Source organism: Apium graveolens, chromosome 11 (genome assembly GCF_009905375.1).
Source record: "Apium graveolens cultivar Ventura chromosome 11, ASM990537v1, whole genome shotgun sequence".
NCBI lineage: Eukaryota > Viridiplantae > Streptophyta > Magnoliopsida > Apiales > Apiaceae > Apium > Apium graveolens.
In genome coordinates this window covers 174,672,415-174,744,503 of record NC_133657.1, presented here as the reverse complement: position 1 = coordinate 174,744,503, position 72,089 = coordinate 174,672,415, and the positions used below count along the sequence as shown (strand labels likewise).

General features: G+C 34.3%; 4 protein-coding genes across 5 annotated transcripts; 2 read left to right on the top strand and 2 right to left on the bottom strand.

The window, feature by feature from the left end:
• Window positions 1–22,616: 22,616 nt before the first annotated feature.
• Window positions 22,617–32,761, top strand: LOC141697284 (ubiquitin-like domain-containing protein CIP73). The gene is made up of 16 exons (XM_074501578.1): window positions 22,617–22,775; window positions 23,526–23,676; window positions 23,882–23,999; window positions 24,436–24,516; window positions 25,464–25,570; window positions 25,658–25,729; window positions 26,752–26,895; window positions 27,262–27,331; window positions 27,423–27,598; window positions 28,269–28,433; window positions 28,522–28,593; window positions 28,679–28,811; window positions 29,498–29,881; window positions 30,193–30,473; window positions 30,660–30,746; window positions 32,327–32,761. The coding sequence occupies exons 2-16, from the start codon at window positions 23,548–23,550 to the stop codon at window positions 32,333–32,335; spliced, it is 2,028 nt and encodes a 675-aa protein (XP_074357679.1). The 5' UTR covers window positions 22,617–22,775; window positions 23,526–23,547; the 3' UTR covers window positions 32,336–32,761.
• Window positions 32,762–35,415: 2,654 nt separating this feature from the next.
• Window positions 35,416–37,403, top strand: LOC141698587 (small ribosomal subunit protein uS17). Its single transcript, XM_074503309.1, has 6 exons — window positions 35,416–35,552; window positions 35,672–35,712; window positions 35,920–36,020; window positions 36,730–36,874; window positions 36,956–37,045; window positions 37,134–37,403. Exons 1-6 carry the CDS (start codon window positions 35,541–35,543, stop codon window positions 37,222–37,224), a joined length of 480 nt encoding a protein of 159 aa, XP_074359410.1. The 5' UTR covers window positions 35,416–35,540; the 3' UTR covers window positions 37,225–37,403.
• A 2,178-nt stretch (window positions 37,404–39,581) lies between these two features.
• Window positions 39,582–47,976, bottom strand: LOC141697774 (uncharacterized). 2 transcript variants are annotated; one of them, XM_074502319.1, is made up of 4 exons: window positions 47,855–47,976; window positions 45,159–45,594; window positions 42,222–44,109; window positions 39,582–39,975 (listed from the first exon to the last, which is right to left on the bottom strand). In XM_074502319.1, the coding sequence occupies exons 2-4, from the start codon at window positions 45,503–45,505 to the stop codon at window positions 39,964–39,966; spliced, it is 2,247 nt and encodes a 748-aa protein (XP_074358420.1). In that variant the 5' UTR covers window positions 45,506–45,594; window positions 47,855–47,976; the 3' UTR covers window positions 39,582–39,963. The 2 variants fall into 2 exon arrangements, with proteins under 2 accessions (XP_074358420.1, XP_074358419.1); XM_074502318.1 differs by having other exon boundaries at window positions 42,226–44,109.
• Window positions 47,977–49,103: 1,127 nt separating this feature from the next.
• Window positions 49,104–54,715, bottom strand: LOC141697481 (hydroxyproline O-arabinosyltransferase 1). Its single transcript, XM_074501886.1, has 8 exons — window positions 54,132–54,715; window positions 52,998–53,065; window positions 52,689–52,890; window positions 52,495–52,592; window positions 52,350–52,419; window positions 50,906–50,977; window positions 50,607–50,720; window positions 49,104–49,386 (listed from the first exon to the last, which is right to left on the bottom strand). Exons 1-8 carry the CDS (start codon window positions 54,549–54,551, stop codon window positions 49,324–49,326), a joined length of 1,107 nt encoding a protein of 368 aa, XP_074357987.1. The 5' UTR covers window positions 54,552–54,715; the 3' UTR covers window positions 49,104–49,323.
• Window positions 54,716–72,089: the final 17,374 nt, after the last annotated feature.

The window sequence follows — 72,089 nt, the reverse complement described above, 5'->3', positions numbered from 1 at the left end:
TTGCATGCTCCTAATCTTTGCTCACTATCAGCCTTTTTATAAATGTGAGTTAGGTGATTTGTAGAGCCACATTTCTGACACTATTTTCTAGGAGCATCTGTAACAAATGCAAAGTTATTGCCTTTATTTATCCCAAATTTTCCAATTCTGTTTTTTTCTTCTTTCCTTCATTCTCAGTTTTAGCCTCCTTGGTTGGTTTCTTGGGGGTTTGATCAGCCATGGGCTTCACCTCAGCTTTAGAAGTTGGAGTTGTTTATGTGCATTTCTTTTCATTATCCTCATCAGCAATTTCTTGCTTTATGATCAACTCTTCTTCACTGAAATTAACTTCACATATTTTAAACATAGGTGAACCAACCTTTCTCAGCATAGCTGTGACATCTTCACTTACAGTTGTCTTTCCCTTGTCACCTTCAACTTTCTTGTTGTTGTTCAATGCATCATAATTCAAGCCAATAGCTATGTTAGCACATGGCTTGTTCTTCTCATGGTACTGACCAACTAACTGAGATGTATTTTTGAATGATTTCAGTTTTACTTCATTCTTCTCTAGCTTCCCCCTCAACACAACTTCTATCTCAGTAGCACACTTTAGCTTGTTTTTTAGATATTCATTTCATGCTTGGCAGTTTCAAACTCAACAAGCTGCTGTTCTATATCTTATTTCTTAATCTCAAGCTTCTTATTAGCTTTTGATAATCTACTGACCTCTTTAGTAGTTAATACCAAGCTAGCATAGATGTGTAATATTTCCATGCTCATCTTTTCAACAGTCTCCTTATTTGACTAGCATTCAAATCAATAGTAGTAAGAGTTGGTACCATTATTTTTGATGAGGATGACTCTCCTTACTTCAAGGCCATGAGTGCATAGTTTCCAAACTCCCCATCTTCATCATTTTCAGAATCATCCCAACTATTTCCTTCTGCAATATAAGCTTTATCATGTTGCTTTTTTAGAAGAGCTTCATCCATTGCTTCCAATTCAAGATAAGCATTGTCCTTTTTCACTTTATTTGGCTTCCTGCATTCTGTAGTAAAATGGCCAAATTCATCACAATTGAAGCACTTGATCTTTGACCCATCAACAAATCCTGTTTTGTAGCCACTTTTGCCACCAGAGTTGTACTATACTTTTTCTTTCCAGTTGATGTCCTTGTTGGATGTTTGTCCCTTATTCTTGAAGAACTTTGGCTTCTTTACTCTAATGTTAGAGATTTTTCTTGCTAAGTAAGTCCTGGACTGATCTAACTCATCCAGTTCATCCAGGGTATAGAATTCATCCTCTTCAAGTTCAAGAATAACTTGCTTCTGTGGTTCCTTGTTCTTTTGCTCATTGCTTGAAACAACTGGAGTCTGGATTTCTTGTTCATCATCAGATGACTGGCTGTCATTAACTACTAGAGCACTTGATCCATCAACAATGTGCCCTTGACCAGCTCTTAAAGACTTTCTTTGAATCATTTCCAGTTCATAGGTTTTTAAGATACCATATAAAACCTCTAATATCATCCTACTCAAGTCTCTCCCTTCTCTTATAGCTGAGATCTTCTATTCTAAATGGTCAGGAAGGGTGAGAAAAAACTTCAAGTTAACCTCCTCAGCTTCATAGTATTTGTCATGAAGCTGCAAGTCATTAATCAGCTTATTGAACCTTTCAAAAAACATCAGTCATACTCTCCTTTGGTTTAGCCATAGAACCCTCATACTGAGATACCAAAATTCTCATTTGGTTTGACCTAACTTCCTCTGTTCTCTCACATAGAATATCTATCTTCTCCCAGATTTGTTTGGATGTGTCACAGTTGATAATGTTATTGTACATTACATTGTCAAATGACTCTATTAAAATCAATTACAAGCCATTGCCTAGAGAGACTTTCTCCTTTTCGGGTTCAGTATACTTGGAGGGATCTTTAGGTGCATAATGAGCTGGAATGACCATGTCTCCATCTGTAGATTCCTCAATTCTTTCCATCGGGGTGAAAGGACCATTCTTGAGAATATGAACATATAATGGGTTGTCCATTTTTATAAACAACATCTTTTTTCCATAATGTGTACTTAGATCTGTCAAAGGCAGAAATCTTGATACTGCTAATCTTCTGTGTATTCATTCTTCCAAGATCTTTAATCTGTTTGCTTTCAGATTTTGCTTTGATACCACTTGTTAGGTAATGAATACAACATAGAGGGGGGGGGTGAATGTGTTTTGGTTATTTTTAAGGCTTTTTGAATGTTTGTTACTTGGTGAACAAAGCAGATTAGAAATGCGGTAATATTATGTTAATTTAAATTAAAACAGTGCACACAATATTTCAAAACTCACTTAATTTTGTATTAAAATCAAGCTAGTGTTTTGCTATAAATCACAGGTTCTTTGTAAGTAAAGAACTCAGATTTTTCTTTGAGAGAGTTACAAGAAATTTTAGATATGTTTGATACCCCTAAATAAAAGTAAAGGACCAGTGTTTACTTTATAGATTAACACAAGTTTACACAGCATGCAATAGAATGTACTAAACCCTACTTTAAATCTCTAAAGCTTTCCATTTCTGGCTTAGTGTATCTTTGCAAATCCTGTGAATCTGTGATTTTCCTTTGTCAGTTAATCTTGGTCTTTGATCTTGCATTCTTCAAGCAGCTTTTGTAGACTTTTCAATCTAAGTGATTAGATCGTTTGTTAAATTGATAATCTTGAATATTTAACTTGCCTGCATTCTATACTTGAGCTTCATATCGAGATCTCCAATTGTTGTTATAGAGAACTGACATCTCGATAAGTATAATGACTTATCGAGATATCTTAGTTCTCTACAAGTGTTTTGACTTGTCGAGGTCTCTGAGTTCTTGAGGTAACTTTGACTTGTCAATATCTCTAAGTTCTCGAGGTAACTTTGACTTGTCGAGGTCTCCAAAACTCTGTATGAAGAAATGACTTGTCGATATCTCTGAGATCTCTATAGGCATATTGACTTATCGATATCTCTAAGATCTCTAATGAAAGATTTGACTTGTCGATATCTCCAATCTTCGTGTCTTCTTTTTAACTTGTCGATATCTCTGAGTTCTCTATTGTTAGGTCACACACACTGTAGAGGGGGTGAATATAGTGTAAAGTACAATCAAATCGAACTTTAATATCTCAAGTAACAGAAAACAAACTTTATTGAAACAATAAACTCTGTTACAGTATGGAACTGTTACCTCTCAGTGATGAATAATTATCACGAGAGCTGCTAGGGTTACAATGAATAATCTTCTCGAATATGATAACACTTATAGTGTAAACCCTATGTCTGTGTTTATATACTACACAGTTACAAGATAATCGCTAATTGATATGGAATATACTTCTGCTTCCTAAAATATATCAATCAGATATCTTTTCTTCCAAGTATTCTATTCTTCATAGAACTCCTTCTTCATGCATATCTATTCTTATGTTTATCTCGATCTTCTTTCCTTTAATCAGCTACTATCTTTATCTGAACGTCCTTCAGCACTTAAGTTCTGATATCCATCTTCTGATGATTATCTCCTGATAATATAAGTACTGATATCCTTAAGTCCTGACTTCCAATAAGTACTGATTTATCCTGTTTAAGTAAGATCTGAAAACTAAACATAAATCATATTAGCCATGACATTATCAAATATATCTAACAATCTCCCCCAACTTGTAAATTAGCATAATATACAAGTTTAATAGATATTTGATGATGTCAAAAACATTAAGTACAAATGCATGAGAATTAGACTAGATAACTACAACTTACAGTCCTTAATGCTTTACCAATATTTAACTTCTGATAACAGCTTCAGTCTGTACAAATATCAGAATTTAAGCAGTTGTAGATCTTGACTTGGCTTCATCTTCTGATCTCTCTAATGTCGGGAGTTGTTCTGAGATAGTTCTTCAACAAACATCTCTCAGCATATCTAAGTTCATCAATCATCCTCCTATTAGCATCTTTAATCTCTGCATTATCTTCACCAATTTAAAAGATTGCAGCCCTGAGATCATTAATCTTTGCTTTTCTTATATCCTGATCTAGTCTGATCAAATAAGCTTTATCAGACTCAAGATTGAATTCCACAGTCCTGTAAACCAGAAAGGTAGTTATAATTTGAGCAGTGTTGGGCTTCATTTCAACTATATCACCCTTGTGATCTTTGTACTTTGGAACATATGTACTATCAGACTTAACAGAATAAAGCCTTTTCTGTCTCTGAATCTGATCCTTCAAATAGTTTGCAGCACTTCCTGTCAATCTGTCATCCACTTGAAGTAAGAATAGTACATGCTCCAATTCTTCAAAATACTTCAATGTAATGGCATTTTGCCTTATATGATAAACCCTACCATCTGTCATGAAGTACAACAAGATGTGTTCTTTCAAGTAGGTATGGTAAACCATTTGTACAGATTCCAGTTGATTCAATCTCTCAGGAGTTGCTCCAATACCTGGTTCACTTAAGGAAGTTGGATCATTGGTAGTGTTCTGTATTCTTCTTTCATCAGCACTTCCCAATCCAGTTTTATCTCTTGCTTCCTTTCCAGTAACTACTCTTGCTTCAAAACCACTTGCAGCAGTCTTCAAAGGTTGAGTCTGTTTTGCTTTAGTGAATCCTGGTAGAAGTGTCTTTGATCTATCTTCTGATATCAAGTTAACTTGAGCTGTGTCAGAGGTTACTTGCTTCTTTAGAATATCAGAACTTACTGTCTCTTGAGTCTGAACAACTTGAGCCATGTCAGAGGTTGTTTTAAGAACTTTTCTTGAAGTCAGAGCAAGATCATCCTTTTCATCAGTGATTTCTTCAGTCTCAGGAGGCACATAAACCTTGATAGGTTCACCAACCTTTTCTTTACCCTTGGATCTTGGATCTATCTGCGGTTGTGATTTAGCCAATGTTGCTTCAGTATTGGTCCTTTCTTTTATCACAATGTCTTTGAGTTTTTGAAGTGTCTTTTTACCAGAAGCTTCAGATTTAGATGTGACTTTCTCTGATTTAAGTCTGGCTTCTTCTTCTGTAACACCCCCAGATCCGGGGTCGGGGATCCGGGTCGTCACGGTCTTTCTTTCCACAATATCACTTCACTTAATTAATAATAAATAACCTTATGCTGTGACCCCACACTAACACACACCACAACCCGTTATAGTCTCAGAGATGAAATTTAAATAAGTACAAGTCTTTGAATCCACAATTTAAAAGTTATTACAACCCAAAATGATTACTTGATAAATTTACAGTTAATTGCCATTATCTGCCACAAGTTATAATTATACATAATTGATTCTCAAAAGTAGATGGTCTGATCTACAATAGATCTACCTCTGCAGCTATAGCAGCTACAACATCAACGGGAAGACGCGGGACGCTTCCCACGCGCTTGCGCTGGGTCTGCTGGGGTCTGGCCATCTTTCCTAACTGTTGTTGTGTGATGAAAGAAGAAAGCAAGGGTGAGCAGCAAGCCCACCAAAATAATATGCATAATTATTTACCGTATATGAGTCTACTCATAATACTCATGAAAGTCTTGGTCAAAAGAAATGAACCAAGTTGATAACTTAATGCGATGAAGTCGCAAAATATTCAGTATATATATATATACATATATACTTTTCAAAATATTGGAAGTCCTCTTCCATGCATAATATACACAAAATCCCAGTGTATAACTGTATATAAAAAAATATCGTTGCAAGGTGATCTCATATATCTAACCTTGTCTCAACATTTTTCTGAAAATCTTTGTCATACATAAGACAATTATTAATTAGATATAAGTTTAAAAGATGAGGTTACCAAATACCCCAATATACTTATATCTTTCCCAATACTACTTGAACTACCACCGTTCAAGTTATAATCAGTTTCAAAAGTTCATCACATAGATGAGACTACAAGACAAGATTTGAATAGATTCAATCTTTGAAATATTATTGAATGAAATAAAGTTACGAGATACTTTATTTAGTCCCGATATATATATATATATCCACATATATATATCTCTTAAACATTTCCTGGAACCTCTGTTATGTAAAGTATGAACAGAGTTTGAAACATCCAATGAATTTTGGAAAGGAAAAGAATTTTTGGCATAAACCCGATATCTTGCTGATCAGGCAAAGATACCAATAAGTAACCTTTTCTACTAGTAGATGGACGAATTCCCCACTGGTCATCACCCTGGTCATAATTAAGACCTATGCTGGACTGCCACTCAGCCACTTATGCATTTGATGGACTCCCACTGAGCCACTTACACAATAATAGACCGTACCCCGGCCTGTCGCTTATGCCGACTCAATGAGAGGGGCTTACTTCCCGAACGTTGGGCAAGTAATCAATTCATTTACCAAATCTGCAACCTTGTTGCGAATATAAAATACACCACAGAGCCGGATTCCCCAGGTTTTGAGCGAGTATTTAAATCCCCTTAAAAGGAAGATCTTAAATATAAAAATGAGTTTTGGGATCCGCTTTGACTTTTAAAAATCATTTTGAAGACTCGAAAACACTTTAAAGAGTGTTTGGAGTAAGGCTGATTTAATGAAGTAAATCAGTCCCCAGAATATTTTAGAAAATGACTGAATATTATTATTTAAATAATATTCCCATAAAGAATAGTCTTTATAAAAATAATTGAAGTAGAAGTATTAAAATTTATACTTGAAACGAGTATTAAATAACCAAAGATATACTTATATGAAAGTATTATCTTTATTTGAATAATCGAAAATAAGTTTGATTATTAACACCTTATTCTTTAATAAAATAAAGAATAAATCTCAGCAAATAATCGGAGTCATAGATCCTCAAATGAATATTCAAATAATATTCAATAAATAAAATAAGCTGAGTCATAATACCTCGAATGAATATTATAAATAATATTCATTAAATAAAATAAAGGAGTCATAAGTCCTCCGATGAATATTCAAATCATATTGAAATAATAAAATAAACTGAGTCATAACCCTCGAATGAATATTCAAATAATATTCAGATAAATAAATAAAAGGAGTCATAAGTCCTCGAATGAATATTTAAAATAATATTCAATAATAAAATAAAGTTAAAGTTATCGAATAAACCTTATTCGATTAATAGTTTGGAAAACTATAACCATATATATATATATATATATAAATATATATATATATATATATCCATATCCATATATACAAGATTACTCGGGATCCTCGACTCCCGGTTTTAGAAAATATTTTCACCTTTGGGTCCCTATACTAAGGGTATATGCAAGATACCGCTATCCTCTAGCATAGGTATTATCAAATGAACCAACAGATATATATTTCCAGAATATAAAACAGGCATGCATATATACCATATCACATGCTACAATATATCGCAAAATTTGCTAATAACAATCATGCAATATCACAAGATAATGCATATGCATACATTTACATCACAACAACAGTGTATCGGATAGAATACTTGCCTGAGCGACTGGGGGTTACGAATGGCTCGGGACGAGTCTGGTAACCTATAAACAACAAGTAAGTTGGAATTAAACCAAAATCACTTGTAATTCTATACTTTAACTAACTTAGACTCTAACGCTTGTTTTGCGCTCACTGATTCGCTTAAGTCACTCGGGTACCCTCGGCTCCACCATTTTTAATAATTTAACCTTTACGAGTTTTAAAGCGATTCCTTCGCGAGTGACTTACCAACTGCCTAAAACACTTACCATAAATGTTTCATGCATTAATTAACCCTTTTTGGTCTTTAACCTACATTCCAAAGTAAGGCGAGGGAAAAAGTTTCGTTCGCGAAACGCCGTTACTTGAAACGGTCGTTTCTCCTAAACCGTGCATCGGAATCGAACGAACTACATATCAAAACGAAGCTCGTAACATGAGCTATCTAAACATGGCAGTGGTCATAATCTAGCAGGGGGTTCTCGGGTCCTAATGCTATGCACAAAAACAGTCCAAAGAAAATCGGACGTTACGACGGCTATGTTTACGTGATTTCCAAATTTTAACCCATTCACAAACAACCCAAGTCAACCTCAAATCCAACATACAACCATCCTCCATCCTTATCACATCATAACAACCCCAACCAATTCAATTTAACCATTCATACTTATGCTTAAACTTTACTTTAATCATTCTTAAGTTTCTTTAAATCAAAACCACAAATTACCATTTCATTTCACTACCATTCCAAATCTCAAACTCTAATCATAACATCAACTACAATAACATCCTACTCATCAAAATCACCTTATAATATATATGGACCTAGGGTTTGAAAATGGTATACCTTCCTTGAAGTGGTGGGTTGAGCTAGGAAGCCTTAAGAAGCTTGGAGAAGCCTTAGGAAAGCTTGGATCTTCAAGAAAACAAGAAAAAGTTCAAGTTAAAAACTTGAAAACACTATTCATTGTCTTCTTCATTGATTAAATGGAGAAGCTAGAGAAAGAATTAATGGCTTAAACTCATGATATAGCCATAACTAAGCATAAAGATGGTTAGGGAATTTTCTTACCAATTAAGGATGCTTGGATCTTGATTTTGAGAATTTTATCTTTGAAAAAAAGTGAAAAGCCGAGAGCTAGGTGATGAACAAATGCCTTGGCTGATTTTTTGATTCTTGATGAAATGATTTGCTAGCTTGGTTGGCTTGGTTTTGTTTTTGATTTAGCAAATTACTACCTTGCCCTTGAATTTGTGTGGTCCTTAATCAACCACACCTCCCTTCTTCCCATGTCATGCTTACCTCATCCTCATGATGTCATCCTTCCTTCCTTGTCTTCTTTCTATTGGTTGGATGACATCACTCTCATTAATCCCTTTGATTAGCTTCCTAATCGTTTGCCTAATGACCGCTGATCTGTTATACGGTTCGCTTAACTTTCGTTTTCGTTTATCGTTTGAAGGATCATACCCGGGATCTTATTACTTAGGTTCCCTTAACCTTTCTCAATACATTATATTCCTTTTTATGATCCTCTATTATAATCCTTTAATTTAAATCCTTTTTATCCTGTTACCTTATACTCAATTCTCTCCGTATCTTGTGGATTTCCGGGAAAAACTAAAGTGTTCGGAATTGGGTTCTGACGATATTTACATACACTTATATACTTCATATAGTACTAATAAAATCCCATAAGATCAATAACAGAACCCCTACATAGCATGGCATGAAAAGTTTTCTCATTCAGCAAAAACACTATTCATAAGGGTTTCAAAAATTCCCAAAAATTGGGGTTATTACATCTTCCATTGAACTCTCCAAGTCCATTCCTGGATTTTCCTGAAGAAATAACTGTCTTGACATTTCTTCATCAAGATCTAAAAGTTCATCAGAACTTATCCTTTTACCAGTAGCAGAACTAATTCTTTTCCCAGTATCAGAACTTGTCATGTGACTTGTGATTTCAGCTTTTCTTGATGAGAAACCTCTACCTTGACTATAACCTCTACCCATTCCAGAGTTTCCATGATCATCCTTTTCATCATCCTTCCCTTTCAGTGTCTTGTCAGTCTTGCATTTGGACTTAATTACTTTCTCCCCCTTTTTGACATCAGCAGGTAGTAGAAGAGAGACAAGCAATTCCACTGAGGCTTGAATTTCAGTAAGTTGAGATTGCTGAGAAGCTAGATTTTTCAGAATATCATCAATCTGAGCTTGTTGTGTCTCTTGAGTCTTCTCAATATAAGCAATCCTGTCAAAGGTAGGTTGGAAGAATTTTTTCTTGTCAATCTTCTGAACTTGTTCTTGCTTCATTAATTATTCCCTTAAGAGATGTAACTCTGCATGAGTATTTGAATGAAGACCTTGTAAATGTTTAGTACTCAATGCAGTGACTCTAAGCTGTGTTTTGAAATCATCAGTATTTAACATTTCATCAGCTTTTGTCAAGTGCTCAGCCAGATTCTGTGCAGAAGGAGCACAGGTAACTGAGTTCCATTCCTTAGTCCACTCCTGTCCTGCAGGAGTTTCACTCCAAGGCACTGGTGCTTCTCTTGTAACAAACTTCCTAACAATTTCAGTTTTAAAAACAGTTTGTTGAGGGGCATGTCTTGAAGGACCTGCTTCATCAGCATCTGGAGCAGCATCACCAGTATCTCCAGCATTTGCAGCATCAGAACTTACAGAATCAGAGTCTTCTGATAGAACAACAGTGTGAGTAGCAATGGAGGCTTCAGTATCCTCTAATTGCTGATCTGGTTCTAAGTTCTGATCAACAGTCATATCCTGATGCTCACCTATATTCTGATCATCAGCATCTAGATGCAGAGAAGGTGTAGTAGATAATTCTGGAGTTTGAGCAGCATCAGTAACAGGTGTTGTTGATGGATTAGTTCCTGTTGGAGCTTCTAAGAGAATTACTTCAGGCACAACCAAGGTCTGAATATCAATATCAGCACTTGTGTCTGTATTAACAGGAGATACAGATTTTTGAACAGGAGACACAGATGGTGTGTTGGCCTTTTCAGTAACAGCTTCCTGAATTGGAGTTGATGGAGAAGTAGTTACTGGAGCAGATTCCTTTTCTTGTGAGATCAGAGATTCCTGATCCCCTTCCTTAGCTGCTGCTTCTTCATCATCTGAAACTGGCCTTTTTGCCCTCTGTTTCTTGTATCTCTTTGTAGGTATGGATTCCTTGGGAGTTTCAGAAATAGTCATTCTTGTAAGCCTCTTAAGAAGCCTAGATCCCCCAATTCCAGAATCCTTCTGAGAAGTCACTTTCTCAGCTACTTTGACAACAGGTTCTGATGTAGAAACCTGTTCCTCACTGTCTGACTCATCTCTCAAAGCAATCCTCCTTCTCTTTTGAGGTGTTTGAGGAACAGTCTTTGTCCTCTTAGGCTTGGAAGATGAAGGCTTCACAGTAGGTGCTGAGGATGAGGGTTGAACTATCTGTGAAGTGGAGAGATAGGATTTGATATATTGCCTGAGGGTTGGTTGAGTAGAATGAGTGGTATGTTCTGATGGTTGTTGTGGTGTGTGGGAGGTGGTTGTTGGTTGGACATCAGGATAAACAGATCTATAGGAATCAGGATCAGCATTTACTAAGATCTGTTTTACAGACTGAGGAATCTGTAAAGGTCTAACCACTGATTTCTTAGTGTCAGCATTTACCAGGTCATTAAAGTATCGTTTTGCAACCTTAAAAGGTGGAGTTGAGGTACTGACTAAGTGAGGTTCATCAGTACAAAAAGTATATATAAGTTGACAGAATCTAGCAAAGTAGACAACATTCCTATCCTCTATCATCCTATCCCCAATAAAACCTATTATAGCCGTTACAAAATCAAAATGAGTTTGGTTTATAATGGCATACCCGATGTGCTGACTCATTATGGGGATGACATCAAAATTCGAACACTTATTCCCAAAAGCTTTAGTGATGCAGTTGAAGAAGAAACTCCATTCCCTTCTCATATGAGCCCGTTTCAACTGCCCAAGCTTTGCCAAACTCTGTTCATACCCCAAACTGGCCATTAACTCCTGAAGAGCCGATTCCTCTGGAATTGAAAAAGTACATCCTTCTGGGAGATGTAGAGCCTTGCGTATTGTACCAGGAGTGACTGTATAAGGAGAATCACCCACTTCGAAAACAATACTAGGAGTACCATTTTGACCACCATTATCAAAGTTTCCAGTCCTCCAAAGTGTCAGAACTTGTTGGCTTGAGAATACTGAAGGTTGGGTCAATGCATACCCGATTTTACTGTGTGCAAGAAGATCTTGCACAAAATGCAATTCAGACGGAGCTTCAGCATTATCAAGAATTGCAGCATAGTTATTTGGAACAAATTTAGCTCCATCAATGATTAAATCCTTAGGTGCCATGAAATTAATCGAGATGTATAAGTGCCTGTTAGGTGTTTGATAGAATGTCTATATGAAAAACCAACGTTAGAAGAAGAAAGAGAGTAAAAGCAAAAAGAGAGAAAAAGTGTGAAAGGAAATAAAAGATTAAAAAAAATCCTCTCTCCATCTTACTTATACTTTTCAAAAAAAAAATGTAACCGTTGGACACCTGTCAGACATGCAGTAAAAACGAATAGTTAATGGGCACGAGAAAACAGTAATCATTACTTACCCACTTGCAGTTTTTCAAGGAAAAAAAAACCGTTCCACTTACCAAGTTATTCCATTAATCAAGGTGAAACAGTTTTAATTCAAAATTGAAACCGTTCCCACTTACCAAGTTATTTTTCACTGCAACATCAATATTCTGAAAAAAAAATCGAGTGAAAATGACCATAATAAATCAGATGCGCAAGTACTGATAAAATAAAATCAGAACTTAAGTTAAAACAAAATTTATATGGTCATCAGAATATGAATATGTATCAGGATTTATCAATGCATTACAAAATATCTCTGGGACAAGATCTTGAAACAAAAACAAATTTCATTAATATATCAAGAGAATACATTCATGAAATTTAAATTACATCAGAACTTGTACAAGATTTCCCTAAGCTGCTAAACCTAACGTCAATAGCCTTTGTCCTAGCTCAAGAAGCAGGGCAAGGCTGATGATGAAGAAAAATAGGAAGAAGAAAATAAATCATTTCTTCTTCCTACTCTCGACAAACAGAATAGCGAGTCGAATGATTCGCTCTTGCTGGCGAAGAGCTTCCAGCCTTTCCTCCTCCAATCGCTCCAGATGGCGATGGTAGTCCATGTAGAAGAACAGGAGGTGGGTGAGTACCTCTTGGGGAACGGAGTCCCATATCTCATCAGGAATGGCAGTAACGTGCCATTCCTGCTGCCAATCGGCGCAGCTCAGCTCCATGTTGAATGTTTCGTAGTTCAAAAACATATTGTAATTGACCATGGTGTTTTTGATATAAGGATTATGAAGGTGAGTTTGTGATAAAAGATTTGATGGGAAGGCTGATGTGAAGTGGTTACTTATATAGGCAAGAGAATGCCAGGAGACGCAAAGAAATTTAATGCTTACAGGTAGAATTAATTCTACCTCGTCTCCCCAGACTTGGAAAAAGAAAAACATTCATTGGAAAAGGAAAACATGATTTAATTCGCACAAGAAGCAAGTAAAAGTTGATTGTTCATGTACGAGTACCACTATCCCTAATTATAGTGACTGTTAATCTTCCAATTCAACGTATTCTGGTTTAAACTAAGACTGTTTCCAAATTTTATCCACAAATAAGTCAAGTAAAGAATCAGACGTTAATATCAGAACTTAGGCTTATATCAGAACTTAACAGTCATCAGAACATAATTTCTTAACTCGAAAAAGGAATGCCTATTTTAGTAAGTCCTCACACAAATTTTGATTTTATTTTCTTCAGAACTTAATCATCAGAACATGCAATCAGAACTTGTCCTCAGAATTTGTGCAATGTGACACAATGACTGTTCATCTAAAACAACATAGATCACCACAGTGATTTTCATCATTCATATGGAGTGGTTAGTGTGTGCATTAAGCTAAATATCAGACAAAGAGTAAAGTCTGATTCACTTCAGTGCATCTTAGAAATAAGGCATAACTAAAACTTTGCTAAAGAGCTGTCATTATTCTGAAACCTACTGTTGAATTAGTTCATGCTTGAGTCCACCTCAACTATTTTGTGCATCTTTTTAAATTCCCTTTTTTTACAGTGGCTTCTCAGTGTAAGTGAGTCACGTCTGCTTATCAGAATTTATGCTATTATCAGAGTATTTCTCCAGTAATCATAGAGTTTGAAAAGTCACCAAGAAAATATTTTGCTTTTCTAATGCATATTTACTTAATACCAGCCATGCACTTGGGTCGTCCCTTCCACATTTTTTTACTCTAGATCTCAAAGGGGTACCTGAATTTTAATCCATGATTCGTTTGCTTTTTCTTTTGATAAGTGAGGTTTATCAGCACTTAGTACATTCAACAGATTTACTAGCATCAGAAGTTAACAGATGAGAAGCAATATTCTAGTTTGTGACTTAGTAATAAGATAGACAAAGTAAACTCAACTAAGCTCAATTATCGGAATTTGCTTGTGTCAATAGATTTCCATAGAAATAATTACTTCTTACATGAGATCCCTTGTTTATTGAAGACTACTAGGTCAGCATCTAGCACAGTTATCCTCATAGGATTGAATAGTTACTTAAATAGACATATCACTATCAGTGTTTAGAAACATATATCAGACAACAATCAGTACTTAAACATATTTTTCAATTAATCACAGAATACACAAAGAGATTAAATTCTATAAATACTGATCATAAAGTCTGATGCATCAGAACAAAACTAAGCAGATTTAGAGAAAGAACCTGAAACCATTCCAAGTTCATTTACCAATCTTGTAAAAGTAGCTTCACACAATGGTTTTGTGAATATATCTGCTAGTTGTTGATCTGTTGGAACAAAGTGCAATTCCACTGTACCTTCATCCACATGTTCCCTGATGAAGTGGTACCTGATGCTGATGTGCTTTGTCATAGAGTGTTGAACTGGATTACCTGTCATAGCAATAGCACTTTGATTATCACAGTAAATAGGGATTTTGAAATATGTTAACCCATAATCTAGTAATTGATTCTTCATCCAAAGAATCTGTGCACAACAGCTTCCTGCAGCAATATACTCTGCTTCTGCAGTTGATGTGGAAATTGACTTTTATTTCTTGCTAAACCAAGAAACCAATCTGCCTCCAAGAAATTGGCAGCTTCCACTTGTGCTTTTCCTGTCAATTTTGCAACCTGCAATATCTGCAAATGAGTAACCTATTAGTTTAAAATATGATTCTCTAGGATACCACAATCCCAGATCAGCTGTTCCCTTAAGATATTTGAAAATTCTTTTCACAACTATTAGGTGCGGTTCTCTTGGATCTGCTTGAAATCTTGCACAAAGATAGGTAGCATACATGATATCAGGTCTACTTGCAGTTAGATAGAGTAGAGAGCCAATCATACCTCTGTAATCAGTAATATCTACTGATTTACCAGTATCCTTATCCAGTTTTGTTGTAGTGGCCATGGGAGTGGATGCACTTGAACAATCTTGCATTCCAAATTTCTTTAGCAAGTTTCTGGTGTACTTAGTTTGACAAATAAAAGTGCCTTCTTCATTCTGCTTGACTTGAAGGCCCAGAAAATAGCTAAGTTCCCCCATCATACTCATCTGATACCTTGACTGCATCAGTTTGGCAAATTTCTTGCAAAGTCTGTCATTTGTAGACCCAAAAATGATATCATCAACATAAATCTGGACCAGAAGTAAGTCCTTTCCATGGTTGAGGTAGAACAATGTTTTGTCTATAGTTCCTCTATTAAATCCACTTTCCAGAAGAAACTGAGCTAAGGTCTCATACCATGCTCTAGGAGCTTGCTTAAGTCCATAAAGTGCTTTATCAAGCCTGTAGACATAATCTGGATGGTTGGAATCTACAAAGCCTGGAGGTTGTTCAACATATACTTCCTCCTCCAATTCTCCATTGAGAAAAGCACTTTTCACATCCATTTGAAAGACAATAAACTTTTTGTGAGCAGCATAAGCCAAAAATATCCTTATGGCTTCTAACCTAGCAACTGGTGCAAATGTTTCATCATAATCAATTCCTTCCTGTTGAGAATATCCTTTTACAACCAGTCTTGCCTTATTTATTGTAATTATGCCATCACTGTCAGTTTTGTTTCTGAATACCCACTTTGTACCAACAACAGATCTATTCTTTGGTCTTGGCACTAGGGTCCAGACTTTGTTTCTTTCAAATTTATTTAACTCTTCCTGCATTGCTTGCACCCAATCAGCATCTTGAAGAGCTTCTTCCACTTTCTTTGGCTCAGTCTGAGAGAGAAAAGAATTGTAAAGACATTCGTTTGAAGTACAAGTTCTAGTTCTGACACCTGCATCAGGATTTCCAATTATCAAATCAGGTGTATGTGATTTAGTCCACTTCCTTGCAGATGGAAGTTTTTCTCTAGAACTGGATGCTCCCCCATGATCCATGCTGTCTTCATTTTCATTTTCTGATGCTCCCCCTGAAACTATGTTCTCTGAGTTGGATTCTTCAGAATTTAGATTTTCAGAACTATCAGAACTTGGCTTATCAGAACTTGACGAATCAGAACTTGAAGAGCCAGATGTATGTTCTGATGCTTCTTGAGATGTGATTTGTTCTTGAGTATGCTCCCCCTGTATAGGTGCATCTTCCTTTGGCGTAGTTACCACAGTTTCAATAACATCAGAGTTTAATCCATCAGAGTTTACAGTCTCAAGACTTAGACTATCAGGATTTTCAGTATCAGAATTTGAGTCTTCATTTTCAAATCTCAGCTGATCATGATCAATAAAATCTTCAAGACCAGTAATCTTCTTGTCATCAAAAGAGACGTTGATAGATTCCATGACCACTCTTGTTCTCAAATTATAGACTCTGAAGGCTTTTGTGGAAAGTGGATATCCAACAAAGATTCCTTCATCAGCTTTTAGATCAAATTTGGAAAGCTGTTTAGGATGAGTCTTGAGAACAAAATACTTGCATCCAAATACATGAAAGTACTTCAGATTTAGCTTCTTTTTCTTCACCATCTCATATGGTGTTTTTCCTTGCTTGTTAATGAGTGTTGCATTTTGAGTAAAACAAGCAGTCTGCACAGCTTCAGCCCAGAAATAGGTTTAAAGCTTTGCTTCTTCAAGCATTGTACGGGCAACTTCAATGAGAATTCTATTCTTCCTTTCAACAACTCCATTTTGCTGTGGAGTTCCAGGAGCAGAAAATTCCTGCTTAATTCCATGATTTTTGCAGAACTCTTCCATTATCAAATTCTTGAACTCAGTGCCATTATCACTCCTTATGATTTTTACAGAATCTTTGACCAATTTATCCAGATGTTTGACATGATCAATCAAGATAGATGCAGTTTCACTTTTTGTGTGCAAGAAATACACCCATGTGTATCTGGTGAACTCATCCACTATGACCAACGCATATTTCTTCTTTGCAATAGACATGATATTCACTGGACCAAATAGATCAACATGTAGTAGATGATAAGGCTCAAGAATTGATGATTCAATCTTGCTCTTAAATGGAGATTTTCTTTGTTTGGCCTTCTGACAAGAATCACACAGGCCATCAGGAGCAAATACTGAATTTGACAGTCCTCTCACAAGATCTTTCTTGACCAGTTCATTTATATTGTTGAAATTTAAATGAGAGAGTTTCTTGTGCCAATTCCAGCTTTCTTCAATTGATGCTCTACTCATCAGACAGATTGCAGAACCATCAGTACTTGTTGAAAGCTTAGCTTCATAAATGTTACCACGTCTGTATCCTTTCAGAATAACTTTGCCTTTAGATTTACTCACAACTTCACAATATTCTTCAAAGAAATCAACATGATAACCTCTGTCACAGATTTGACTTATACTCAGCAGATTGTGTTTAAGTCCTGAGACCAGAGCTACTTCTTTAATGATGACATTCCCAAGATTGATATTGCCATATCCCAATGTTTTTCCAATGTTTCCATCTCCATAAGAAACACTTGGGCCAGCTTTCTCCACAAAGTCTGATAGCAGGGCCTTATTTCCAGTCATATGTCCTGAACATCTACTGTCCAGAACTAGAATATTTTTCCTGTTGCCCTGCAATCACAAAGACCACTAATGATTAGTTTTAAGGACCCAGACTTGCTTGGATCATTTGGCCTTATCAAGTTTGTTAACATTTGCAGCGGATTTAGTATCAGAGTTTATGTTAACATTATTCTTATCAGAACTTACACTGTCAGACTTTGAATCAGAATTTACACTAGAAGGAACAATGGAAACTTTCTTCAAAGAAGGTTTTATTTGATAATAATCATAGTACAAACTATGATATTCCTTACAAGTATAAATGGAATGCCATAAACTACCACAATGAAAAAAAGGATTTTGTGGTTTATATCTAACAGACTGACTCTTAACTCCTGATTTTGAAGGTAAGGAGTTTATGTTCTTATTCTTCCTGCAAAAAGAAGCCAGATGGTTAGAACTTCCACAGTTATGACACGTTTTCCTAGGAGCATCAGGAACAGGCTTATAATCATTGCTTTTATTCACACCTTCCTTTCCATTCCTATTATTTCTAGGTGATTTTACCTTGTTTGCATTCTTAACATCTTTCAGCTTATGCTTAAGCTGCTTCTTAGTCATTAAGCCTATGTTTACTTCAACTGTCTTTTCCTGTTTTAGTTTGTCAGAAGTTAATTCCACTTTAACTTTTGATTTCTCATTATCAGACTTTACAGTTACAAACTTAACAGGTTTTAACTTTGGCTTTTGCTTAACAACAACAGGCTTGATTTCTACAGTTCCTTTATCATTCTTATCCTCTCCATAAACTAAGCCCTCTTTCCAATTTTTACTACTTAGCAAATTTTGAGTTGTTCTGCCAGAGTTAGTCCAAGTCCTGATAATCTCTCTTTCCTTTTCTAACTCAGTTTTTAGAGATTCATTCATTTTTAGCACTTCATCCCTAACATAAAAAGCATCATCTCTATCCTTCTGAGTTTGATGGAACATAACTAACTCTTTTTCTAAGAAATCATTTCTTTTCTTAAAAGCAAGATTTTCAGAAGTTAATCTTTCACATGTTAAAGTTTGATCTCTATAACTAACAAACATGGTTTTAAGATATCTTCTCAACTCATTAATATCATCAGTATGAAAAGCATGAGTAGTCTGAGGTACCTTTGTTTCAGCAGCTTCAGAACTGCTCTCAGCACTTTCTTTATCAGCATTTGCCATCAAAGCATAATTCTCCTCACTTTCAGAGTCTGAGGTGTCTGTCCAGCTTTTCTTCTTTGTGACAAGAGTCTTGCCTTTGTCACCCTTCACTTTCTTGCAATCAGGAGATATGTGGCCTTTCTCACCACAGTTATAGCATTTGACATTGGTATAATCTCCTCTATCAGACTTTCCTCCTCTGCCCTCAGATCTTCTGAAATTCTTCTTATCAGAACTTGTGACTTTCCTGGAAAACTTCTTTCCCTTCCTGAACTTTCTGTATGCAATCTTTGTGATCCCTTTCACCATAAGAGCACACAGCTTCATCATCTCCTCATCAGCATCAGTCTCAGGCAAGCTTTCAGAATCTGAGTCATCATCACTTTTAGAACTTGATGACTCAGTATCAGACTTTGTGAGAAGAGCTTTACCCTTGTCTTTCCTTGAGGTAGCTGCTTTGGTGGATTCTTCTTCAGCCTTAAGAGCAACTGTCCTTGACTTTCCTCCTTTCCTCTTGCTTCTTTGTTCCATCTCAAGTTAATGAGTCTTGAGCATTCCATAAATTTCATCAAGAGTTGTTTCATCAAGATTGTAGTTGTCTCTTATTGTTGTTGACTTCAAATCCCAGCATTCAGGAAGAGCTAACAGGAATTTAAGGTTTGAATCTTCAAGATCATACTCCTTATCAACCAATGACAAATCATTCAAGAGTTTGACAAATCTATCATATAAATCAGTCAATAACTCATTAGACTTTGAGTCAAAGTGTTCATACTCTTGAGTGAGTATTGTCTTCCTGTTCTTCTTAATTGTATCAGTTCCCTGACACCTTGTTTCCAGATCATCCCATATCTCCTTAGCAGTCTTGCAGTTAATTACCCTGTTTGACATTACATTATCAATGACACTATACAGTAAGTGTTGTACCTTAGCATTCTTAGCAATTGATGCGATATCTTCAGCAGTATAATCACTCTTCTCCTTTGGTACGGTCTTTGTTGCTTCACCTGCAACTGCAACAGCGAGCTTGGTTGGTTTGTGAGGCCCTTCCTTGATTCTATCAAGATATTCTGGATCTGTTGCTTCCAGGAACATGGTCATCCTCACCTTCCATATGGGATATTCAGATGGTCTCAGTATGGGAACTCTGATGGTCTCATACCGACTTTGAATTTGTGTCTTTGTTGGTTCTTCAGTTTTGGTAGGCTTAGTTGGAGTTTCTGTGTCAGACATGATTGTGTTTGGATCTTAAACTGTATGTGCGTTAACAGACCTGCTCTGATACCACTTGTTAGGTCACACACACTGTAGAGGGGGTGAATACAGTGTAAAGTACAATCAAATCGAACTTTAATATCTCAAGTAACAGAAAACAAACTTTATTGAAACAATAAACTCTGTTACAGTATGGAACTGTTACCTCTCAGTGATGAATAATTATCACGAGAGCTGCTAGGGTTACAATGAATAATCTTCTCGAATATGATAACACTTATAGTGTAAACCCTATGTCTGTGTTTATATACTACACAGTTACAAGATAATCGCTAATTGATATGGAATATACTTCTGCTTCCTAAAATATATCAATCAGATATCTTTTCTTCCAAGTATTCTATTATTCATAGAACTCCTTCTTCATGCATATCTCTTCTTATGTTTATCTCAATCTTCTTTCCTTTAATCAGCTACTATCTTTATCTAAACGTCCTTCAACACTTAAGTTCTGATATCCATCTTTTGATGATTATCTCCTGATAATATAAGTACTGATATCCTTAAGTCCCGACTTTCAGTAAGTACTGATTTATCCTATTTAAGTAAGATCTGAAAACTAAACATAAATCATATTAGCCATGACATTATCAAATATATCTAACATCTATATGCAAAGTGACTTGTCGATATCTTCAATCTTCATATCTTCATTTGACTTGTCGATGTCTCTGGGACTTCTCGATGGGCCAATTTGGACTTCTTGATAAGTTATTATGGAGTTCTCGAATGACTTCTCTATATGACTTGATTTGTGACTGGTAGATATCTTGACTTAGAATATTTTTCCTAAAACAGATTTATTCAACTCCAAGCTTGTTTACAATTTCTCTGAGGCATGATCTTCTTAATCTTCTTCTAGAATTTATTCTTAGGCTTGAGATTGTTTACAAAAAATACTCCAGTCTAATCTTTGACATTTTTACAGACTAAAGTAATACAATACAAAATATAAATTTAGATTATCATACAGCTTATTCTTAGGGCTATCAATTTGACTTAATCTTGATATAGTACATGCATGTCTTGCACAACACTTTTTTTACGAAAAGATTATGCATTTCAATGAAAAAACTTGATATAGCTGGGACAAATCACCAATTTGAAAATACAATTAGGTTGTTAAACAAATAAACGAGTTAATCACTTAATATATATGTGTATAATTAAGTATTTTTATCATTAAAATTTATAAATTAATATTTTTTTTGTTAATGTTTTTCCTTTTACATTTAATTATTTATTTTCAGTTTATATTGCATTTTAGAATATTATAAAATTGATCAAAAATACTATTACAAAAAATTGGTTCAAATATGATATTAGATTGTATATGTATATAATAATTGATTAGTCGAGTTATGATCTTAAAAATAATCAGATTAATACGCACAAATTATAAATATACCATATTAGATTGTTTATATAAGATTTAATTAAACTTTAGGTATAAAATTATGATTATTTTAAAAAGGATTGTGTGTAATATATTTGCATAGTTATTATTATATATAGAGTCAATTTTAAAAAATTAATTCAAAATATAATGCCAAATATAATATATAATGATCACGTAATTATTTATTTAATTTTTATTTAATTTAGAAAAAAATGTTTAAAATTAATATATATCTTAAAGTGTTTAAAAAAATTGTTATTGTGTTATCAAAATTAAATCAAACATATGTTGAGTTTTACAGAGTTATCTAACTGTTTATATACTCTGTTTATATACTAGCAATCTATTTTACTAATAGACAATGTGTGACAACTCCTGACAATCTTCTCTTTCATACATCGACCTCGACACATGTCGGAAATGTCTCATGATTGTGTGATCCGGCTCCCCTTGATCCATACCGAAATTTTTCTGGCTTTCTGACTTTCCCTATGCCCACACTAAAAGGGCCATCTGCCCTTTTCCTTGAGCCCACGCTGATGTAGGCTATATGCCGTTTACTAGGTCCATTATGGGAGCCCGCCGGAGATTATTTTAGACCGTTATAACCTCGCTCCGATATCACTTTCTTTGCTAAGCAAACCTAATTTCACATTAATATGATATTATCGGTTTTGCACCGAGTCCGCACAAATTTATATTGGACACATCCCAAAAAATCTCATACAAATGGAATTTATGACTGCTTATATATTAGCAATCCGTCCATCCTAAATGGGACAACTTCTAACAACATATTCATTCCGGCATTAAAACAAACACGTAATATCAAAAATAATACATTAATTTCATACCTCTTTAACCCGATTTCTCATTTCGTTTCAATTAAACGACCCCTCAAAGATGTTATTGAACTTGCTCCGAGATAGAGTTACTTAACAATAAGTCAAAAGATGAGAATGTCAAATTTTCAAGGTATAACTTGCCTGGAATGAATTCTATTTCACATTCTTAATATTATAAATTCAAGTATTTACACTGTCTTGAAGTTTAATTTTCCATTGGAAGGTGCAGTTGAAATCTTGGATATTCTCAAGTCAAAGTGGGCTGGTCTTTAGTTTGTAGGCTATCAAAATATTTGGCCAAAGCCCACAATGTGCGAATGATTTTTTAATTTCTCATTAATTTTTTATTAGTCCCGTCCTCCGTAGTAATTTTAAAAACAACGCACCTCTGTAAAAACACACACACACATACACACAGATATATATTCTAGCCAGAGGGCAAGCTGATAAAACTAACCCAAAAGCCCCATCAAAACTCCTCTCTTTTCTTCATATCAAGCTCTCAGGTACATCTATACAGCTCACTATTCATTTATTTTCCCTTTTAAAGGGTTTTAAATGATGTTAAATTCATCTTTTTATTAATTTTACCTAATTTTATGATCTTCGAAGGCTTTTTTTTGATCGATTTGACTTTTCATGACACGGGTTTGTTTTGTTTTGTCATTTTGTGTGTGATTTATGCATAAAGATTTAATTTTGGATGTATTGATGATTTTTTTAATGGTTTTGTGTGTTTTAGTGGAGTTTTGTGATGTTTCAAAGTGTTGGTTTGAGGCTTTTTAGCTTGTAAGATTATGTGATTTTTTGCAGTTTAGTGGAGCTGAGATTCGAGATTTTTGGTGAGATTTGTAGATTTGTATAGGCCAAATGAATAAAGACACTGGTTAGGGTTTAATTTGTTGGTTTTTAACTAAGTGGCACGCGGCATGCCTTTCGTTTATGAAGTGATAATGAGTATAAGGGCCGGTAATGTCTCATTTTATGCGAAGACTAAACAGAATTTTGTTTTTTACAATGACTTGTGTGTCTTTTTGTATGAGTTTCGGAGATTCCTTCCATTACGTTTCTTACTCTATCCTGAAAATAGTTTTTCATTGGACTGCCTATATTTGGTTAAGTATCTGAAATTGTATTACCTAGCTCTGTAATTATGAGTATTGTCATAATTAGCATACAACGTATATCAATTAATATGAGTTTTCTTTATTTTGATTTAGTCGGTGTTATAACTGTTAGTAATGAAAATATTTCAGTTGTCGACGAGGAACTTCAAATATGGGAAGTACCGGTGGTGAAGCGAGCATGACATCTGGGAGCAGTGTAGCTCCGTCTTCTGAGGCAACTGTAGAGATAAAGATAAAGACACTGGATTCTCAAACATACACAATGCGGGTGGACAAATGTGTAAGTTTTCTTCCTTGATAATATTCAGAACATTTACCTATATAATAGACTTCTTTGAATTTTCCTATTTTGCAGTTTGAATTTACCAAGAACTTTGAATTTTATTAAGTTTCTGTTCTTTTGAGTTTTCTATTGAAGTTTACCCCATTTGCCTATAATCCTTTTTTGTTATCTTTGTCTTTTGATATGTTTAACTTCTCTGCAGGTACCAGTCCCTGCCTTAAAGGAACAAATTGCTACTGTTACTGGTATATTATCTGAACAACAACGCCTAATATGCCGAGGAAAGGTACTGAAGGATGATACACTCCTGTCCGCTTATCGTATCCTTTATATAATGCTAAGTTCTGAACTGACTTTTCAACTGTGAGAATTTTCATATAGTTTGTTTTCTCACATTTGTATTCGTGAATACCCATATTTGTAATTACTGTCCATTTACATATATCTCTTTACAAGTTTTTATCTCCCATCCCTAATTTTCATCAAGTATGATGACTATTCGTTTGCCTTAGCCCTTTACTTCTATTTATTTTTCCTCCTTTCTTCCTTGTTATCCTGATTTTGTAATTAGGAATTTTGGATGACTTTGGTGCTGCGCATTTTATTTTGTATCTTCTTCCCTTTTCTCGCTCCATTCTATTCCAGGTCTGAAAAATTTAAAAGGGGCATGTCGTAAATTATGTTCTAGGAAAGGAATTTTTAGTAGCATTTCCTTCATAATTACACTATGGATTCCTTAATATATATGACCAATAGATGTGGAAGACGGGCACACTTTGCACCTGGTTGTGAGACAACCTATTCCTCCATCAGCAGAGGGCTTACCTGATCCTCCAGGTTTGTATTCCTTCTAGGCCGCCTATAATATCTTATTGGAACCTGATTTGTTTTCATTAATGTTTTCCCCTTAGTAAGTGCAACTGCCTGCTTGGACATGTGGCATCGAAGTCAAGATGCATAGACTATACTAATTTGTTTTTAAATTTTGATTTTTGTATTTTTAGCAAACTCAAATATTTGAGTAACTTTTCTGTTGCACTTTTTAAGGCGGGAAAGTCCATATGTGTCTATAATGTCTTCAAGTGATTGAAACTATGGTGTACAAAACAAAAAAGTGATGTAATATAATTCCTGGAAAGAGTAGTGTGTAGCTTGTGGTGTAATTGATTAGTTGACCAGCAAAATGTATTATGCTGGTTGGTTTGGGGCAAAGTCATACAGATTATTATTAAGAACTGTAGGATTGTAAGTATATTCTGTTTGGTTGTGATATCTTGAAAATTCAGTTTAAAGAAGTATGCCAAGATAAATTAATTCATGGAATGCTGTTACTCATCTAAAAGCACGAGCTGTGTTGGTAGAGGAACAGCAATATTTCATTCTGATTGCGGAACAATTGGATAGTGTCATCTATATGCTGCCTTCTTTCTTCTGTTCACCTTGTCTTTTGTATTCTGATGTCATGTAATTTTGTTTCTTTAATATACTTAAAACTTTTTGGTATTGTAATTACAAGTTACAAAAGAGACTTACCCCACACAAGCATGCACACACGTCTTCATGGAAACAACTCTCTACTTCTTGGAATAATAGAACCCTACTTTTAAGTTGGATATACTTGGTGTGTTTTGTTTGGAAAAATAGGTATATAGCGTGTGTATAGATTTCTATGCTAATAATTTATTATTATTTTTGTCTTTGTTGCTTCCAGTTTCTCGCTTTTCAAACACTTATAGATAACTCTCTCTGGATTCATTTATCTTATATACTATTTGGTTCTCCAGCAACTGATTCAATGTCAAGTGCTGACCATAGTCATGGTACCAGTGTGCTAGTTGGGACCTTTAATATATCTGATCAAGGCGATGGAGCTCTTCCGGATCTTGGTCGGGTAAGATGGAAATATAAATGGAATCACATGGTTTTTCTACCATGCATAAAGAGTAAACTGATTTTATTCATAACCTTCCCCTGATAGATTGTGTCTGCGGTTTTAAGTTCTTTCGGAGTTACAGATGTTGGAAGTGGCGGTGAAGGGGCAACTATGCAAGTACGTTTCTATTGTCTTTACTTTATCAAGTACAGTATATTTTAGATTGTGAGAGTCCAGAGTCATTTTGAAAGGAGATTATTTTACATAGCAGGTTAAATTAAACATTTCCTCTGTCGGAGTTCTCTCTGGTCTTAGTTTTAACTTCAAATATTTTGGCCAAACTGACTAAACTTGGCTTAAAATTCAAATTTTTTATTTTTTAACATATTATGAGGTATATTTTAAAATTATTATCAATACTATACTATTATAAGGTATATTTGGTTGGTTGTTGATTTGGTATAGTAAATAATAACCCTCAGATTTTAAGGTAGATAAATGAGAACCGCTGGATTTACTGCTAATAGAATATTTTGTATTTTCATAGCTTCAAGGTCGAACCCCGTTAACAACATATTATAGTTAAATAATTATATTATCTATTTTCGAACTACTCCCAGAATTTGTAGTTCGAATCCTATCAACAACATATTCTAATTAAATATTTATATTATAATTTTTCAAGTTACAATTTTTTTAAAAATATGAAAAATAAACTAAATGATGCGTGTGACAATATTTCTCAAAAAATGACCACAAAATGTCAAATAAGACAAGAAATTAAAGGCACAGGGAGTAATACATAATAGTGTGTCAGTCTCTTTTTCAGTACATAGATGATAGATGGTTTAAGTAGAGAATATTAAGTATTTTTCTAATGAAGTGCTTCGCAAGGTTTATTAATGATGAAACACCACACATTAGCTTATGCATGTGAAGTTTTGGCCAATCTAACCAGCAAACTGCCACTTGGATCCCCTCTTTTACTGCCAACCAAGTATTCACATTTTATTCCTCCATTATCATCTGGATGATAGTAGGAAATCACAGAAAAGACTTTGATTTTTCTTGCCTCTCATGATTTTGTCTGATCTAGCCTTTTATTTTGAATATGCTGATCATGAAATTCCGTTTGTATATATATTTATATCATGTTTAGATGTTACTACTGGTGGTAATCTACCTGTGTTATTTTGAAGGTACCTGGGTTGGAAAGGCTCTCACGAGCTGGTAGTCTCGGTGGCTTGAGAAGTTCTAGCAGACAACAATCTAATAATACTGCTCCAGCAGCTGGTGAATTTCCAACCCCACTTGTATTCTCTGCAAACTCCATGCAGCCGCCAGTAAGCTTTGTCTCTTTATAGTTTATACTGACTTGCATAAAATTTCTTAATTGCTATACATGAATCAAGCTTACTTGAAACATTACTTTCTGTACGCTTATTATGAATTGAAGATAGCTTGCATTTCTGCTTACACTTTCAAAACTGTGTTACAAAGCACATAGAAGACAAACAGCCGTGTCATTTCATATATACTGGCTTGATTTCTCTATCCATTATATGATTTTGTATTTGAGCCCTAGATGTAGCTTCATGGACTCCAAGAACATCAATTCTTAGGATTAAGAATATTTTAAAAATAGAAGAAATTTCTATTTTTTCCGGTTGCCAGTTGGATAAGATATTCTAAGCTAATTGTACTTGCAGGTCATTCCTGATTCCTTAACAACTTTGTCCCAGTATTTGAGCCGTTTGAGGCAAGAATTGGGTGCCAATGGTCAGAAAATTCTCTTATAAGATCTTTTTATATTTGTGATTGTCTTGAGATCTTAAAATCTGATTTACGGGTAAATTTTTGGACATGGTAGTGAACGAGCAGAACAATCCATCTCAAGCTGCAAATAGTCATACTCGTAGTTCAAGTGGTGCATCAGGTTCTGCACCTATGCATGGAGCCGGAGGGCTTCCGACACCAGCATCCCTGGCTGAATTAATACTGTCTACAAGACAATTCCTTAACGAACAAGCTGAGGAATGCTTATTGGTATGTCCTTCACTTACTTAGTGTTCTCCTTATATATACCTAATCTGCTAAACTGGGAAGTATGTGCAAGAGCTTCTTGGTATGGAAATTGATTTGGAGAATGACATAATAATAATTTCTTGGCTTCCTTCTTCATGACTTATCTTCCATCACATCTATTTAATTGATTTTGGTGATCTTTGTTGTCATTTTTTAGTATTGAACAGGAGAACAGCATTATAGATCTTGTAATGACCAAAAGAAAATTAGTTTAGTTATAGGAATGAATTAAATGTCAATTGCTTTGTCTGGAACTTTGGTATTTTGTACTCCTGTACTATGCTTTACATGTTTGTACAAATTAAGAAGTAGGAAAAATTAAAGAGAAGGAGATTCATATTTATTCCTTATAGATCACTAATTTGATCTGCAGACACGAAACAAAAAAAATTAAAAATAATTTGACATCATGAAAGGTTCTAAAAAAGGTTAGTCAGAAAAGTGTTCAGATAACGTATTCCCTGAATGTACATGCTAGAATTCTTGAACACACAAGGTCTCTAAAGTAGTTCTGTAAAAGTTGAGGCATAATGTTTTTTGATTTCACAGACTGTGCCTTATGGCATATCTGATGTGTTTTTTATTTGCAAATTACAAGTACCTCAAGGATATACTTATTTCACTTGTTCAGCAACTTGCGAGGCAGATCGAGGATCATGCAAGTGTAACTAATACTGCAGAGCGGATGGGAATTCAAACCAATGCTTTAAGAGTGGGATCTCTTTTGCAGAATTTGGGTGCTTTGCTGCTTGAGCTTGGTCGTACAACTATGACACTTAGGATAGGGCGAACACCGGTGTGTTTAGTTTATTCTCTGTATGTAGAATATTAATGTGACTGGCAGATGTAACCTCACTTGACAGTCTTAATTACTTTTTTTCCAGGCTGAAGCTGTTGTAAATGCTGGACCTGCTGTGTTTATATCCACATCTGGTCCAAATCCTCTAATGGTTCAGGTATAGACCTTACATCTTATTTTATCTTTGCTGAAAATTCGAAACCTTATTTTCCTCCTTGTGTGACTCTCTTGAACTTTGAAAGCCACTGCCATTTCAACCTGGAGCAAGTTTTGGGGCTGTTCCTATGGGAACTGCACATGCTGGGTCTGGACTATCTAGTGGATCTACTGGTTCTGGTTTTCTTCCAAGGAACATTGATATCAGGATACGTACAGGTACTGACTTCTGGCCTACAGTAGGACATATTTCTTTCTCATGGGCCAACATGCATAAACTTTTCATAATCACAATCTAATTAAGCAGCATATATTCATGACAAGGCTCCACAGTCTATACTCATTGTCGTTGCTATATGGAATAGGCGTGTTTGAGCACTGTATTATACTATGCTTTGTATCCAGACTGGTCAAATGCTCATCTTCTACATCATTGTTTAATGTTTATTTTCATAATAAAATGGTCTTTATACCATTGCTATCTATTTAGGTGCCCATGTTTAAGCCTGTCACTATATTTGAATCACAAGGATCACTTCATGAGCTCGAAGATATATTACCACCAGATGTAGCAAATGATTAGGAACCCCATTGCCCATTTTCTTTAGTTTTTTTTTAAGATTTATCAAATAATTTGGAAAGGATATTCTTTGTTTGCTATCTTATATGTTTTATGTCTTACTGTTTTCATTGCCATTTTGTATCCTTTCATGTAAAAAGATGTTGCATATCATGGGTAAAGTTAGATTTAATCTTCCTCCATCAAGTAGTTAGTGTCGATCAGTTCTCCTTGTATGTGCGATATTCCTGGCAGCCAGTTCATTCATTGTTTTAATGGTCAAACCCCCGGATGATGCCCATTTTTTGATGCTTGATGTCTTAATATAGTTGTTTGTCAATATTAGGGTCAGTAATGCCCTCATCCGGTTCAGGCCCCGGGGAACCGACATCCGGACAGCCTGTAGGGCAAAGCAATTCATCAAGTCCCAGTACTGAAAATGCTGTGAATCAAGCCACTTCAGGCGTCAATGAATCTACCATCAGAAACTCTGGAGTAAGGGTAGTTCCCCTCAGAACTGTTGTATCTGCAGTTCCTGCAACTGGCGGGCGTGCACCTATTTCTTTTGGTTCTATGGGGTTAATGTATCCAGTGCTTGGCAGAGTTAACCATGGAAATTCAAATGGTAATAGAGGTCAATCATCTGATGAACCTCCTCATGCTGCCGAGGCTAACCAGCAGTCAAATCCTCATGCTGCCAATCAGACATCTGACATCCCTGGAGCAGATGGTAACTTCCAGTTACCTAGTTCTCTATTTGATCAGTTTGTTATTTCTGTGACTAGCGGTTACTATTTTTAGTCAATGCAATGATTGTAGAAATTTGCTTTTACATGGGGGGGGGGGGATTGTATCAATTTTACTTTTATGGGGGTCCTTGTGTATGGTAGCTAAATTTTAGTTTACTAGCATGTCACACACTTATATATGAATTATCTATTTTTTGCAAATCAAAATCGTTGAAATGAAATCACTAGTAATGAAGATAGAACACTAATCGGATATGAACATTAACTATTTTTTCCCCAATATTCACTGCAGAAATTCGTGGCAGTCTTGATCAGTTTTTCAGAACCATGTTAGCTAATGAGCAGATTCATGACATTAGCTTTCAGGGAATGGGTACAGCACCTGTTAGTGGAAATGTGGAAGCAACTCATGCTTCTAATTCTCAAGCATCATCATCAGGGGTAGGTGATGATGGGACTTTCTTGTCTAATTTGCTACGGCAAATCATGCCTATTGTGTCTCAAAATACAAGTGAAACAAACAATACATCTGTCGAGGAAGATGTAGAAGATGGGAACACACGAGAATCATCGGTTAGTGCAAGCTTTTCTCTCGATATTATTGAACTCTGTGATGTTAATGCTTTCACCTCCTATCATGGGAAATTGTATATATAGCTAAAAATCTGGTTTTGAGACACAATAACCTTGATTGATCAAGGCTAATGATTTATGTATATGATTGGGTGAACATTGGTGACTTGGTGTACATGTCTACAGGCTGATGAGGATAATTCAGGCACGGGGTCCTCACGTCGTCGGGAACACAGCGAAGACTCAGTTTTGAAAAGCTCAAAAAGGCAAAAGGTATTATTATCATTTTTTGTGTTATGTACTGCATTTCTTTGCTCTCTTTATACAGACCATCAACTAAACAATAGAAAAACGGAATTGCTGTTTTCACAACACTCTATGTTCCCACTAGACTGCTGGACGGGTTCTCGAAAAGCATTACGCATGTGTTCTCTGCACTAAAGTTGTATATATGGGTAGTTAACCATAAATCTTGTGAAAAATTCAGACCCCGTGAAAAATGCAATATTTTTAAGATTTGCGATTCACCTGAGATCACCAAGGATATAAATCTTAAATTTTGTTTGATGTATGTAGTTTCTAAAGCCTGTCCACTGTTATTGTGATTTTGTCTCATGGAGGACCTGAGTGGCTGTCAAGGTGGATAAAAAGTGCAAATTGTCTAGAGTTGCGAACCTATAACTAGATCTTTAAATAATCCATGTTAGACTTATGTAAGCCACATATTTTGGACATGGTTCGTATTCCAATATTTGAAGCTGTGTTTTAGGTCATGTTCACAGCAGATTGTACTAGTGTCTAAGGCCCATCTATCATCGTATAAGATTTTTCTCATATACATGGTGAAAAATATATGACACCTAAAGTCTTGTGCACCCTTTGGCTGGAAGAAATGAACTTGGGTGGGATGGAGTGAAATTTTGCTATTTTGTCGGCTATATATCTATAACTCTCATTTCTTACTCCATTCCATTTAAAGCCATTTAAATAGAGCTCATTCCTACAAATTTGGGAATGCTCTTAATCCTCTTCCTACAAATTTGCTTCACAATTTATGTCATGGAAAATTTGCAGTACTTTCATTTTCTCCACTCATCCCTTAGGACTGTTTAAACATTAAACATCATTCTTCCACCTTGAATTTGTTCATACCTTTTCATTCCATATCTTCAAACCAAATGGAGCATTAAATTTTATCCTATATTCTCGTTGGTCATGGTTTTGGCTTCAGAGTGGAAGTTTTTGTAACAGTTGATCTCATTAATTCAGATCTCTACTTCTACGATTCATATATACTAGCCTATGACCCGTGCAATGCACGGATTGCTTTTAGAATGATTTTTAATAATATAAATATATCTTAAAATTATTATATTTTGATATATATTTCAATAGTTGAAAAATAAATTTGAAGAACATAATAAGTTATAAATTTATAATAATAAATGTTTTGTGAGAATTTGAGAATTGACTGAAAAATAAATAATATAATATAATATGTTGTTCACGGAACTCGAGCTCTGGAATATAAAAGTTTAAATGTAATAAGTTGTTAACGGGGTTCGAACCCTGGATCCATGAGAGCAGTTTAAATATTAATATAATATTATTTTATTATTGCATCCAACGGTTCCCATTTATCTGACTTTAGATCTGACGGTTGTTATTTGACGTACCAAACAACTGTACCGAATAACCGACTACCAAATAGAGGGTGTTCTGCTTATAATAGTATAGTATAGATAATTTATATAAGACCGTCAACTGTCCAACATTTTCGTAATTATCTTGATTTTTTTCAACTTAAATGACAGGTTAATTAAATGTTAATAAAAAATTTCCACTTGTTGCAGAGAGAGTGATTCATTTCAAGAACACAGGTACAATGAAGCTGAAGTTGAGCAGATGCTACGAGGTGTTCCAGAAAGTGGGTTCGGCATCTATTTTCATGGTTTAATATTTTTTGATTTTTGTCCGCATACCTGCAGCAGCTGTAATACGAGGAACCTGCATCAATGCACATAAGTAGTCTTTCTTCTTTAGATGCAACCTAGGCATGCAATGCTGCACATAAAAATTTCGTTGGTCTTTTGAGCTTTTCTATTGCTGGTGAATGGTTTAACCACCTGGAAGTTGATAGTTTATATAATGCTCAATAATGTTTGTCAAATTTAAAAATCCTTGGATGGCAAGAGCAATTGGCCTGAGCAGCTGTGTAGTTCTTGCTTTTTGTTAGTAAATGTTTTAGGACGAGATTTTATTCAAATTCTGTTCATGAGAGTTGATTACTTGAACCTCTCTATTTGATTACCTACATATTTGAATGTTGAAACATGCCCGGTTAGTAAAAAGTTGAGTAAAGCAGTTTTAAAAAATGACAAAACCGAAATTTCTTTTTACAAGTTTTGCTAGAGGTGACGTAGAAAAAAAACAAATGCATATTAAACTAGAATGTTTACGTTTGTTTGAATAGTTTGATTCTACCACCTCTGCTTCTGCTTTGTCATCAGTCATCACACTACTTCCAGAGGAAAGAAATTTGATGCCTATATTCTTTGCCTTGTGTATTGGAACTGGACATTTTTTAGATTTAATTCCCAGTCCCAACTAGACCTGGCAATTCGTTCGTGTCGTATATTTTCGTGTCATGTATTTTCGTGTTTCGTGTACTTGAATGCCAAACACAAAACTGACATGTTTAGCGTTCGTGTATATTTGTGTTCGTGTACTTTCGTTTCGTGTCGTGTATGTAGTGTTAATTGAATATTAATATATATTAAATTTAATATTAATATTAATTAAAATATAAGATTTTTAGGTAGAAAAATTATAGAATATATGAAAAATATATATTTAGATCTCAATTCTATACAATATAATGAAATCAAATAATATTTTCAAAATAAATATGCATACATTTATTATAATTCGACATATATTTATAAAAAATATTAAAATTTAATTATAATATTTATTTATGTTGTATACTTCGTATCGTGTACTCGAAGGTTAAATACAAAACCGATACTAAATCTCGACCTTGTACTTTTGTGTTCGTGTACTTTCGTGTTGTGTACTAAAAATGTAAACACAAATATTAAATTTTCGTGTTCTTTCGTGTCGTGTCCAAAATTGCCGGGTCTAGTCCCAACTAATTAAAGAGTGCAAAGAATATGAATTGAACAGTCCATATACGTGTAAACATTACAGTGTAGTTCAGTAGTTGTCTTAATTTGATTATTCTTTATTTGATCCGGGACTATTATGGACTTTGATGAATGAAGATGCATAAGCACTGAGAGAATAGATGTATATTTTAAAATTATGTAATAGTTCCAAAAACTATTTAGGGTTTTCAGAATTGTATTCTTTATGAAATTAGAGTTCAAATTACTATTACTATAAATATAATAAATGAAAATAAGACAATTGGTCAATCTTTATGATGCATGTGATTTTGTTTTTCAATTTTTTGGAAAAGGATTTTCGAATTTGTTCAGATTTTACTATCTAAAATTTTTAAGGGACTTTAAAAATGTTAACAAAACCTAATTTAACCATTAATAGGGTTACAACTTACAAGGACGATGTAAATCTAATTTATCAGAATTTATGTACTCCGAAAAATTAACCATAATTACAAGCTCGTGTAACTTTGTAATTAATTATTATTACCAATTTCTTGCAGATTAGAATTCGGGACATTAGTGGAAAAAAAACGGGTGATGTTTAAAAATACTTATTTTTGGGGTGGAATGACTGAAAATACCCATTTTTAGGATATATGACTGAAAATACCGTTTTAGTTACGTATTTTGTAATTGGGTAAGTGTAATACGCATTTGAAAATTGGGTATCTAAGAAGATTAATAGTGATACGCATTTGTAGTTTGGGTATTACCATTGATATACGCATTTGCCAAATGTGTATCTTAAAAAAAATGGATATCCATTTGATAAATGCGTATCTAGTACACAACAGAATACCCAAATGACAAATGCGTATCCAAATTGGTATTTTCAGCCATTTGCATCAAAAAATTGTTATTTTTAACATTTTTTCAAAAAAAACAAGGGAGATTTTTGGAAAATCTAACTATTTTTTTTTATCATCAACCAAATCCAACCCCACAATCAATCAAAATGAAAAATGGTTACTCATATTTCTTTTTTTTTGTCCAAATATTTATAGAAATATGAATTACTCAACAATAATTTAATCAATTAAAATAATTTTATTATTTGAGTTTACTAAAATAGCATGATTCTAAAAATCACTGATTTTATTAAATAATTCCCGATTAATCTTCTAAAAGGCATGTGAGCGATTAAATTTTTGAAATCCGATTAATCCTTATGTATTTTTCTTGATCGGTTGATTACAAATAAATTATTATATATAATAAGAATTTCAATTAAATTTATGTATATTATAAATTATACTCCCTCTGTCTCCACAATTGTTTACATTGAGGGACGGGAACTTGACACACACTTTAATACTCTTATTAAATGTAGTTACAAAATTTTTTAAATTTTTTTTTTGTTCTAAATAAAAATATAATGTTAAAATTTTTATAAAAAAAATTAAAAAAAAATGTATTTCAAAACTATACTTTATAATTGCCTTAAAATGTGTGTCAAACACGTGAAAAATAATGTAAATAAATGAGTAGGACGGAGGTATTATAATATAATAAAATATATATTAACTTATAAATTACTACTAAAATAAGGATATTAAAATTAAATATAATTTAAAATATAAAATGTATTTGACTTTTTCATCCGATTCATCCCCGATTTTCCAATTAATCCGAAATCGATATCTCGGACCGATCTCGTTCCGATTATTGATTTTTATAATATTGACCCGTAAATATAATATTATAAAAAGAAATGAAATTGGGGCGAGGGGTAGAAAAGTAAATAGACAAATTTAGGGTGATGGTATAAAAGGAGGGGGGATGTTAGTCTAGGGTTTTGAGTGTCTCTTTGGATTTAACAGAGAAAGCTGCAGCTTCCGCCTCCACTGCCCTCCCCTTTGAATTTCGTATCAAATCAAGCATGGCAGAACAAGTAGGTTCCTCTTACATATACATACATGTTTTCTAATCATCTTTATTTGTATTTGAATATATAATCAACTCCAATTGTGTTTGATTTAACTAATTTAATTGTGTGTTTGTTTGTTGTAGACTGAGAAAGCATTTCTTAAGCAGCCCAAGGTCTTCCTCTGGTAATACCCCCGCCCCCTCATTCTGCACTCTATGTGTGTGTGTGTATGTGAAAGAGATTTACTCTCTCTCTCTCTCCCCCCTCCCTCTCTCCCTCTCTCTCTCTCTCTTATCTCACTATGTATGAATGTGATTGTTTTAGATTTTTTTGTTTTTGTTTTGAGATATGTTTTAAGATGTACACTATGATTAAATTATAAATTGGGCAGCTCGAAGAAGTCAGGCAAGGGAAAGAGGCCAGGAAAGGGAGGAAATAGGTTCTACAAGAGTGTCGGTCTTGGCTTCAAGACTCCCCGAGAGGCTATTGAAGGTCCTCCCTCTTTTCCTTTCCATTACTTTGTTGTTTTAGATTATAAAGTTTGATGGAAATTTAATTTTTCATTTTAGTATTTTAGGTATGTTATATTTGCTTGGTTCATCAAATGTGTTATGCTTTCGGCTCGAAATGGTGTTATTATATACAAATGTGACCACACATATGATGTTTACCTGTTTATTAATTTGATTGAAGGATTGAAAATGTTGAAGTGTCTTTTGTTCTTTTGGTAAACCAACATTGTTGGAAATACATTCATTTATGAATTGTTGTTTGAAGTTAAATAATCGGGGCAGTGTTAAGTCATTTGTTTGATACGGGGTCTAAGTAGTTTAGTTTTACCACCCAGAAACATTCGCTTGTCCTGTTTTCAACTAAATGAAGTGAAAAATAAGCTTAGCTATGTGTTGTGGTCACTGAATTGATGTATATCTGCATGAGTACAATATATAAATGGTTCTAATGCTCATGTATTCGAATGTTTAGCTACCGCCTCAAGTTTGCTATTAATATGAATTCAGCAAGTATAGTTGATGAATTAGAAAGAGTTTTGGCATAAAGATTAAATCAATCTTAAAAATCATACATGATATCCCCACTTCTCATCGTTATGCGTTCGTTCTTTAAAGAACGATTGTACTTTCGATCAACCATCTAGCTTTTATATTAGAAATTTTATTGAGTGATTTTTGCCTATTTCCAGGCACATACATTGACAAGAAATGCCCATTTACCGGAGATGTATCAATTAGAGGCCGTATACTTGCTGGTACTTGTCACAGTGCCAAAATGGTGAGGACTATCATTGTTCGGCGCAACTACTTGCATTATGTAAAGAAATACCAGAGGTGAAAAATTGTTGACCTATGTAAAATTTTTGTTAGTTTATCTTTGTTTCATGTGAAGATAATTGACTTGTACTTTTTCAGGTATGAGAAGAGGCATTCAAATATTCCAGCTCACATCTCTCCCTGCTTCCGTGTGAAGGAGGGTGACCATGTGACTATTGGCCAGTGCAGGTCAGTACGAGAGCATTTTGATTATCTTTATATACCAGGTGTGGACTTGTCATTGATTCAATATACATGTTACTGTTCTGTTTAACAGGCCATTGTCAAAGACTGTCAGATTCAATGTGCTGAAAGTGATTCCAGCTGGATCTTCAGGTGGTGGAAAGAAAGCTTTTACTGGGATTTAAGTTTTTGATTATGCTTTTTTCGTTAGTGTTAAATCATCGCTTGTTTGTGATGGAGATGATGTGGTATTATATTTGTTACTTCTAAATAGATGGGATTTTCTGGTTGATTCTCAAATCAAGCCAGATTGTTTTCATGAACAATTTAATTTTTAAAATATTGCCTTAGTTGCTTGTTTAGAGTTGTTTGTTTATTGGACTAATTTTTATTTTTCTGTACAGTTATCGTTAGATTGTTGTTTCCCAGTTTGAAAAGAACAGATGACCTCACAAATTAGTTGCATTTAGAACCAGTCCCTCTGTTATTTAGATTTGAAATGTGAACTCGGCTTGATTTTTCTCTTGCCGAGTTTAAAAGTTGTTGCATATTGTTATTTTAGATCTCGAGCCTTGAAAGATAAGCATGATTCTAATGAATCTACGGTGCTTTGCATCTATTAGTTTTAAGGACTGATTCGGTTATCATTTAGAAAACTAGTTTCTATTTTACAGAAATAGACAGATTTGAGATGTATAATGTTCAGAATTAAAGTGAGGTACTTTTAAGTCCATAATTCTGGTGTTTGGCTCATAGTAAAATGGTATTAGTCTATGTCTGGTTCATTAGGGCAGGAAATTTTTAATTGTATTAATTGCCTGGACCTAGTCTCCTTTCGGAATGGAGTTAATCTAAGAGCCACGTAACATAAAATGTTTAAAGGCAACGGGGGGCGAAGTGATATTTGAAAAAGCATTATTCAGCTCTTGTTGCTTTCTACTTCAAATTCCCTGCTTAATTTGCCGTGTAGTACTCTTGTACTTATTAGCTTTTATTTAGTACCCTTCAGTAATGTTGATAAATGTTAAAATGTGTTTGGATGACCTCCTTGACCCTTTAATTTTTCTGTCACTTGCGGAAATTTTTCCATTCACGTAGTAAGTACAGAAAACACTTTTAAGAAATGCTTAAACTTGTTAGGCTCTTGGATTATTTGGATGGTTTTACGGTAATACTGATTAGCAAAAAATTGAACCGAGAAATATCACAACTTTTCTTGTTTCCAAGCAAAGTTATTAAGTTAAGATGCGATTTTGTGCACAATCGTTATCATCATCAAAATATCAGAAATAGTCCACCCGACCACATAGCCACACTTGAAGAGCAACTGTGGCAGCAAATGACGCAACATAATACAAAGAATCACAATATTTGGATATTTTGATCGGATCCAATCCCTGAATATAGCAATGGTACAACGAAACTTTCTCAAAAGCGCAACAAGAGTGTGAGGGTCGCAGAAAAGTAAAACGGTTAACTTCATGAGAACTCCAGATTTCCGAATTGATTGATGAAGATGAATGGAAAATGCATGTCATGATGAAGATGATTGAACGATCCAGCCTCCAGCTTTGGGGAGTAGTAGTTAAAGAAGCAAATAAACTCAAGTAGAGTGGTTAAAGAAGCAAGGAAACCCTACTTTTTAAATTTTGGGAAAAGATTCGTGTGCTCGTCCAATTAAGTTTAGTGCTTGTGAGAAAATTGTTCCGACAATGTAAACTCAAGTTATCCGAAAAACAAAATTTTCGCTAAAAAAAATGCTTGTTCAAGAGTTGTTGAGCCAAACTTGGTAAAAGAACTTGGTTTAGCTTAACATCACACTGCTTGCGTTCGTCATGTTTTTGACTTTTTATGTACCTGAACCATTATTGAATGAGAGAAATTATAAAATTAGCGAGACTCATTAGTACTCTTTTATCTATAGTCGCATGTACAAACAACATTGTACCATAAATTAGCGTTTTTTAATATTTGAAATTATGTAAGGAAAAAAGGAGATGTTGGAGGAAACTAAAAACATTAATGTAATATAGAAATATAGTAATATTATGTCCTAATTTTTACTTCATGACGAATTTTTGCTTACTTCTTCCAAATTAGTGTAGTTCTATTATTAACAATTGAGAAGGGGTGTTTGAACACTCAGTTGAAATCTTAAAATCTAATTAAACCATCTCCAAGTTCAAATTTTATGATTACTTAAACAATCTAAATTGAATTACTCTTTTGCGCTAAACTTATCGATGCAAGAAGCTAATCAAATAAGAAGCTAATCAAATATTCTACTTTGTTTCTCTTCAAATCATATGTTCCTTGAATTTGTACATCGGATACTATATTGCAAAACAACTTCTTTAGTCATCTGACCATTTTGCTTCATCTTCGCATGCAATTTTATTACATACAGATTACTTATTGATGAACATTTCTGGAGATACTGTTCAAATTATTACTTGATCTAACTAATCAAGCAAATATGGAGAGCTACTTATGAGTTATGATTAAAGTTGAGCACCAAACACAGGTAGAGAGAAAAAGGAAGTGCATCAATTCACTGTTTTGCATATTCCTCTGGAAAATGTAACAAATCTTAAACAGTAAATAATAGTATAAGATTTTGATGTCATAAAAAAAATATCTTCAACAGCCCTATTCCAATTTTTAGTTCTAGTCTGCCAAGAAGGTTGAATGCAAAAATTCTGCATAACAACATCAATACCTGAGATGCATGTCATTGAGCGTCATTAGATAAAGTCTTCTGTGATTGACAAAGCTTTCAATAAGAAAAAATATTTCCTCCCTCCCCTACTTCAGACGGACTACATACAATGGGAAGAAACTAAGTATCACCTATATATTCCTCTCAACTTTCCTCTGTTGTCACATCTGATGAGGGAAAAGGACCTGATGATTCTTCACCATCTTCACTGACCTTGCTGCATGCAGAAGCAAAAAAAAAGGTCAGAACCATCACCAGAACTTAAATGGGAGGACTTCTGGTGACAAAAAAGGATTCAAGATCTACATGCAACAACACGTCTTTTAAGCAGAGAAATTAAAGTTCTGTAAGTATATGTAATACTTGGTGTGAGAAACATTATAAGACGAATTTCATCACATTATGCAATTTTTACGAAAAAGTACATCCAAGTTGATGCCAACTCCATCCACATGAACTACATGAATCTTTATCTTTTCTAATTGATTCAATCTTTTATTTGGCCCAGTTGTAATGTCTCTTTCCTTTCTTGGACCAAGATATTAAGTACCAGGGAATTGTAGTCAGACAGGGAGAAAATTTATATTTACTACATATAAGTGTATACGTAGAAAATTTGTTGAGAGAAGATAGACTGCAGGGAGCCAGAGGAAGAAAAAGAGAGAAGGTGCAAAGCATCATATCATAGCATTGCATCACCAATTACAGACTGGGATTTTGGAATCACCTATATGGACTAGAAGATTCTCGAAGTTGAGACTGGTACTTCAGTTACAGCCTACAGGACTGCCATCAACTAATACACCAGAAATGTCATTTTACTAGAAGCCAATGGAACAAACTAGAAGGCTAAGATTTAACTAGCTATAATATATTATAATGCATAGTCTAGCACCATTACATCTTACTATACCCTCAAATTACAGAAGTGCAGAACAGGTAGTTGTAGTGTTTTGCCATCTCTCCATTGTATATGATATTCTTGAGATATAGAAGAGAGAATCACCGAACTTGCACCATTTGGATGGACATGTCCCCAACTAGATAATTATGACTATACGAGGAAGTGAGTATTCTAAAGTAGTGGATGAAATCCTCATGCTTATCTAGTGCAAATATAGAGACAGTGTGAATCTCGAAAGCAATTAATGAGGACATTTGATAAAGCTTGATGGTCCCACTATACTCCACAACTAGAGTCCAAGGACCAAGTTCCTTAGAGGTGATGAGCACCAAGACCCTCCTCAGAGTCGGATGTTTTAAAGGAAAAAACACATAGAGCCATGCTCCGAAGCGGATACCTCGCATACTTATATGCCACATGTGTGGAAGAGTAGAACTCCAACAGAGTTCATGGTTGGGTTATGCTAATAACAAGAAACTAAGAAATGATACTTATAGAGAACAATACGCTTAAGGGTGAATTTTGCAAAAAACTGAGGTTGCAAGGTTTTGTATAACAAAATTACAGGGTTATATACTTATATTAGAATATAAGTGTAACTTGAGTTATGTTGACTTTTATAAGTGGATGATTTGGGTAGGTTCAATATTTTGGATGCATAAATAAGTATAACATGGTGTTCATAATCCTTTCAACCGATCCCATTATCAGGAATGATTTGCAAATTAAAAATAATTTGTATCAGTGAGCAATAGGAGATGTCATCAGCCTCAAATCTTATGTAAGATCCCTAAATATCAGATCAGATGTAATTGTTAAAATACTACCTCCAAAATCAGTAAATGAGTAGGTTCAATGTTATTAAGTTACACAAATCATGGAAATTTTCTACAGCTGAGCCAAAAATTACTAATTTACTATTACGTTCTAGCATGTTACGCGAAGGTTATAGTAGTAATGTATCAAGGGTATACAAAGAATTGTGATCCCCTCATACACCAAGTTCAATTAACTAAAAGATTCACTCTTTCAATACTCCAATGACATGATATTTAGGTCAAGGGTGCCTAGAACTTAGAAGCCTTTGCAAAAAACAAGACAAAATACAAACCATTACAATCTAATTACCAAATCAGTTGCATCAACCTGAAATATTTAAAATGATGATAACCCTATTCCACCTTCTTATAGAATAAAAATCTTATTGTATACAATCCAGTTTCTTGTTCCCACAGAAACAACACAGTTACTATTTCTATTCAATTCCTAAGCTCCAGTTTCCACACGTTACCTTTCACTTCTAGATGGACACTGCGGACAAATCTAATCACCTCTAAGATGTTACAAGCTAAAATTTTACGATAGTACAACACAATTATTTTTTTATGTATCACCAGCTTTTGGATTAGAGACAGTAATTGATTGATAAATATGAAAATAAACTTGTTAATGCATATATTTGATGAGTTTATAACTTGTCAGTATATTAGACTCATAGGGACCAAGGCCAAAAACTTAATATAAAATTTTGAAATAAAACTGTTTCTCATAAAAAAAACCAACCTGCATGCTCTCTTGTTGTGACCAAGGCCTTTGCACTTGCTACACTGGAGTGTGCGTCTAATTATATCAAATGTTCCATCCCGCTTCCTCCTCTTTCCAACCTTTGGACTTGGACTTTTAGTTGGTGGAGGAGTTACAATAAAAGTTGTCTCTGTTGGTTCACCCATCACTGGTCCCTCTACATTAGGTATTGGATTGATCGACTCTGAATATGTTGCACGGTAACTCTCAGCAGTAAAGTATCCCGAGCAATAATCATAGGGACTCCTATCAAGAAGTACAATAACAGCAATGGCGTGGCAGCATGGCAACCCAGTAATCTGCCAATTTTTGCAGCTACAGTCCCAGTGCTCTATGTTAACTATGTCAACAGAATCACTTCTAACTTCAAATGTGCCATCATGTAACTGAGATACTTGAAAAGAGCTTGCTTTTGAAATCTCATTCTTTAATTTTTCTTCCATAGATAGTGTTAGCTTCGTTTCCCACTGACTAGAATCAACCCTACGTCTATAGAATAGCTCCATCAGCTTACCTCGTAATGCATCAACCATCTGAGTAATAGGCAATTCCTTTGCATCTGATACCCAACTGTAAAAGGATTGCCCAAAATCAGATGACACATGACCATACCTTGCTCCTCCAAAAAAAGCGGTTGCCCAGTGATCTGGCTCACTACGTATGACCCAATTGTAAGCTTCAGGAGATATAGCTTTCAAGTTTTCAGTGCATCGCTCAAAAGCATCAAGTTTTGGTGCACTAGCAGCAGCATACAGATCCTGAACCATAAGACGTCTGGCTTCATAAGAAAATGGCTCTTTCAAATCTTGGTTAAGTTTCTCAGCAATATGACGTATACAATATCCATGGTAGGCTCCTCCACCAAAGATTTCACGCAACGACTCTACTAAACCCTTCTGAAAATCTGCTATGAATGTGATTTGTTGTGGTGTTGAGGCTATGTCTTTTAAGTGGGATAGAAACCAATGCCAGTTGTCATCAGTCTCGTCATCAACTACAGCAAAAGCCACAGGAAATAGAGCATCATCGCCATCTGCTGCTGTAGCAGATAGCAATATCCCCTTGTACTTTGAGTTCAGAGGTGTACTGTCAAGGAAAAGCAGAGGACGGCACCCTTGTCTAAAACCAGAAATTGAGGCATAAAATGAAACAAATAGACGATGAAAGCTCGAATCCTCCTTGGTAGTGAATGTAGCAACGCTACCTGGATTGGTTTCCACTATCTTCTCACAGAAAAGAGGTAGTTGACTGTATGCCTCTCTATAAGAACCATGCAGTTTCTCCCTTGCACGTCCTTTTGCCCGGTATGCCTGAGAATAGTTCAAATCAATTCCATATTCCCGTTTGATATCACTGACAATATCTCTGGTCTTGTAATTTGGAGAAACTTTTAACTTCTCCTTGATTATATTTCCAACCCAGTCCCTTGCTACCCGATGCCTGGCTCTTACGGCTACTCCTTCACATGTATGTGTAGAATTCATTTTCTTTATACAGAATAACTGTGTGCCAGATACCATTGATGCCCATATACGCCATGGGCAGCCTTCTGCTTTGCATTTAACAGCTACACGCTGACAATCATTCTTGATAAATTTGTAAGTAAATCCATGTGCAATGGAGTATTTATGCAGAGCTTCACGAAACTCAGTGAAGTCTGAAAATCTTTGGTCGACACCCGTGATAATATTTTCCCACTGCAATACAGCATTGCGACAATTTTCATCAGTGATATCACTAACTTCTGTGCTTGGCGTTGACCCATTTGTTATGACCATTTCGATATCAGTTGTATCATCAGCTACAGCAATAATAGATCGTTCATGTGAAACAGCCATGAGTTCTGTGGTTGCCCTACTTGAACTGCATGATTGATTGGTTCCATAAGTTACACAAATTGGTGCATGCCAGGCTTTTCATCCTCTAAAATATTAAATTTACCTATATCCTATGTAGACACTAAATTATGTAAAAAAAATTTGTTAATGATGTACATACTATATACATAAATTAATTAACAGTACTTACCAAATGTTTATTCACACATACTTATGTATAGTATAATGTATAAACATAAAAATATGCATTTCTGGATTAATTATTAATAACAAGATATACACAATCAGATGATAGATACAATATCCACACAATTAGACACCCTCTTCAAATAGAAGTATTAATTAACAATTTTTATTCAGATTTTGTTACACGAAGTTAATAATAATAGTTATAATATCCACAATTATTAATTTATCTAACTAATAAAAACTTTTTAAAAAATACATATATTTAATTACAAACTGTCAAAATTTAAAATTTTAATATAAGCAATTGAAAAATTAAAAATATGTGATATTCATGAGCAATTAACTAATGTAAAAAAATTTATTTAAACAGATGCATAAAATATTCTTTCCTAGTTATAGAAATGCATGGAAAATATCAAAAGCTTCACCGGCCATAAACAATTTAGCAATATCATAAAAATTATTTATATATATTTAATTGTATTCTATTTATATCTCTTTAAATATAGTAACTCAAAGTATTTAACAAATTTGTTCATATGTTTGTCCATTCTACACTTCCTCATAATTTCTATAGCACACAACCAATGCACTATGGAGCTTCGTTACCCGGACTCTGAAGGGAGTGTCCACATGGATACATGTCCAAGTGCCGGACTCAACAACATTTTGAAAATTTCACATGTTTTTGACTCAATATAAGAGTCCAAGTGTACATACCCATGTCATGTCTGAGTGTCAAGTGTCCGACATAGGTACTTGAGGCAAAATGGAGAGTCCAGGTAACAGAGCTTCGGAGGGAATATGAGTAGTTATAAAAACTAATTTCCCAGTACTGTAAACATGCCAATATTTAACACATCTAGAGCATCAGATTGCATATACCTAATCACAGGCGTGTTTACCACATCTCGAGCAGCACCTTCCTTGAGCAAAATAAACACCTCGACTTGGCCAGACTCCTCATAGAAATTTACCATGCGCTGGAGATCCTTCTCTCTGGATATCGTGATGAGTGTCTTTTTGTTCCCAGGAAGAAAGTACTTGATTAACATGCTATCAACATGATACTCGAACATCTCAGCTAATTCTTGCTTAAATTGGCTCAACTTGGATTGCTCATCAAGATCAACTGCATAAGCTTCTCCCCCTATATAAGACATTGAATCATCCTTCCCCACCTCAAAACCACCCCCAGACTGACATATAGCTATGACTTTCTTTGGTGCCATCTTTCAGGCAGTAAAGTCAAGAACAGTACAGGTATCTAGTGAACTGAATTCAGAAACTTGTGCGAAGAAATATTCTCGTCAAACTGGACCTACGAATTTTAGCCCATACACATGTTAACAGAGAATCTTAAATCCAAACAAGAACTGAAAAAAAAGAGGTAACAATCAAATCTCTAGAAAGTATGATTATCAAGAGAAAAACGGGTAAAGTACAACTTTAACCATTTTTTAATAAATATTAACAAAAATAACCGATTTCAGAATTTCGGTCAACTATAGCTGATCGAATGCGCAAGTCACAGAGGGGTATTACATAATACGCAATCTGGAGTGGGCTATTATATTCATTTTTAACCTGTTACGCAAATCACAACGAAGTATTGTGAATAAATATTATTTAATAATACTGATTACGCATTATCTAATGGAGTAATTAATAAATATTAATAATATACCCCCTACTCATAATTGCGTATCATGATATTTTCAAATTCTAACTTAGATGACAGATTGGGATACATCAGCCAAGTATGGTAAAGTTACTCGATTACTGTGAGCATATAATTTTATGCTTTATATTTTATATTATTTAATATAAGTTAGGTAAGATGGTGGCCGAATTTCTAAGTCCTGGATTAGTTTTCTGTTACGCAGTTTGCAGTGGCAGATAGAAACGGCCATATTTGGCCAACTTTTACAAACCGGTTATTTGTTGTACAATTTTACAATAAATAGGCTAATTGTGTCAATTTTTCGAGAAAAAACTTAACATCTCTGAAGGAAAAACTCTGGTCTGAATACGAAAATGTTAGTTAATATCTTATCTCTTGTAAAACAGAATGATATAATCTTTTTGTAAAGCATTTACACCACACTTAACATCCAGTTTTTCTGGCACGGAATACTAAAACATTTAAAATCCACAATTATGATTTATAAATATCTACTTCCGATGCATGGACACTCTCTTAATAATCCTATTCCAACTACACTAATATAATAATAAAATTGTGGTACAGTCTAAACTTTATCTAATTACTGTCCTCACTTTAATTTGTTAATCATCCTCGATACGCCTTTTGTATATAAGTAATGGTTTAAGTATTTCTTTTCCACATGTTTTGGAAGTTGTCCATTTACGTTGTGTAGGGTTGGATGGTACGAAATGGAGGTGAGCAAGGAGTGAAATGTGTAAATAGGAAAAATTGAAGGTGTGGAATTGGAGGAGAATAGTGAAAGACATAAATAGGAACAAGGAAGAAGTATATTATAGAATGTAATTTTACTTTATTTTCAACATTATGCATTAAAAAGATTGGACCAAATGACATAAATACTTACATTTATAGTAAGAGCAAGTCCAACAATGTCCTACTAGATGCCTTATAAATATAATAAAATATAATGTCCTAGTGATTTAAGACATGATTTTTGCATATTAACTCCAACTATATGCTTTATAATGGCGCCCTATTATTAGTATAATATTATATTTGAATTAAAATTGGAGGGAAAAGAAAAGATGAGAGAGAAGAGATGTGTAAAAAGAGAGGGAAAGAAATTTTTTATTGATATAAAATAAATAGGGCATGCCTAGTGATACCTTAAAAATGAGGCATTTGATAAATGTCCTAGTGTTTTAAGGCACCACTAGGACATTGTTGGAGCAATCATTTAAACAAAATGCCTTATATTCTAGTTTAGGACATGAGTTTAGGGCATTGTTGGACTTGCTCTAAAGGACACAAGTGATAGAAAGTAAATCGGGAGAACTAAATTCCAAGTTAAACTTGTGGAAACATGTTGGGATCACACCATTCCAACTCACTGAAACCGTTCGTTTTGTCTGGCTCACAGTTCCAATGATGTATTAATAAATAAACGCTGTGGACAAAGCAGATATGAGTATATTTAGCTTGCGTTTTACGTTTAAGCCTTGAAAAGGCTACGCTTGACACTGGTACATTTTGCACGAACATTATATTCGGATTTTATAGTCCTCCCACGTAAACTGTAAACACCACCCCATATCCCCACCCCACACGCATCTAACAGTTTCCGAAAAAATCAACAACAATAGTAATTAAAAAACCTCATTTTATATTCCCTACAATCAGTTTGCAATGATCATCTTTGTTATGTTTACACAAATTATATGTAGCTAGACTAATTATACATAAAAACAGAGATAACATAACACAATGCAGTTAAATAAATTGAAGCTAATAATCAGTAATTAAAACAAGCCCTAGTTTTACACTTGTACTAATTCAAAATTAAACTCAAATTAAAAATATCGATACCAATTAACTAAGCTCGAAACTTATTGAATTGGAGAAAGAATTATACCTCAGACGGCCGTACTGAACTGAGTCGAATCGGCAACCATTTTCGCCTGAAGAGAAGACAACTCGGGATCGACTAATTTTTTGCACACCGTATATATTCTGCATACCGTGAGGGTTTTTCCAAAAATATTCAAAATTTGCAAATTTTTTCCAAAAATATTTATAAAAATACGTTCCGCAATTTTGAAATCATTTTGCAAACATATCTTTAACTTGAATTTTGAAAAATATTTATAAAAATACATTTTGCAGGTTTATAACTATATTGGCAATATAATTTATAACTGAAAATATAATATACAATACAACCCGAAATGCAAACGGTTGCATAATCCAAAATAAATGTAACATATTATGCAATATCGTATTTTTGTAAATATTTTCAGAATAAAATAGTATTTTTGTAAAAAAATTCAGGAGTTTGTAAGTTCGCAAATAATTTTATAAAATATTTTTGATAAATCTCTTTTAAATAGTTAACGAAATAATATGAAGTGTATTTATCTTATAATGAAAGTTATAAATTGTATTTTTATTATTTTCGACAAGACATGTTTCTCATGAATATGGTTGACGGAAATTTTAAAGTATACATAATTACATTTAATTTATTCTTAATGAGATGTTAACGGGAATAAGAACCCCGTCTCTCTTTCACCCTATTAGGCTATTATTGAACCTTTCATTCGATTCGGATTTCCTACCATAATCCTAATGTGTTAAAAAGGATGTTTCAAGATATTAACAAAAACTATTCTAATAAGAGTTGTATTTTTGTCATTAACCACGTATTAATAATCTATAGATGTAAACATGATGTTCCTAATCGTTTTTATCATTATATATTATAACTTATAATTTTAATAATATATTGCTTGTAGGATTGGATCTTATATTACTTAAATAATAATTTTTAAAATTACATCTAAAGATTCTTATCAATTTGGTTGACGGTTATAGATTGAGTGACAAATGAATAACTAAATTTCTAAATTTTTAATGTTTCATCTTTAAAATAATAATATAGATAGATAAATAGTATTACAAGTTTTTGTCAAACATACTATATGTTTTTTAACCATTAAAAGTCCTTGCTCCATGGGAAACAATACATTAACATTAGAAAATACGAAAGTCTAGAAAATGATCATCATATGTATTAACAATAAAAAGATAATTAACTGGTGTTCAGTGCAATTTAAAGTATATGCAAAATTCACTTAGATTTCCTAATGTTCCTGCAGAACATATGAACACGCCAATATAGTTCGACTTGAAAGTAATATAAGCTAGTTAAAGAAAACGGTATACACTTTATAATTTGTAGATACAGGCATCGACGATCCCAGATCATGAGTGAGAATGTAAGCTACAAACAATGATCCCTTGTTACACATAAACCTAGTTGAAGTGGTATAATTACACAAAAAAATTGTAAAAGCTCAAACCGCATCCGTGCATTAGCCCATTTTACGATTCGCCCCAGTTGGGAATATTGGCAGTGGCTTCGTTCACCATTTTCACCAGAGTAACCTGCCATGTCAATAAATAGATAAGTAGGACAGCGTCAACCATTTTGATTAGGCAAGGTTTCCAAATGCAGCAGCTAGAAACAAGTATATGATATAGGTTCCACCACTTGGGTAGACGTTCTGTAAGTACTCATACAAAGTGCAATGGATGTCACTTCCCTAGGCCATGGATTCTAATGATCACCCATATGAAATAATAAAAAAGACTTCTTTATCATAATTTCTAAAAATGCTTTGGTTAGTGCGCTAGCCAGATTACTATACAGGGTACTGTAATTCAAATATGAAGTCCAACTGTCCACATTAATTTTTTAGGATGAGCACGTTAAATTCATATCTAAATAAAGAAATAGAAATCCTTTTTTCACAATATTTGCATTGAGAGAATAGAGGCATGTCATTAATAAGAGATTCAGTTTCTATACAGTTCTTAATGTAAAGTAGAGAAAGATGTTTTGGCACCAAACAGAACCAAGTGTCTAATACTTGTACCTGACTCTGACTCCATATAGCTTGGCATCAGACACTTGACACTACTAACGTACGAGGTAATCTTATATATGTTACAATCTACACTGTACACAACAATGAGTTCACGAGATCTTACTAGGGAACTAATGGAAAAAATAAAAAAAGAAGTCCATTTAGCCATAAACAGCTAGCAGCAAATGTTATAATGCTCTATGCAATTACTCGAAGACAAAGAAAGCAGCAAGAGAAACAGCTAATGACAAACTGAAAATGTACAACCAGTCTATTGTTGTATAGAGAAGCCTCAGAAACACGAGAATGATGACTTCTAACAACAATGAGTTTACAAGATCTTAATGGCTGGGAACTAATGGAAAAAGAAAAGTCCATCTAGAATTTACCAGCTATCAGCTAAGATAATAATGCTTTATGCTTCTACGCAACAGACAGAAAGAAAGCAGCTAATAACAAACTGAACATGTACTATTAGTCTAGGGTTGTCTAGAGAAGCTTCAGAAAGACAAGAATGATGACTTTAGTCTTTAAACAACAATGAGTTAACAAAATCTTACTAGTCGGGAACTAATGGCCAAAGAAAAGTCCATCTAGCAATAATCAGCTATCAGCAAAAGTAATGATGCTCTATGCTTCTACTCACAGATAAAAAGAAAGCATTTTTTTAACAAAAAAATGTACTATTAGTGTAGCATTATATGGAAGAAGCCTCTAAGCACATGAATGATGACTTACAACACTTTCTGGCACACCAGGAGGAGGCATTGGGAGGTTCCTCGGAGGCCAAGTGGCAGTATAAGATCTTTTGTCAAATCTCCACTCACCGATCTTTCCGTATGTCAATTTACCCTGGATATTACGGAATAATGATGTTATCACATGCCAGGAAAAAAATCATAAAAAGATATCTCAAACACAACTACTCACCCTCTCTGACTCGTAAAAAGTTTTCTTTGATCTAAAATAAGTGCAGGTTTTTAAAAAACTAATAAGATCCACAGGACAGCTAGAAAACATCAGTGAAAAGTGAATACCTTCATATCATAGTCGCAGCCGTATGTGTAATGAATAATATACTTGTTTCCAATCTCTGTATCCCAGGGAGGCTGTTAATGTTTGTAACACAAATGAAGTACAGAATTAGCGTAAATTATCTGCTTACAATTATAACATGCAACATAAAAACATGAATCAGTTAGCAACTATAACACACTATAGAAAAGATGTCCGCATATGTGCATACAGGAGTTAGCACAAACTTTTCTGAAAGAAGTCTGGAAAAATATTTATAATTTAATGTTGATTCTGGTCATCAAAAATAAAATATAATATACTAATTGAACACCTATTTTTCCTATCCACTTATTTTATCAATATAAATAGATGAAATAGGACCACCTTCTGACCTCCCCTCCCCCTTAAATCCACATCCCCAATATATAATTATGAAGATGATCATAACAAATCAAGCCTTTTCTCCCAGAAAACAAATATAATAAATTTGATATTAATGTGGAAACTGTCATAAAACAAAAGGATAAACACGAGAAGTTTATCTTCCTGTAAGAAAATCTAAGAAATTGGACATACTAACATACAAGATAAGTGTGTTTCGTTATACAAATGTTTATCTCTATATCCTGTTTCTGTTTTTATAGGTTGTCAAAAGAGTGTCGATCAAGTTTCCTTTATATTCATACATGTCAATATCAAAATTTACATGGGGTCAAGCTCAGAGAATCCCGAATTCTGACCAACAAGACCAAGAAATGTACAGCAGGAAATATATTGAATACATTTCCTTTCCTCACAGGTATGGGGTTTCTCCTTTGTCTTTAAGTTAAATATGATATGATGTGCATGAAGCTGGAAAGCAGACTGCTCAATGAAGGTATCAGGACTGGAAAAAGGTAACAATGTGACGAGCAGCACGCATACACAACATCTCTTATGCTGATTAAACTAGAAGAACACCCAGCACCAGGAATGTTTGAAATTATACATACTCGGTTTTGCAGTTACGTTTACTTGTGAAGTTGTACACTTCAGATATGTGAAAATTGTGAAAAGATAGTACATATAAAAGACAGATTAGGAGAAATATAAGATATGTAATACTTTTAATTTCGAGAAATTTTATTACTATTCAGTGAAGAGTAATAACAAACTAGTTTTTAGCACTCTTTAAAATGAGCTTAAATATGCTAGGACAACTTATCATCTCATTATGAAGAGCAGAAGAGGTAAAATACTCATTATTCCTTTCAAACAACACATGCAAACATACGAAAGAAACAAGGTGATTTACCCATGTAAGCATCTTTGTAATTAGTCCCTTAATTAAAAAAAAACCCGATGTTCATGTTGCAACAACCCTATGGAGATCTCTCATTTTTAGCTAATTTACAATGGGACCCTAGAACAACAAATGATATTTAATTATCCACAAATAACATTAAAAATGAAAACATGAACAACCTGAAGCATAAAGTCCTTGTATAAGATGTTACCCACGCCATGCAGAGCTGATGACACAGCATATGCATACCTGCATAATACTGTGTAAGATAAAGAATGTAAAATAGAAGAATATTATGGGTTCCCAAAGTTTATGTACAATTACATCTCAAGAACCCAGCCAAAAGCTTTGTCTGCATCAGGATCGTTCTTCATTGCCAAGGAAACATTCATCCAAGTTGGAGCAATTTTTTTAAGAGCTTCCTACACGATTCACGACAAAAAAAATAAATAAACAAACGTACATGTATAATAAAGTAAAAAAGGAGGCCGTGTGATGATATTACAGTTTATATGTACCTTCCCAACAATAACAGGAGAATTTCCTATGGGATCAATGTTGGTAATTGGTCCCTTTTCTTCAGGGAAGAACTTTCGGAGAATGGTCTCTTGCTTTGTTGGTTCAATATAAAAGAAAGGGAAAGCAGCTCCTAGGCCATCTTTAGATAAATTTGGTATGGGCTTTACTATAATGTGATCTGGCTCTGACATCAAGATGTAGCTGCATGAAATTGAATAGTGGTTTTAATGATACAAATTTATCAAAGAGAAGAGAAGGCCAAGCAAAAATCGCTAGAGGCGAAACTGTTTCTCTAGGTGGTTGCTTACTCTTCCTCAATATTTGCCTGTTGTAGCCATTGTACAAAAGCCCAAGGTCTATTGAGAACAATATAACCCTGTAATGAAGATATAAATTCATATTAGATTTAAAAACAGTTCACACAAAATTTGGTAAAATCTACCAGGCAAAATCCTTTCCATTATAATAGTTTTGCATAATTGCATTATAAGTTTTGTTGAGATATTAGTGACGACAAAGGACAACTCAAAATATCAATATGAGAATGTTGGTATACCAACATAAAGACTAAGGGCACAAATTTAGAGTACATAAGTTCATGAACTTAGTACATCTACATAGATGAACTCATTATCATTTCAATAATAATAAATAGAGATCAGAGTTAACTGGACCTTTCATTTTTCGCACTAAACATTTTCACTCTAAATCCTAAGAACAACTATCCACAACTTCTTTGAACACAAGTCAACCCTGGAATACAGTTGTAACATGTCTTCGGGGCAAAAGTAGCTAATTTCACAATTATAAAAAGGATTGAGATAATATAACCCATATAAAGATAATACTCAGGAACTTAAACATCAACGAAACTGTTATCGCATATATATTATGTAATCATGCAAACAAGGCTCTAAATTGTCCATTGTAAAATTCAAGCTCAAAATTTATGGTCCAGTCGAGTTTTTGAGCCGAAATAAAGCTTATTGAACTTATGTGAAGCCAAGATTCGAGCTCAAAATTTATGGTCTGGTCGAGTTTGAGCCCGAACTTTTCAATCAAACCTTAAAGTCTGGAAATTCGGCTCCGCTCATTTACACCCCTAGTATATACATCAGGAATTATATAGTGATAAACAAGAAAAGTTAACACTAGTCAGTATTCCCAAAGTTCTGTCCTAAATCAACAAGCAATTCAATTGTAAAACACAATACGATCAAATATCACTTATGAAGGATGTTCCCTGGACTTTATCGAAACTGTTGCTTTACATAAGGCCAAACACATTTTCTTCTAATGAACTAAATCAACCCCTCTTTCCAAGTTCACATCTTTTTCGCATTTTAACTTAAACCCTTAAAAAAATATCCTATACAAAACCAAAATTCAGCTAAAGAAACAAATACCCAAATTAAAAAACACATTTAAAATTACAAAAATACCTGATCCATGCCATCTTTAAGTGGCTGAGCAACAAAAGTAGGGATCTCATCCATCAAACCATCAGCTTTCCCAGAATGCAAAATCCTCGTAAACCCACCCATATCAGACCCATGTTCATCCTTAAACTTCTTAAACCAATAATACATAATTCTTGTTTGCCAAGTATTATAAACACCATCAGAAGCAGTAACAGCTGTATGAAACAGTCTCTTTTTCTTGATTTCTGGGTCTAATTGTTTGTCCACTGGCATTTTAATAACTGGGTCTTGGGGAAACACAAGCCCAGTTCTTGATTTGAGGTTTGATGGGCCTGGGAAGTCTTGTTTGAGTGGAGCATTGGCTGATATGATTACGTTGTAGGTGATTAGTGCTACTGAGAAGGTTGTGATTAGAGTGAAGAAGATGTTGCCACACCCCATTTTTGATTTGATTGGTTTGGTTAGGTTAGAACATTTGGGTTTGAAGGAGGGGAGTTGAGAAAGTCGTTGTTTGTAAGCTGTTTGATTGTTTGTTTGTTTTTTTGTGCGACAGAGAGAGGGAGTTGTTGAAGAAGATGGCTAATTGACTCGTTTTAGAGGGTGGTACTCTGTATTCTATTGTTTGTTTATATATTTGGATTCGTTTGTAATTTTTGTTATTTTATTTATTTATTTTTTCGGTGTCGCGTACTTGCTTATTTTTTTCAAAATTTATAAAACTCGGAAATAAGTTATATTTGGCAAAATCTCTAAAATTTGAGTACTTGGTTAATTTATGTTTTTAACATTTGAGTACTTAATTGAGTACAAGCTTATATATAAGTACGTTTATTTATGATTTTTAATTTCCGAATACTCATTTTTTCAAATCAATCGAGTTTTGAAACCTTGATTTTTTTAAAACATCTGTAATATTAAAATTTAATGAGGTTATGTTTATCTGTAATATAGGCCCCGTTCATTCAATCGCTATATGAGATTCAACGAATCTTTTAAATAGATGATATATTATAGGAAAAACTTAATAAAACTTCGGGTATATACATAGTTGTTGTTGAGTTAGGTTAGAGCGGACTTAGTTTTTTTTTACGAGAAGGAATTACATTACTCAAATAAACCAGCCAACAAAATAGACTCCAATTCACTAGGAACCCTCCTATCGAATACTCGACAGGGAAAAGAACATGACTGTCTAGCTATATAGTGAGCCGCATATTAGCAGATTGTCTAATAAAAACACAAATCAATGTTTAGAGCTAAAATCATCAATCGACAGTTCATAATACTTTGGCCAAAAGAAGAACTCATATTGACATTACTCCTAATAGCTTGTACCACTGCCAGGCAATCTGTCTCAACCACTACTTCTCTTCATTCCCCTCCCTTCACCCAGCTCAACGCTTCCTTAACCGCAATGGACCTCTGCAAATTCTGGACGAACTGCTCCTTGATACAACTTTGCACGCCCCTGTATTATTTCTCCGTTGTCATTACGAGCTAATAATCCAATGCCATACTTAGAGCTCTCAGCGAAAATCGCAGCGTTGACTGTTATCTTGACTACATCCTTTTTAGGTTTCACCCAAGAAATTGCTCCATCACCATGTTCCACATCCCAGTATAGAGCCTTTGTTGACATTACTTGAGCGTTCTTCCATTCTGCAAGATACTGCTTTATCGAACCGACTACAAAATTCACTTCACCCTTTTTCTGGTTCCAGAGCATGTTATTTCTGGCCTGCCAAATACTCCAGCATAAGGTAACAATCTCCCCGTTCTCTTCTCTATCTGTTTGACTAAACATTCTCTGCAGCCATCTGTCAAAGCTGGTGTCTCCTGAAATTTGATACACTCTACTTCTCTTCCTCCAACATTGACCTACAAAAGGACAACCCACTAAAGCATGAAATACCATCTCCTCATCGCCATTACAAACCGGGCACAACACCGATACAAGCACCCGTTTCATATATAGAGCAGTTTTTGTAGGTAAACAATTAGATAAAGAATGCCACACCATATTTAACACCATAGGTGGTGCCTTTATCCTCCAAACTGATTTCCACAAACTACTGTTATCATCTGTATGCCATGCACCTTTACAATGTTGAAGCAATCGATAAGCACTTCCGACTATATAAACTCCACTATTTTCTTCATTCGAATACAACAAGTCAACCTCACTCTCATCCCCCACAAGAATATTCAAAATGCTCCGTCGTAAAAGCCAGATTGAAATCACGTAAGTCTCTAAACCCTAATCCACCCTTGGACATGTGCTCACTTAATCTTTCCCAGTTCATCCAAAAAATACCAGACTTCGAATTTTCTTTTTTGTGACGACTGAGAATTTTACGACGTAATTAAGTCAATAAAGTATGTGTTATGTGTTGTGATTATAATTATGTGATTAAGTGCTGATTAATTGTCTTTTATGTACACTAGAGTTTAGGAGTGTGGATATAAACGTTCCAATTTAAAGAGTCAGCTTAGAAGTATAGCTGTGGTGTCGGGCCGTCAGGTAGAACGGAATCCGTCCTAGTTTGGAATTAAAGAATATAAAATGTGAATTATGTGTGATTGAATGAAATGAATGAGTAATAAAGTATTTTGTCCTAAGTGACGTGTTGATTGATAATGAGAATAAGAAGCGTAATCGAAACGCTGAGCGTCGGGCCATCAGGCTGAACGTGACCCAGTACGCGTAAAAGAGGATAAAGATTAAAGAGGGATAGATTCTATGATCAGACTTGAGTCGTTATGTGATTATATATGTGAGATTGTTGTCTGTGTGCATGGCTATGTGATCTGTGACAATTTTTGTAAATTTTAAAGGAATTACGTGATTTAAATAAAGGTTTAATTAACCTTCGTGCATTTTTATAAAATCATTCGAGTAAGATTAAAACATGGGATTTGTTCTATGATCTTCGTAGTGGTCCTAGAGACTTTTTAAAAATGATGAGTGAATTTGATTGTTGATCTTTGCATTTTTAAATTGATTTATGTGAAAAATGTTATTATTAAAGCAAGTTTGCGAAATTCATATAAAATCAACCTGTTCGCTCAAAATCTTATTATGAGTAATGGTTAAAAAGCTAATTTTGAGGCCTACGTATTAAAAATGTCATTTTCAATAATTCTCGACTTCCCGAGAGAGATATATTTTATATTTAATCCTTGTTTTATTTTAGTAAAAAGATGGGACAAGTAAGAGTGAAAAAGGAATTAGAAGATTACCAAATTACCCTTGTTTTTGAGTGATATATAAACTCACTCCCTTTCTTCTTTCTTCTTCTTTTTCCTGTGCTTTCACTTTCTCTCTTCTCTCTTTTCTCTCCTTCTCACTCGAACACTCTCTCTCTCTCTCGACTTTCTTCACTCTCTCTCGGTATACCTCTCTTTTCTTTGATCAAACTCACCAATCATCCCTAAATCTTCTTGCTAAACACTTATATGTAGGTAGAAGTGTGTGCATGTGTGTATACCCACTTGTATGTCGATGTGTGTGTGATGTGTGTGCTCGGTGTGTGTGTGTTCACCCGAGAACCACTTGGTTCTTGTTATTGTTGTTGATGACATCTTGTTTAAGCTTGATTCTTTATAAACAAATGATAGAGAAGATGTGCATGTTAGTTATTTTGCGTAATTGATGGAAATCGGGGGTTTCGTGGTTGGACACCCTCGAATGAGGGCACCACCGAGATGCCACCGCCACCGGTGATGAACTCCGGTGAACCGGTGGTGAGCCATGTTGTTAAAAACTGAGCTCTACTATACCAAACACTTATTTCGATTATTGCATGTGTCATTCTTGAAAAACCCAAATGGTTTTGATCTTTGAAGATATTGATTTGAGTTAACTTGTTTAAAGTGATTATGGATTGTTATTAGATTAAAAAGGAATGAAATTGTTGTTGCATGCTAAGTTTAGGTTCGGATTTTATGCTAATAAGAAGAGGAATTTGATTTTTGTGAGTTTATCTTGGTAAACACTAAGTTTATATGGCCTAAAAGTGATTGCATGTTAGTTTTAAAGAAGATCAAGATATGCATGTCATTGATTTGTCCTTGAGATGTAAATTTGAGTTTTTGCCGAATGGGAATTGAGTTAAAAAGGGATTAATTTGATGAATAAGTGGATGCATGTTGTGATTTAGGTGAAATTCGAATTCTTGGATTGTGTTAAGAAATTTAGTTGGTTTAATTGATAAAAATGAAGTGTTTGATATAATGATGAGTTGAAATTGAATTGCATGCGAGCATGTATGTATGTTTTAGTTCGAATGGTTGTTGATAAAGAAAAGGGTGTTAGTTTAAAAGTTGGATTATGCTAAGAATAAGGATGCATGGTGTAATTTTGAGAAATTTGATTGTATATATATATGATTATGGTTCGAATTTTTATGATTAAAAGAAAAGAGAATGATTCTTTAATGGTTTTGAATGAGTTATGTGTTTATGTGAATTAAAGTGCGTATTTGGTTGATTTTGTGTGATAAGGCCGAATAGGCCATAGGGATTAAAAGTCAAAAACTTGGTTTTGATGATCAAAAGGATGATTGAAGGTGTATAAGTGAATATCTATGAATTTGTTTGCTTGATTGTAGTATGTGGTTCGAATTAAGGAACAAAAGAAAAAGGAAACTAAGTTGATTGATTTTAAAAGATATAAGTGATAGTTATGGACGTAAATGCTTGGTTGTGAATAAATCTTGTACTCGTAAGAGTTATAATAGTGTGATTTGAGAAACAGCTAAGAATAAGCAAGTGTGCTTCGATTGTTAAGTATATAAGGATATAAAAGTTACGAAAAAGAGATATGCTATGTGCTATGTGCTTATATGTATAAGCTATATTCGTATGCTCGAGTCAAGGATATAATCGAGTTATCATATAGAGTGATCGTTACGGGAACTGAGAGTTGAGAATCTAATTAAGGTTTTGGTTTTATTGTAGATTCGGAGCGTGAGGGCATTCAGACTAGGAAAGGAAAAGATTTACTAGGTGGCAGTAGTTCAACCTTCAGGAAAGCAAATTCAGGCAAGTAACTCTGATTACTTGTGTAAATGGATATAAAGAGAATATTGTTCATACCATGTAGAGTATTGAACTGTTTAAGTATGAAACCCTTGCTTTATGAAACCCTGATATTGATTTAAAGTACCCTTGTTCTTGATAATCTGTTATTGATAAGCCTATTGATTTCACCCTTCGATAATTTGTCCTTTCTGTTCAAGTTACCTATTAAGCCATGAATTGTATTGAACCTTTTGATTATCCTTGTTAACCTTGTTTAATGATACCCTATTTCTCTTGATCACCCTATTGATCCCTAAACCAATGTTGATCCTTCTAATTTAGTGCTTTGTTATCCCTGATACAGAATTCTTATGAATTGTTCCTTGCGTATCTTTGAATCACTCCCTGAACTTTGTTTCCTTAAGATCTGAATTAAGAATGAGTTTTGACTTGAAAGAGTCCGAATGATTTCAAATGCTTGGTAATGATAAAATGGATTTTTGAAAACCTACTTATTTTTCTAACTCAAGGTTTTCCAAATGAATTCCTGATGGATTGGATTGGGACGTAAGAGGCTAGTGGGACTAGTCCAGTCATGGTAAGAGGCTAGCGGGGCTAGTCCAACTTAAGGCTGAAATTATGTCGATTGGTACCTTAATGACCGGATGGAGGTCGGTACGGGCTGATCAACCGTACATAATGAAATGGAAAGAAAAGTAATCCAATCAAGGGTTCTAATTGATTATTTAAAAAGGCAACTGAAACTTTTGTTCAGTAAATTGATTTTTGGAAATGAAAATGGTTTATAATGCTTTGAAAATAGTTGATTATGTTATTATGGAGCTTAAATCTCGAGAACCCTGATTCTTGAAATTGTTGATCATATGATTGATTCTATATCTTGAAATACTATTGCTTTCCTCTATTAAAAGATCTATTCTGATCCTTTAATGATTTGTGATGAATATCGGCTTTCGTCCTGCTTTGAGCCTTGTTCCTTGAAAGCCCCACACTTTTCTTCAGAAACTTTTCCTTAACCCAAAAGATGGAAATCTGCCACCTAGATCAAATAAAGTAGAATGCCCTGAGTTGGTAAAGCATATTGTGATTTGATATTGTAGAACTGCTATAAAGTTACTTGCTGAGTTTTATACTCATTTGTTTTATTTTAATCTAACCATGGCAGTTAAGTAAGAAGATGGCCAGGCTTAGGCGCACTGCTCGTAAGAGCGTACCTGGTGGTCCCTACCGTGTTGAGGGCTTCCGGTTGCCAGAGCATGTAGTGGTAATTATGAGTGAGCTCGCGCCTAGAAAGAAGTGTATAAAGATACAATGGGTTATCTGTCGGTTCCCAGCCGGAATCGATATTGGTTATTTAATAATATTTTGGGCCTGTAAGTTATATTTTGTGATTGGTAGTTGTAATCTTATCTCATACTTTATCATGTTGATCCTGTTAGTAGTTAATCGGGGTTTATGCATATTTAATTATTAGATTAGAGGTGTGTGAGTCCTCATTTCCTAACCCCGAGATTGAGGGCGTCATATTTTGCACCCCACCAGTACCTGGATAAACTTCTCTCAAAATATCTAGTAATTTCCAGAGGTACCAAAAACGTGCTCATAGCATAGGTTGGAACAACTTGTGCCAAGTTTTTTATCAGAACTTCTCTACCTGCCCGCGTGATCCATTTCTCCTTCCAACCTTGTACTCTTTGCTTCATTTTCTCTTTCAATAAACCAAGAACTCTTGACTTATTACGGACAACCAAATTTGGCAAACCTAAATAAGTTACAGCATCATCCGCCTCATGCCTTTGAAGCGATTGGAAAATCTTTTCCTTGCACTCCGTACCAACATTTGAGCTAAAAACTATTGAAGACTTCATGAGATTCACTTGTTGACCTGAGGCTTCTTCAAAAGTTTGGATCAGATCCGCCATCCTTAAAGCTTCTGTTTCATTTGCTTTACAAAAAAGATAATTATCATCTGTAAAAAGCAAGTGGTTCACTATAGGAGCTTGACGACTGACCTTTATGCTATGAATCAATCGTTGAGTTTCATATTTACATAATAATGCAAACAACCCTTCAACACACAGAATAAAAAGATATGGAGATAAAGGGTCTCCTTGACGGAGACCCTGCCTTGGAATAACATGACCCATCTCTCTGAAGACATGTGTTAGATATATTTGTGATGTCATGTCTAATATGATTTATGTTTAGTTTTTCAAATCTTAATTAACAGGACAAATCAGTACTTAACTGGAAAACAATACTTATACTGAAGTCAGGACTTAAGATATCAGAACTTAAGTTGTCAGAACTTAAGTTATCAGGAGATAATATCAGGACTTAAGGAGACGTTCAGATAAGGAAAACGGCTGATTGAAAGGAAAGAAGATCGAGACAAATATAAGAAGAGATATGCATGGAGAAGAATTCTATGAAGACTATAATACTTGGAAGAAAAGATAACTGATTGATATATATTAGGAAGCAGAATTGTATTCGATATCAATGAGAAGATTATCTTGTAACTGTGTAGTATATACTCCCAGGCGGCGTATTTTTTTGAAACGAGGTCCCCGACATAGGGTTTACACTATATGTGTTATCATAATCGAGATTATTATTCATTGTAACCCTAGCAGCTCTCGTGATAATTTATTCATCACTGAGAGAGAACAGTTCTTTGTAACAGAGTTTATTGTGTTGAATAAAATCTGTGTTTTGTTACTTGAGTTCTTATATTCGATTTGATTGTAGTAAATACTGTATTCAACCCCCTTCTACAGTGTGTGTGACCTAACAAGTGGTATCAGAGCAATCTGTTAACATACATACAGTAAAGATCCAAAAACAATCATGTCTGAAGAAGTACAAACTCTAACCAAGCCCACCAAAACTGAAGAAACTCCAAAGACTCAAATCCATAATCGATATGAGACTATTAGGGTTCCCATACTGAAACCTTCTGATTATCCCATATGGAAGGTGAGGATGTCTATGTTTCTGGAAGCAACAGATCCAGAATACCTTGACAGAAATAATGAAGGACCACACAAGCCAACCAAGCTCTCTGTTGTAGTTGCAGATCAGCCAGCACAGACTGTACCAAAGGAGAAAAGTGAATATACAGCTGAAGATATCTCATCTATTGCAAAGGATGCAAAGGTAAGATATTTGCTGCACAGTGCCATTGATAATGTCATGTCAAACAGGGTAATAACTTAAAGACTGCAAAGGAGATATGGGATGCCTTGGAGACAAGATGCCAGGGAACTGATTCAATTAAGAAGAACATGAGGACTATACTCACTCAAGAGTATGAGCACTTTGACTCAAAACCTGATGAGTCATTGACTGGTTTATACGATAGATTTGTCAAACTCTTGAATGATCTGTCACTGGTAGATAAGGAATATGATCTTGAAGATACTAATCTCAAATTCCTTTTAGCTCTTCCTGAAAGTTGGGATTTGAAGGCCACAACTATAAGAGACAACTATGTTCTTGATGAAACTACTCTTGATGAAATTTATGGTATGCTCAAGACTCATGAACTTGAGATGGATCAAAGAAGCAAGAGGCATGATAGAAAGTCAAGGACAGTTGCTCTTAAGGCTGAGGAGGAATACCCTAAAGTGGCTGTCTCAAAGAAAGGCAAAGAAAAGGCTCTCATCACAAAGTCTGATACTGAGTCATCAAATTCTGATAGTGATGAAGATTCAGAAGCTGAAAGTCTATCTGAGATGGACCCTGATGAGGAGATGATGAAGCTATGTGCTCTTATGGTGAAAGGAATCACAAAGATTGCATACAAGAAATTCAGAAGGGGAAAGAAGTTTTCCAGGAAAGGTGCAAGTTCCGATAAGAAAGGTTTCAGAAAATCTGAAGGCAAAGGAGGAAAGTCTGACAGAGGAGATTACTCAAATATCAAATACTACAACTGTGGTGAGAAAGGCCACATATCTCCTGATTGCAAGAAAGGAAAAAGTGACAAAGGCAAGGCTCTTGTCACAAGAAGAAAAGCTGGACAGACACTTCAGATTCTGAAAGTGAGGTGAACTATGCCTTGATGGAAAATGCTGATAGCAGTTATGAAGCTGCTGAGTTAAAAATACCTCAAACAACTTATGCCTTTCATACTGATGATATTACTGAGTTGAGAAGATATCTTAAAACCATGTTGATTAGTTATAGAGATCAAACTTTAACATGTGAAAGATTAACTTCTGAAAATCTTGCTTATAAAAAGAGGAATGATTATTTAGAAAAAGTGTTAGTTATGTTCCATCAAACTCAGAAAGATAGAGATGATGCTTTCTATGTTAGAGATGAAGGCTTAAAATGAATGAATCTCTAAAAACTGAGTTAGAAAAAGAAAGAAAGTGTAAGGTCCCGTATGAGGGCTATTTTAAGCTAGAAGGGGGGTTGAATAGCTTAATTATCAATTTAAAAATTGTTAAGGCGTTTTAAAAATATTTTATCCCTTTTTAAAACTTTACCGAGTTGTTATGCAGTTTATATGTGCGGAAGATAAAGTGCAAGGAAAGAAAATACCACACGGTGATTTTATCCTGGTTCGCGATGGCGCAACCTCTAATAGATTCGCTCACCCCTACTCCAGTCCCCGAGCTCCTCTCCCGGACTCGGGATTTTCCCTTATAATAAACTCACTCCTTTAGTAGGCGGAGAAGCCTTTACACCCTTTACAAGTATTTATCTTGGTGCGTAACACAAGGGTCACCACCTCAAAATAAATGTATTACCTACACAACTTATCTTAGACAATAACTCCCCGCTATTTCTTCAAAGTTGTTGTAGAGCCTTTGTGTGGACTTGGCTTCCTTAGCTTTTGCCGGTCTTGGATCTTAGTAATCCGGTCTTGGGTCTTTCCTCTTCTTCACGGTATGAAGACTACTAACTCCCCCCCCCCTCCGTTAGTACGTCTAGGACTTGGGTCTTAAAACGAGAATCACCTCACGTCACTTCACCTCACTACAAAACTAACAAGACAATCCACGAAACAAAACAAGTAGGAAAACATTTGTTTTGAACTAGTATGTTACTGTACTAGCCCACATGTAGTATAATATCCAAATAAGAATATTAAAACTAATTAGTTATACTTGACTTAGAATAAAACAAGATAGTCAAGTATATTTATGATTACTCCTTTATAGATTAAATAAAGTTGTGGAGTAATATAAGAAGTCCCTTTTTATATTAAGCACTTACGGCTTATGACTTCTTTAGTATTCTTCTTCTTTCAATTAAGTATTTATAGATCGAAGAATACTTTAATTACAACCTCGGAGTTATAATTTTACCTTTGAGTATATCAACTTAAGGTTTTAAGGTATACTTGTATATTGACGATTATAAGGCCAAAGTATACTCTTTTAACTTCAAGCACGTTTATAAGATTTATGAGTCTTAGCCAAGATCCAATTAAATAAGTACAAGTAATTGGCTTAAGATTGTGCTTTCGAAGTTTGGACGAATAATTACGAGTATTTTATAGATATCGTAGTATAACCCCACGGAACACTGAAAGATGTTAGAAGGGGCTTATACAATATGACTCGTAATTGTTTATATACACGATATGTGTTAGCCAAGATCCAATTAAATAGCATAAATTAATTGGCTAACTCATGGATTTGATTCGTCCTTAATTTTAACGGATGATTACGAAGTAGTTTATATGGAACAAGCTATAATCCCCCGGAACACTAAAGATGTTAGAAGGGATTACACTTTTACTTCATAATATTTTATATGTACGTTATTAGTTAGACAAAATCCAATTAAAGAGCGTTAAGTAATTGTCTAACTGGTACGATCCGTTTTAAGATTTGACAAATTACGAAGTGTTTATATGAGACAAGTAATAATCCCCTGGAACACTAAAGATGATAGAAGGGATTACACTTTTACTTCGTAATTATTTTATGAGCACGAATGAATGTTAGCCAAGATCCAATTAAAGTGCAAGAAATAATTGGCTAACTCGTACTTGTGTCAAATATAATCTCCCCCTTGGAGATAAAGTATATTTCTTTTTAGATCTTCTCGTTGGAATGATTTTTTACGAAGATCAAGTACTTATTCGAATTCCGAGTTCGAATCTAAGTTCTCCCCGAGAACTTCCTTTATAAGAGAGCTTGTATTAGAGCTTAAGATGAAGTAGAGAAGTTAAGTACAAAGCTTAAATACAAAGAACTCAAATAAGAAGCTAAAACTAACCACTTTTGAAAACCGGTAGGAAAAGTTCGTCGGAAAAATTCGCCGGAGGTTCGGACGGATTTTGGCACTTTGGTCGAACTTGGACAGCCCTTCGGGAGGCCGGGAAGTGGTAGTGGATGTGCTCACTTGGTGGGATAAAGCTTGGTTGGGTGAAGCTAAGCTTGGGTTTCAAAAACCTTGTATATATGTAAGTATATAGAAGAGAGATAAGGTTTTTGAGAAGAAGTGTGTGTATAGAATTTGAAAGAGATGAAGAGAAGCACTTCTTGAAAAAATCCCAGCAACTTTGTGGCTCTTTAGCTTGTTGAAAATGGGTTGGGGTGGGGGTTTATTTATAGGAGAAGTTGGGTGGAATGAATGGTGAAGATCTGAGAAGTAATGGATGGTGGATGGAGTGTATCACATGGATTGATGACATGGAAAGTAAGTTATGTTTCTTTGCAAGTGGGAAGGAAGCACAAGCTAGTACTCATTCAAATCTCAACTGATATATATATTAAATATATATTTTCCTTTTCTTTTAATCATTCCTTAATTACTTTAATTAAAGATTAAGCACCATTAATTATGACCGCCCCAAAAACACTTAAATAAATATCATAAAAAATACGATAATTACCTAAATAATATAAAACAAGTTTTGGTCAACTTTAGTCAATGGTAGCTAGGTCAAACTTGGTCAACTGTGGGATCAAATGCCTCGATTTTTGTGCCCGGACAAAAATTCTCTGAAAGCTACGAATTTTTTATCATACTTAGAAAATACCATTTAAATGATCCATACTAAATTTCAAGTCATTCTAGCATGTGGAAGTATTTTATCTAAAATTGGAACTGTTCTGTCAGCCTTTCTTCCGAGTAAAATACCATTGGTCTTGAAATAAAGGAGATGGATCTTTTGACCAAAGTTTTGACTTGTATAAATACTTAAAATATAATTCCTAATATATGAGATATATTTGGATGATAGGAAATGTGTTTGAGTATTTGTTTTGAATAATTTTCTCCGAGAATTGCTGATTTTACGAAACGGGAGAAAATTACTGCGAGTATACATAAATGAGATGCAGAACTGGATATTAATATTCCAATCATGAATATTAATAATCTTTGAATAAAAACTCTTTTGATTATATGTAGAGATATATTTTGGAGCGAAGAGTTAAATGTTTTTGATATAACACGGGACTTCTAAAGAATATCTCTGATATATTCTTTATTCGAGCTTGTTGCCATATTCCTGTTGCAACACAGATCTAAGAAATATCATAACTTGATGTTTCTTCTTCGATAATATTTCCTTAAAGATATATTCCATAAAGATATAGTTTTGATATTTTGCAAGAATGGAATATCTATTTTATCTGTTTAAAAGACATGATTTTGCTAGTTTGACTTTGATTTGGATCAATTAAATTCATGTCCTAATGGAGAGGATCTACGTGTTCTTTAATTTTATGTTTAATCGTAAAAATACCAAAATAAATAATATATCGAAGATATCCTTTCAATCTTCCCCTTTTTGGTATTTGCCAAACAAATATAAAATTATCAGTGTGTGCTTCCCCTTGGTGTATGCATGAATTTTTAAAAAATATTTTGCACATAAAGCATTTATTTACTTAGATATTAAATCTCTTTCTTGAGATCCTACAAAATACTTTGTTAGATGTGTTAGGTCACACACACTGTAGAGGGGGTGAATACAGTGTAAAGTACAATCAAATCGAACTTTAATATCTCAAGTAACAGAAAACAAACTTTATTGAAACAATAAACTCTGTTACAGTATGGAACTGTTACCTCTCAGTGATGAACAAATATCACGAGAGCTGCTAGGGTTACAATGAATAATCTTCTCGAATATGATAACACTTCTAGTGTAAACCCTATGTTTGTGTTTATATACTACACAGTTACAAGATAATCGCTAATTGATATGGAATATAATTCTGCTTCCTAAAATATATCAATCAGATATCTTTTCTTCCAAGTATTCTATTCTTCATAAAATTCCTTCTTCATGCATATCTCTTCTTATGTTTATCTTGATCTTCTTTCCTTTAATCAGCTACTGTCCTTATCTGAACGTCCTTCAGCACTTAAGTTCTGATATCCATCTTCTGATGATTATCTCCTGATAATATAAGTACTGATATCCTTAAGTCCTGACTTCCAGTAAGTACTGATTTATCCTGTTTAAGTAAGATCTGAAAACTAAACATAAATCATATTAACCATGACATTATCAAATATATCTAACAAGATGTATTATGCAATAATAGAACACAGATAGATCATTATATATAAAAAATATAGCAAGTATATTTGTTGAAATGGATCACAAATCTCTTCCCCTTTTGTTTGGTATATGCCAAAAAGAGTGTATATATATTTATGAGGAAGAGTTTTATTTAACAGAATTGACTAGGTAAGCATGGCAATGTGATCACAGATCTAGTCAAGTGCATGCAGTTTGAGCATATAAGGATGAATTTTACATTGTATGCATGGTATTTGTAATCTTTGCATATATTGAGGAAACCGGTTAATATAGTTTTTGTAAATCAAAAATAGAAGAACTATTTTTAAGCATGCATGATTTGAATTTAAAAGATATGAAGTAAATGTTAATACTCCTTTCCAAATTGATTACCAAAGATGTAGTTTAGAACAGTTTTTATAGAAGGTGTGAATTTAGCCACTTATATGAACTTATACTTAAAGATCAGTTAAGTTTTTAGTAAGTTCATTTCATTATGACGGATTGCATGTAATCTTTAGACAACTTGTACTAAGCCAATTTTATTCTTTTTCAATCTGGAGTATATCTTGATTTATAAGAACAAAGGCCTTAGTGTTTTACTTTCTAGAGTACATAATTCTGCAATCACAAATTATAATAACTGTTACTAATACAAACTGTGCTCTTGGTACAAAGTCTAACACTAATACACACTATTTTGTCCTTTAGACAATTCTGGCCAATTACATGTTTACAAAGTCTAACACTAATACAAACTGTCTAATCTAGGTCTGAGTAACAGATTACATAGTTTGGAGATCTAATACATTCTAGGGAAGAATCACATTTCTAAAATGACCGAAAATAATACATATAAATCCATATTACTAACAATTTTACACAGCCAATTACCACAAAGGATGCAGTTGGATTGGTTTGAGACTGGAACATAATACAACACCCTAGTGTGTGTATGTGAAGTAAAATGAGGAGCTGTGGAAAGTATATACCTGTTTTTACCTTATAGATTCTGACTGTTTGCTGGGAAATTCAAGTAGTGCCTTGCAATCTTGGTGAGACTTTTGTTGGATGCATAAAGCTCAATGTAGCCATTCTTTTCTTCTTGAGTCCATTTTGGGACATGTGACTATTTCTGCATGTCAATTAGATACAAAATAACGACTACCCTGAGGTAATCTGTTAGTCATAACAGCACAGTAGGATGTCCAAGACAGAGTACCTATACATTGTATAAAGTGTCTGTTCATAGTACATGCATCAAATCAGTTTAAGTTTATTAACGATGAACATCCTACAGAATGGTTAAAACCATATAATTTGATTTATGATATTATAAATATAATTTTTTTTTAAATATAACTCAAAAGTTACTAATTGTCACAAGAGACTGGACTAGGCAGAGGACAACTAGACTGAATCTGATAAGCATTATTGACCCTTATTCTAACAATATAGTCCAAATTTAGAATAGAGACACAAAACAATGCTTACAATTTTCTGCATAAGATAGATAAAGACAGATTTGCAATAAACAAGCCATGATATATTATCAAAAGTGTTCTCAATAATCAGTGTGGTTCACTGATTATTTAGAACAAAATCCTGAACCTGTTTTAAGTCATTATAAACCAAAGAAGTGCATACACTTCTGAAATTCAAAGATCACAAGGTTTAAATATTACATACCCTAACACAGAATCCTTACAAATTACAACTACATCAGAAAGTAGCAAAATAGGTACATAACAACAAGTACCAGTAAAACATCACATAGCAGACTTCACCAAACAGCAGACTCAAGCAAACTTAACCAATCACATTTCCATCAGCATAACAGATATGAACCAAATCAGGAAAATTATCAATCAGTTGACCCTTAGCACCCACATTAACTTCTTCTAACTCATGAATCATAGCAGTGTTTTCATGCATAGGGACTTGAAAAGAAGAGACAATATCATGATCATTCATGCAAGGAGTTCCTAGAGTAGATGCAGCCAAATTCTCTAAATATGCAATTCTATGTTTGCAAGAGGCAGTGAGACTCTCTAGTGCTCCTACTTTCTCTTTAATCTCATTATTCTCTTCCTTAACCCTCTTAAGTTCAAGTTTTAGTTCATGAAACATTTTTTTAATAGACTCAAACTTATACAGAAACACATCTTCCTCTCTAATGAATTGAGGAATGACTGTGGGAGTTGCCTCTTGAGGCTCACAGTGCATCAGGGGCACTTGTGGCCTTATGTGTTCATTAGTGATTTGACAATCAGCAAGATTAGAAAATGCAAAAGGCATGTTAATGTTGCAAAGTGCAAAGAAAGATGAGATTAGCATACCATAAGGCATATAATTTACAAGATGTGCATTGATCATGTTTAGAAGAATAACATAAGATATGCTGAAGTGGATTTTGTTTGTGCATAAAAGGTACATGAGTTTCATATCAAAGAAATCAAAGTACTTACTTTGATTTGGTTTTGACATAACATTTGCCCTAATGATTAGAGCAATATGCTGAAAAGTGCCAGTGAAGTGTTTGAAATGAATACCACAGTTAATATCACATAAACCATCATGAATGTCAGATTTACAAAAAGTGCCAAGCATTAGTTCAAATTCAGATTTGTTAAAAACAAACAGAGAGAAGATGTCCTCACAAGGCAACTCACACAGATGCAAAGGTAAATGCAGTGCCCTATTAATGCTTTTGTTATCAACACAAATGACCTTTTTGTTGACTGATGTAGTGAAATGCAATATACCATCTACCCCTTTTATGACATTCATGTTACAATAGAATTCTCCCATGAGGTGTGTGCAATAGTGCTTACCTAAGTTATACATGAGACCATCCCACCTAGCCCTTCTAATTAAGAATTCCACTTCACCCTTCACATCAACACAAGTACCAGGTTGGACATTTTTGATAAGTTCAAGAAACTTTTTGGTGTTTGAAGGGTTTGACAGTTTTGGTGGAGGAGGCTTTGGTGTGTTCATAGAGGTATCTGTGTTTTGTCTTAGGTCAGCTTTTCTGGTGTATACTTTGGCTTGCAAGGGTTTAGGAGGTCTAGGGTTAGGGGATTTAGGGTTTTGATATTTTCTGCTTTGATAGAAAGGGATGGTATGGTTTTTATATCCCTTTCTGTATTGTCTTGGAGGGAGGTGTCTTTTGTGATGGTGTTTGGGTAGTGAGGTTGGAACAGGTTTGAAGGCAGAGGTCTTATGGTGATGAAACTAATTTTTTCCATATCTTCAAAAAGATATGGGTTTTCAATCAGTGGTCTTGGTTTTGGGTAAAAAGGGTTAGCATTTGGGTTCATGTTGCAAGTGAAGTGGAATTTATGCAACTAGTGTGTGTAAATGCAACACATAGGATATGCATGTATATATAACCATTTAACACAGATGCAAAGAGAAAAGATTTTAAAATTTAAGATTTTTTTTTAAAAAATTTACTGTTCATGAACAGTGAAACACATTTAATGTATGCATGGTTGTGTTATACAAAAATCCAAGTAGATATTAGTATGATGCATATGAGAGAATGATGTAATGCATCATATTAACACAGATTCATAAATTATTCCAGCAAGCAAATAAAGAATGTATTAAATCTTTGTCTTTGTGTCTACTTTAGAAAATAACACAGTACATAAGTACATATTTTGGAAGCTGTGAGACATAAAGTTGACATCCTAGCTTACTCTACTACACATGAACTGTACTTTAAGTACAGAAGCATTTAAGGATGAGCTGTGTGTGAAGTGAATTTGATTGAAGAACTGAATTTTTTAATGCAAATAAGATCTGTTACATTTATTTCTCAAGAAATTATGTTATTAATGAGATGCAACCAAAGGAATGTCATGCATATTAAACATATAACAGAGCATACACAATCAGTGGTCATTTAATTCAAATAGCATTCAAGACAATACAATACTCAGATCATTTATATCAGATAAAACACTTTAAATGCAGTAAGTTAAAATACAATGTCACCTTAATTTTCTAAGTGGCCATTAATCACAGCAGTGATCCAGATACAGGGATGCTCAAGGCTCCCCTGCCAGGTCTTACTGTGAACGCTGGTGTGCGAGTGTATTAGTTTATATTACACAACTCAATGTACACAATACCTTACCTGATTTTTCATAAATGCTTAAGTATAAATAAACACAGACTAGTAAACAGTGTTGCACTAATAGTCCGCAGATTATCATGCATAGACTAAGTACATTCTATCAGATAGGCAACTAGGGGTTGGAGACATTTCTTATCCAGATTCATTGTATAAGACTTCAATCAGGACAGCTTGCATATTTAGTTGATCACACATTTAAACATTTCAACAGTCTTAAATCACTCATAAATGGAATAATACTAACCAGTAAGATTACACAAAGTTTAGCAGGTAAGTATTCCAAGAAACC

What these genes read in the sequence shown, in the direction of transcription:
- LOC141697284 (XM_074501578.1), top strand. Translation starts at nt 23,548, where the DNA reads ATGGGAAGTACCGGTGGTGAAGCGAGCATGACATCTGGGAGCAGTGTA. An exon ending in CAATGCGGGTGGACAAATGT is followed by an intron (nt 23,677 to 23,881) that starts GTAAGTTTTCTT and finishes ACTTCTCTGCAG; the next exon opens with GTACCAGTCCCTGCCTTAAA. An exon ending in CAAACTCCATGCAGCCGCCA is followed by an intron (nt 26,896 to 27,261) that starts GTAAGCTTTGTC and finishes TTGTACTTGCAG; the next exon opens with GTCATTCCTGATTCCTTAAC.
- LOC141698587 (XM_074503309.1), top strand. An exon ending in TATGTAAAGAAATACCAGAG is followed by an intron (nt 36,875 to 36,955) that starts GTGAAAAATTGT and finishes GTACTTTTTCAG; the next exon opens with GTATGAGAAGAGGCATTCAA. An exon ending in GTGACTATTGGCCAGTGCAG is followed by an intron (nt 37,046 to 37,133) that starts GTCAGTACGAGA and finishes TCTGTTTAACAG; the next exon opens with GCCATTGTCAAAGACTGTCA.
- LOC141697774 (XM_074502318.1), bottom strand. Translation starts at nt 45,505, where the DNA reads ATGGCACCAAAGAAAGTCATAGCTATATGTCAGTCTGGGGGTGGTTTT. An exon ending in GTAAACACGCCTGTGATTAG is followed by an intron (nt 44,110 to 45,158) that starts GTATATGCAATC and finishes TCAATCATGCAG; the next exon opens with TTCAAGTAGGGCAACCACAG. An exon ending in CACAACAAGAGAGCATGCAG is followed by an intron (nt 39,976 to 42,225) that starts GTTGGTTTTTTT and finishes TTCTGCATGCAG; the next exon opens with CAAGGTCAGTGAAGATGGTG.
- LOC141697481 (XM_074501886.1), bottom strand. Translation starts at nt 54,551, where the DNA reads ATGGGGTGTGGCAACATCTTCTTCACTCTAATCACAACCTTCTCAGTA. An exon ending in ACAAGGACTTTATGCTTCAG is followed by an intron (nt 50,978 to 52,349) that starts GTTGTTCATGTT and finishes AAACATTAACAG; the next exon opens with CCTCCCTGGGATACAGAGAT. An exon ending in CTGGTGTGCCAGAAAGTGTT is followed by an intron (nt 49,387 to 50,606) that starts GTAAGTCATCAT and finishes TTGACATGGCAG; the next exon opens with GTTACTCTGGTGAAAATGGT.